Raw genomic sequence first — 67,828 nt, 5'->3', positions numbered from 1 at the left:
GCAGGGGCAGGGTCTCCCAGTGGCCCTCTGCTCACATGCAGCCCACTGGCACTTCCCAGCATGCACTTGCTCCCAGCTACTGCTGTCGACAGTTTCAGGAGAATCCAGTGGAGGGGCTTTCCCCATAGGGCACCCTGGCCTGGGAGCACCCGGTCCACCCAACTGTGAATAGGTGCCCTGTCCCACTCCAGGGGGTCTCTCTTGCCTCGCTTTCTCGGGTCCTTCCAGCCCTACACCCAGATACGGTGCCCAGGGTAGACAGGGGCTGAGGGTGGAGCCCGAAATCCTCAAGGGCAGGGACCCAAACCCGGCTGCCCAGCACCACGTCCTGCTCTCAGCCAGGCCTGGGACACTCGACCTCCCAGCCTCCCTGGCTCCTGCTGGGCACCTGGAAGTGGCCCTGCCTCCCCTCTCTGCAGCAGGCCCTGGATTTCCACCAGGAAGGTGACACTGTTGTTCCTAGGGTCCTCGAACTGTTGCCACTCTTCCTCCTGCTGGGTCTCAGAGCTCAGGGCGCCTCAACCTGGGACTCAGAGCCAGGACACGGCAGGCACAGCAGGCGACACACAGGACTGCCTGGGCCAGCAAGAACCCCCTGTGTCCACCTGGCAAAGGGCAGGGCCCTTCCTGCCTCAGCTCCAGCCCCTCCTGGCCCTGTCATCCGCACCACAGGGGCCTCCTTCCCACCAGGCAGGCAGAGACCAGAGCTGTGGTCAGGCACGCACGGCCTGGGCGATGCAGCCCCCAGAGAACCAGAGCTGCAGAGGAGGAGAGCAGCAGGGGACAGGGAAGCATGGCTGCCCCTCAGCACGACCCAGGCCCAGGTGGAGGGGCTGCGAGTCCCATTTGGAGAGAAAGGGAGAGGGGGCACCTGCTGTCCACCCAACGTTGTAGGTAAGAGAGCGTTGTGCAGATGGGGGTACATAGGCCCAGGGGGGTAGGCCTCATCTCCACCATAGCTAGCCGCTCCCTGCACTGGGAGCAGCTGAGGGGCATAGTTCCCAGGGGAAGCATCCCCCTGGCCAGCTCAGGGGAAAGACAGGGACCCTGAAGGCAGAGGATGGAGCTGGGCACGGGGGAGCAGTGCGGGAGAGGGTTGTGAGCCACTTCCTGTAAGACAGGTGGACGGGGAGGGGGGGCCAGGTGCCGAGTGAGGGAATACCCACCGGAAAACTCCTGAACACTGCCTACCTCGCTCCAGGTGACCCCAGGGATATCCACTGACCTGGTGACACCTGGCAGTGGGCTCTGAGTGGAACTTAGACCAGCGCATCCAAAAAGCTGTGTGCTACCTTCCGTCGTGGTACTAGGAGGCACAGAGAGGTTAAGAGACTGGCTGGATGTCACAGAAGCAGCAAGTGGGTCCCCTGGTCTGAACACATGTGCTATATATTTCCCAGGGCCCCCCCCAAATGGGACTGGGGAAAGAAGAGGAGCAAAGCCAAACTCGTCCTCACTCAGCGAGCACCTGTTGATGCCAGCCAGGAGCCCAGCACCCGGGCACTGAGCGGCCCAGAGGGCACTGCGATCCATTTCAGTTGTTACAGGAACTCGAATCAAGGGAGCCAGCTGGCCGCAACTCTGCACCTCCCCCAGCCACAGCACTGCTCCCCAAGGCCGTGAGGAAATTAAAGCCTTGTGTGGGTCACACCAGCCTTCCGGGAACCAGAAGCCAGCACTGCCAGAGAGCGTCATTTGCTCCGAGCAGCCTGCAGTGGGGAGGGACGGCCACACAGGCTGTATGGGTCATACCACCCTAGGTACTCCCTGTGTTCCCACAAGCCAGGCTTGGGGGTGGGGCTTGCGATCAGCACAGGTGTAGGGGAAAACGCCCCCAGGATCCGAGAGGAAGCGACACCGATCGCCTCTTCAGATTTACTCTCTGGCCCCAGCCCGTCCCCGGGCCACAGTGCCAGGCTGACATGGCCACGCCTGTCAGAGATGCCCCAGTCCCCATCCTGGGGGACATGAATGGTCAGGACCTAAGGCTGGCTTGGGAACGTTGGAAGAGCAGTCTCTCCACTGAGCCTCAGTCTCCCTCACTGTCACACGGGCTCAGACTCCACTCCACCACCACGGCTGTGCTGGGTCTTCCACAGAGGGCGCGCGGGCGGCTGGCTCATACGTGGCTCATCTCCCTCCTGATGGGGCGGCCACGGAGGGTTTCTGGTGAGAGCACACAGCCAGCTGGGTGATGCTGTCCCAGAGACCATCTGACTCGTGCCACCCACCCCACGGTCGACGTGCCTGCTCCAGTGACCCCTTGGGGATATGGAGCTGAGAGATATGTGCTGTCCAGGCCAAGCTCAGGCACGGTGGGTGGGCAGCCCAGTGCCCAGCCAGTGGACTTAGCTCCTGTTTGCTCCTCCGATAACTGGCGCAACCTTGGTTAATATTCACCTGCAGCCGCCCCAACCCCGCTGTGATCATTGCTTAAATACGGACAAGGACAAGCACAGGGCTCCGTCTCCCCATCCTTGCTCCTTCCACCGACACTGGACACTGAGTCCTGGTAAGTGTGCGCTCCCTGGGGAGGGCCCTGGAGGGCCAGCAGAGCAGGTGGGGAGGGGCGGCTGGGCTGTGCTGCCAGCTACTGGCTGTCCTATTGCCATAGTAACAGCAGCCCCCAAGGTCCTTTCCCCAAGCCTGCCCAGTGTGTCCCAGCCCTGCAAGTGAAGTGGAGGAGGGCAGCAGGCCCAGGGCCCTGGGGCCCCAGGAGGAGCAACACGGGCAGGAGGAGCAGTGGTGTCCTTTCCAAGTCCCGGGGTCTGCCTAGGGCTTCCGCGCATCCTTGCCCTTTCTGCAAACGACGACAGGAAGACAGACACAGAGGAAGGGAGCAGCCTTGGCTCACGCCCTCCTTCCTCTCCGGACACAGCCAGGGGGCTCAGAATGAGCCCTCCCCCCACATCACAGTGAGCCTAGAGCACAGAAGAGGACCTGCAGCCCCCACAAGCGGCACTCACGTCCAGGGTTTGAGTGGCGGGTCCTGGGCACTCACTCTGAGCAGGCCACATCTAAGCTCAGTGCATGTATTATTAAGATTATTTACTTGGTGGGCAGAGGTGAGGCAGGGAGAGAAGGAGGAATAGAGACAGAGATGAGAGGAGGAGGGAGAGGAGGAACGGGTGGTGGAGGGGAGAGAGACAGAGAGAGAGAAGAACAGCCATGTGCCGGCTCACGCCAGGATTGCCTGCAATAGTGGGGATGGGGCTGGGAGCCAGGGACATGACCGCGGTCTCCCACGTGGGTGTCAGGGAACTGATTAACTTCAGCTGTCACCACTGCTGCTCCAGGAAGCCGGAGACAGGAGCTGAGCTCAGATCAAACCCAGGCCCCTGGCATGGACGTGGCTTCCTGAGCCGGGTCTGAACCTGTACCCTGTGCCCACGCCCCAGGGCATGTACTGCTGCATTTCAGACTCACAACAGCCTGGGAGGTGCAAGACTGACCTCAGCCCCGCTCTGACCTTCACAGAGCCTGAGGTCCCAGGACCCAGCTGTCTGATCCTTCCTGAGAAAACCAGACTGGTGCCAGGATTCTAAAGGTTGACTCACTTATGTGAAAGTCAGAGTTACAGAGAGACAGACAGACAGACAGAGATCTTCCCTCTGCTGGTTACTCCCCAAGAGGCCACAAAGGCCGGGGCTGGGCACAGGCTGAAACTTCCTCTGGGCGGCAGGAGCCCAACCACTTGGGCCATCCTCTGCTGCTCTCCCGGCACGTTAGCAGGGAGCTGGATTGGAAACGGAGCAAACTTAACCTCCTGGGACTCAACACTGGCCCCTGGTCACAGCTTTGATCCTGAGTCTCTGTGGGGTCTTGTCCATGCGAGGGCCCTCTCTTGGCCTCAGAGCCTCCACTGTAAAAGGAAGAACCCAGATAGCCTGGGGCACCCAGAATGGGGTGGGAATGTGGTTGTCCAGGCTGCAGGTCCGCCCACCCCTCCCCATGCCAATCTTTCCCTTCCTCCTTGGAGCCCATCAGTTCCTGGAGTAGGAGGGTGCCTCAGCTCACCCCACCCCTCAGTGGGAGTCCTGGGCACCTCCCCAGGAGCCCTGTGTGAGTGCAGGGAGGGCCTGAGGTCACGCCTCCACCCAACCCTGCACAGCTGGACAGAGCGAGGCCCAGGGGATGCTCGCCAATGCCCAGTGGAAAGTTGTGTGCCTGGAGGGAGCTGCAGCCTCCAGCCAAAGGCCTCTGGGAAAAGCTGGCATCCGCCCTGTTAGGCTCAGCTGCCCCTGGTAACTGAGCCCTGCAGAGGTGGGGAATTTCCATCTGGCCTGGAGACTGCACCACCATCCAGGTGGGTGGTGTCAGGGAAACCCTAAGGCAGTGGAAATACAGAAGGGATCCCAGCGCCTTCTTCCCCTCTGACACCAGGGGCTGGCCACTGTAGGAGCACAGGCACGCCCACGCGTTGTACACCTTCAGTCTGCACTGCCAGAGACCCTGTGCATGCCTGCTGGCCATGACCTATGCGTGGCGTCAGTGGCTGGCCTCCGGCAGGCATCACGGGCCCCGACTCAGGGCTTGGTGCCCTTCTCTCTCCCACAGGACAATGCCACCCTCTGTCTCTCGAGCGCTCCTCCTGCTGGCCGGCCTGGGCTGCCTGCTGCCCGGCTTCCTGGCCGACGAGGCCCAGGAGACAGCCGTTTCCAGCCATGAGCAGGACCACCCAGCCTGCCACAGGATCGCCCCGAGCCTGGCCGAGTTCGCCCTCAGCCTGTACCGCGAGGTGGCCCACGAGTCCAACACCACCAATATCTTCTTCTCCCCGGTGAGCATCGCCCTGGCCTTTGCCATGCTCTCCCTGGGGGCCAAGGGGGACACCCACACCCAGGTCCTGGAGGGCCTGAAGTTCAACCTCACGGAGACGGCCGAGGCCCAGATCCACGACGGCTTCCGGCACCTCCTGCACACCGTCAACAGGCCCGACAGCGAGCTGCAGCTGGCCGCCGGCAACGCCCTGGTCGTCCACGAGAACCTGAAGCTGCAGCACAAGTTTCTAGAAGACGCCAAGAACCTGTACCAGTCCGAAGCCTTCCTCGTCGACTTCAGGGACCCCGAGCAGGCCAAGACCAAGATCAACAGCCACGTGGAGAAGGGGACCCGAGGGAAGATCGTGGACTTGGTGCAAGAGCTGGACGCCCGCACACTGCCCTGGTGAACTACGTTTTCTTCAAAGGTGAGGGTGCACAGCCGCTCAGCAGGTGCCGTGGAAACCCCAGAGCAGACGCCGGGCCGGCCTTAGGCTTCCCTGGCCACACCCGATGCAGGCTGGACGGCGCGTCCCAGCCCGGGCCCCCAGTTTCCCGCACACCAGCACTGCACTCCACCAACCACAGGGAACAGGGCCTCAGTGCTCAGCACCGTGGGCTTCCCTGCAGGACTCTCAGGGCCCTCACTGGGGTGAGAGCTCCCCTCGGCTCCCAGCCGCCTTCCTGCCTCCGAGTGCTCAGCACGTCAGAGGTTGGGGCCCACAGGGTGCTCTCAGGCCGCTCCCACTGTCCCAGGGAGAGCTCAGGGTCAAGGCCAGGGTCAAGCCCTCCCCAAGGACTCCCTCCCTATAGAGTCCTGCAGTGCAGGGCACCAGGCCGAGGCCGGCACAGCTGAGCTCTCAGCTCCACTGAGACCTAGCACAGGGCTCAGCCTCCCCAGCCATCACCTTCCCCTCCAGCAAGGAAAGAGTGTCCTAGAGTTTCTGGGGCATCTGCCTCTCTGGGGTCCTCGTTGGTTATACAGCGGGGGGGGGGGAGGGGGGGGCTGCCCGTGCACCTGTATTGCCCCTGTAGTTCCCAGGACAAGGAATTAGGAGCAGCACCCAGAGTGCTCACCCTGGGTGGCGACTGCCCGCCCCAGACGTTCACTTACAGCGCTCAGACTGGTGTGGGCAGGAGCTTGTCCATCCTCGTCCAGTCTCTGACCTCACCGGGAGACGCCTCCTAGCCTCCTAGCACAGGCTTCACCCGGGTGCACAGGCAGCATCAGGGTTCCCGTGAGAGAGAAACAGACATCCGTGCAGGAGCGTGGCACCCTTGACATGCGTGGGTCAGGGGAGCACCAGAAGGGAGAATGGGTGGGACAAGGAGAGAGAGCACCTAGTAGCATAGTCAAGACTGGTCTAAGGTGAGAGGGAAAAAGAGAGAAAGAGAGAGAGAGAGAGAGAGAGCTCTCCTCGTTTTTGGTCTCTTTTATGAGGGGGGGTGGTGGATTTCCACAAGCGTGCAGCCACCTGGGAATTGTTTGCCACCTCCATGGAGCTTAGTATCCATATTGTCATGGTGTCTCCCTTCTAGGTCCTGGATGAAGCAGGTGTGTTCTGGGAAAGGGGGTGTTTTGATGGACAGGTTGAGGGATAGTGTTACATTGTAGCTCTCAAGGATTTGGTCTCACACCACCTCCCAGCCAGGCTTAAATACACACATATCCCAGGCTCGCTCGCTTGCTCTCTCTCTCACACACTCTCCTTCTCCCTTTTTGTCTTCCTCGCCCCTTCCCTCCAGTCTGCCGGGTTTCCCCAATAAACCCTTTCCTTACTCCGGTGTTTGGTGTTTTGTGGCGGCCGCACACGGGTGCCGAGACTCGGATCCAGGCTCCCCCAGTGACTTTGCTCTCCCTTCGGGGATCTCTGAGCTGCTCTGGGTCCTGGATTTCTGGCAGTCACAAAACACACCCCGGAACTCCTTCCACACCACCAAACGCTCCACGAATGCATCCACACACTGGCCTGAGGTAGGACGCGGAACAGGACATTCCCACGGCATCCTCTACTTCGAGTTGTGGGTCTACTCTTGTCTGAAATTCCTAGTACGGGGTGCTAACCACAACTCCTAAAGGCTTTCAGTCTCTACGGACGCTGTGTCCAGACAACAGTGGGTGTGGGCGACGACTCGACCTCCTGTTTCCCTTTTATGGGCTAAGCCCTCACTCCAGTGGGTGCTTGGGTGACGACTCCGCCCTCTGCTCCCATATCCTCTCGTTAGTCAGATGGCCAGGATTCAAGGATGCTTGCTGTCCACCAATCTGACTCTACAGGTCACAATGGGAACTTTCTCTTCTCACCTTCCGTCTGATTCTCCTCTTGGCGGCCTCCTAAGTCCCTCTCAGATTGGCTCCAGCTCACAGACATGGATGCCTATCTTTCTCTGGAGTCGAGCATGGCCCATGTATGACCTTAACAGTCAGCCAAAGTGGCCAGCGCCGCGGCTCACTAGGCTAATCCTCCGCCTAGCGGTGCCAGCACACCGGGTTCTAGTCCTGGTCGGGGTGCTGGATTCTGTCCCGGTTGCCTCTCTTCTAGGCCAGCTCTCTGCTGTGGCCCAGGAGTGCAGTGGAGGATGGCCCAAGTGCTTGGGCCCTGCACCCCATGGGAGACCAGGAGAAGCACCTGGCTGCTGCCTTCGGATCAGCGCGGTGCGCTGGCCACAGCGCACTGGCCATGGCGGCCATTGGAGGGTGAACCAACGGCAAAGGAAGAACTTTCTCTCTGTCTCTGTCTCTGTCTCTCTCTCTCATTGTCCACTCTGTCAAAAAAATAAAAATTAAAAAAAAAAAAAAACAGTCAGCCAAAGTGGCCCCTCCGTTAGACCCTGATAGCATTCAAGATCTTTATCACTCTGTGAGCGAGCGGGGAAATGGAAGGAGACCCCAGATGGTCAAGCTTTTCCTATCTTCTGTCTAAACCTTCCATGTGTACTTCCTGCTCTCCGGCCCAGGTCCTGGTGGCCTCCAAAATTTCCACCAGAGGTCAAGGGCCTGAGCTGAAACCCCTGCCCTCTATGTCCGTGGCCCCAACTCTTCACTGTCGCTGCTCCCTGTACCTCCCCCTCCCACCCAGGAACTGCGACTATCTCAGAGCCAGGCCTGGTCCACAGTCTACTCCCCCATCTTATCAATGATCCTCCTGCAAGTTTGGCAATGGCCGTCTCCACACTTTCACTCTCCAGCCCTTGTCCTCCAACTGGTCTCTGCCACTCCCTCTCCTGCTCCAGCTTTGCCAAAGAATAGGAGGGGAGTGGGAATCAATCCTTCTGAGCGCCCTGCTTATTGAGGAACAAATCAGGCACCCACCCTTCCAATGGCTCTTCGTTTTATCGTGAGCAAGCCAGACAGGAAATCAGGTCTTTTGACCTCCATTCTTGCCCTTGGAGCATGGACTTCCGGCCCAAGGCCAACTTTGGGAACTGCCTTGCAGCTGCCTGAAGCATTTTCCAGAGGCAGTGCCAGGGCTGACTATGACTTCATGGGCCTAGGGTGTTCTTAGGGGAAATAAGGCAGCTGTAACTAGACACTGCGTTTGAAGAAATTTCTCTCTTTATATCTAGGAAGATCAAATAAAGCTATTTTCCTACACACTGGCCAAAAAAATAAATAAATACACACATAACCCAGACACCAAAGGCACTGCGCATGTTGGCCACTGGGAGCCAGAGCTCTGGATTTTTCCTCTCTCTTAGTTGTCCTCGCCTAAGTCCTTCCATCCATGTGGATGCTGATTTGAGCCCCTTTCTCCGATGAGGCGGAGGCTCAGCGAGGTCACACTCATCCAAGGCCCGCCCATCCCCCAACCGGTGCTCACCTGCCTCTGCCCTCCCCGCCTCCCCAGGGAAGTGGGAGAAGCCCTTCGAGCCTGAGAACACCAAGGAAGAGGACTTCCACGTGAACGCCACGACCACGGTGAGGGTGCCCATGATGTCGCGCCTGGGCCGCTATGACTTGTTCCACTGTAGCACGCTGGCCAGCACGGTGCTGCGCATGGACTACAAGGGCAACGCCACGGCCCTCTTCCTCCTGCCCGACGAGGGGAAGCTGCAGCACCTGGAGGACACGCTCACCACGGAGCTCATCACCAAGTTCCTGGCAAAAAGCAGCCTCAGGTGACTCCCCGCCCACTCCAGCCTGGGACCCCTCGGGACCTCTAGGTCACACTGGGAGTGGGGCCATGACCAGCAGTCGGGGTGGGGAGGGAGGACCCCATGGGCTTTGGGCCGCAGCTGAGGCAGGTGCTCAGTACAGGTAGCAGCAGCCAGGCTGTGTTAAAGGGACAGTGACCAGGGTGAGGAGGTCAAGGCTGTGACCTTAAGATCCCCCACCCCAGCATGGACACAGCCACTTCCCAACATCCAGTTCCCAACATAGTCACAGTAACACCAGCACAGGCTATGACAGGACCAAGGAGGGCTTCCTGGCAAAGGTGGCAGCTGAGTGTGGGGTCCAAGCACAGATGTCAATGATGGGCCAGGGAGAGGCCCAGCAGAGCAAAGGCCAGAGTGGGAGACGCCAGGACCTGTCTATAGAGACTGGCGTTGCTGTGACGTAACTAGAGTGCTCTCCTGACCAAGCAGGGAAAGGCACCGCACGCCCCAACAGCCATGCAGATCCGTGTTGGGAACCGTGCCCGTGCCAGGCCCACCTGCTGCCCACTGTGCCCTCAAGACACAAGCGACCAAACAAGCAGGGCTAAGGATCAAAGCTGAATGGACGCCTTCAGCCCTCTGCCCCGCCCCACCCTGCCCGACGTCCCTGCACCAGGAATGAGAACAGGGGCCCAGGAGCAGCCATGGCCGTAACTCGTCACAGAGAATCATTGCCAGTCTGCCTGCCCTTGAGGTCTGCACCTGCTCCCCACAACCAGAGCTGAGCCCTAAGCCTGCTGGGTCCACTCTCCTACCCACGAGACAGCTGTCACTCAACACCTGCCACCAACAGCCACGTTCCCCTGGGAGCCAGGCACCTGGGAGTCCCCGGCTGTGGGGGCACCAACACTGCAGGGCAGGTTAGATGCTCTTCCAGGGACACCCTGGATCTGCCTGGCGGGCTTCTCAGGGGAGGTGGCTTTCCAGGGCCCTGTGGGTGCTGACACTCTGACACCTGCTGCAATGGGCGCAAGGAAGACAATGACTGAGTCAGCGTCCACGTGGGTGTGGGGGAGGGGCCGGGCTAAGTGGGAAAAACCAGGAGGAAAGAACACAGTGCCCACACGGGGCCCCAGAGGACGGGAGCAGGAATGAGATGTTTTCATTGTGTTCCCCGCATGACAGGTCTGTCACAGTCCATTTTCCCAAACTCTCCATCTCTGGAACCTACGACCTGAAACCCCTCCTGGGCAAACTGGGCATCACCCAGGTCTTCAGCGACAACGCGGACCTCTCGGGAATCACGGAGCAGGAACCTCTGAAGGTCTCCCAGGTGAGGCCCCCAGGGACCAGGCTGCCCACTGATGTCTGGGACCGGATCGGGAGAGGCAGGTCCCAGGCGGGAGATGGGGACAGGTCCGAGACACACACCAGGTCAGATCTGGCTGCTCCTGGGGCCCACTTGATGCACTGGGGCGGGAAGTGTCGGGGGACAGATTTCAGGAGGGGGCTCCATGCTAGGAGCCCCCCTGAGCTTGGGTCAGACCCCTAGCTCAGCGTGCCCATGGTCTTCTCGTCTGGACCTCGATTTCCATGCCATGACACAGAGGTCAGAGTCGGTGATCCAAAGCATGTCCTGGCCCCTTCCCTCAGTGCCATGGGGCGGCGTTGCTGTCACCACGTCTGAACACAAGGGAGTTCAGCTACGGGTGACGGCTGCTCAGTGACATCGGCGGGACCAGTGACCAAGTGGAGCTCAGTTAGAGGCTGCACACAGTGGGGACGGAACGGGCACTGTGATGCCACCCCACAGCCCTTGTGCCCAAGGACCTGAAAATTGTAGAGAATGGAGTGCGGTGGAGGCACACAATGGGGAGAAGGCCATCGTCCCCTGCTGAGGTTGGGGTACAGTCAGGTGGCTGGGTGTGCGGGTCAGGAATGGAGGGGACGGTGGGACATCCTCAGATAGGAGAGAGACAGAAGTGTGGGCGACCCAGGGTAGAGGGATGGGACAGGGCAGTCCCGGCCAGCAGCAGAAAAGCCCATGTGAGCCGCTCCTTGGTGCACTGTCCACCTGGGTCCCTGTCCAGACCTGGGTGGGGCCGGCACAGGCTCAGCTCACAGCTCTGCTTCTCTGCCTCCAGGCCCTGCACAAGGCGGTGCTGACCATCGACGAGAGAGGGACTGAAGCTGCCGGGGCGACTTACATGGAGATCATACCCATGTCTCTGCCTGATAGCATCACTTTGGACAGGCCCTTCCTCTTTGTCATCTACAGTCATGAGATCAAGAGTCCTCTCTTCGTGGGAAAAGTGGTGGATCCCACCCAACACTGAGACCCCACCGCAGCACATTAAAGCTCCGAGCTGCCCTCCCAGGGGGCAGCCCCTCACCTGTGGTCTCTGAGTGTCCCTCTGGGCCCTGGGCTTGTGTGAGGACTCCAGGTCACAGCCCTGTCTCAGGGTCCCTCTGACGCCTCCCCAAGAGTATGTGATTTCAGGGATGGCACGCCAAGCCCACCCTGAGACATCACCGCCCGCCCACTCCTGGCAATGCACCTGTGCGTGAAGCTCGGGGCTGAGTCACGTGGCACTGAGTGCTTTAACCCAAGTGTGGGAATCCCCTGAATTTCCCCTTTTGTCTCCTGGTGCTTAACAGCAACTGCTCCCCAAACAAGGCAGGCTCTCCTGAAGTCACTCACCCGAGACCGCCAGTGCCCACAGCGCTGAGCCTCGTGGGTCACTTGGAACCATGCCAGACCCGAGGGGCTGGGGGCCTGCATTCAGGTTCAGAATTCTCCACTCCCCAGCTGGCCAGGCCTGCACAGGTGCACTGCTGAGCCTGGCCAGAATTTAGGGATGAGAGTGAAGAGCAGGTGGGCCAGCAGGGAACGCCCACACACAGGTAGGCTGGACCCATCAGCCCCAGAAACCCAGGGGCCTCCCTGGATGCCCTGCCAATGCTCAGATGCTGTCCCAGAACACAGCGAACACTTTTATCCAAGAAGCAGAATGTGTGCTACGCTCGTCTTCCTCCTCTAACAGCGACCGGGGAACAAAGTCAGAGCAGGGTGTGATGGGAAGAAGCCATGCTTTTGCTTTAGTCCACGCAACCCCTGCCTCAAACACCTTCTGAGACATTCCAAGGCAGCTGCCTTTAGTTCCCAGGGGTCTGAGCATTAAAGCCCTGGGACGCGATCGAGGGCAGGGAAAGGTTCTGTCCCTGTAACCTGAGCCAGACAACAGGGCCTGCACCTCCCATAAGTGGTCCCAGGGTCCTTTGGGACCTCTGACCCCCAGCCACGGTGAGCTTTGCACACCAGGCCTGCTGGTCATCACGGAGGAGCCTCGCAGCACTGCTCTCTCCCTGGCCAGAACACGGCCACTGACTGACCTCCCAGCAATGAGGCAGCCTTGGGGTCAAAGAAACCAAGTGATGCTTCCGGAAAAGTCAGCAGGGCTGATCTCCTGCCTGCCTGGAAGGGCCAAGGTGGCCTTCCACAAGGACACCATAGCTACAGTTACACAGGGCACGAGAGGTCCCCGGGAGCTTACGTCCCTGTTGGCTGTCGTGGTCCAGAACCTCAAGAGTGAGGTTCAAGTAGAAGCGAGGTTGGCTGTAATGAACCTCAGTGCCTTTATCTCAGAGCGTCCCGAGGCGTCTTTCCTGCCTTCTGCTCCCAGCATGGCCACGTTGCACGGATTTGCCTCATTTTTCTGCAGCTGAACAAGGAGGAGAATTGGAAGCAGGAGACCCCACACCCTCGCGAGAACTCTGCCAGTGGATCTGGCTGCCCTGAGGCCCACCTTCTCCACATGAGCAGCCTCACGTCCTACCCACCTGGCTAGAGCCCCTCCCATGCCTGATCCCCAACTCCCTTCCTGGCTGCAGACCCCAGCCCACCCCTGGGCCCCATCTCTAGGCAGGGCCCATGCAGGGGCAGGGTCTCCCAGTGGCCCTCTGCTCACATGCAGCCCACTGGCACTTCCCAGCATGCACTTGCTCCCAGCTACTGCTGTCGACAGTTGCAGGAGAATCCAGTGGAGGGGCTTTCCCCATAGGGCACCCTGGCCTGGGAGCACCCGGTCCACCCAACTGTGAATAGGTGCCCTGTCCCACTCCAGGGGGTCTCTCCTGGCTTGCTTTCTCAGGTCCTCCCAGCCCTACATCCACTGATGGTGCCCAGGGTAGACAGGGGCTGAGTGTGGAGCCCGACACCCTCAAGGGCAGAGACCCAAACCCGGCTGCCCAGCACCACGTCCTGCTGTAAGCCAGGCCTGGGACACTCGACCTCCCAGCCTCCCTGGCTCCTGCTGGGCACCTGGAGGTGGCCCTGCCTCCCCTCTCTGCAGCAGGCCCTGGATTTCCACCAGGAAGGTGACACTGTTGTTCCTAGGGTCCTCGAACTGTTGCCACTCTTCCTCCTGCTGGGTCTCAGAGCTCAGGGCGCCTCAGCCTGGGACTCAGAGCCAGGACACGGCAGGCACAGCAGGCGACACACAGGATTGCCTGGGCCAGCAAGAACCCCCTGTGTCCACCTGGCAGAGGGCAGGGCCCTTCCTGCCTCAGCTCCAGCCCCTCCTGGCCCTGTCATCCGCACCACAGGGGCCTCCTTCCCACCAGGCAGGCAGAGACCAGAGCTGCGGTCAGGCACGCACGGCCTGGGCGATGCAGCCCCCAGAGAACCAGAGCTGCAGAGGAGGAGAGCAGCAGGGGACAGGGAAGCATGGCTGCCCCTCAGCACGACCCAGGCCCAGGTGGAGGGGCTGCGAGAACCATTTGGGGAGAGGGGGAGAGGCGGCACCTGCTGTCCACCCAGTGTAGCAGGGAGAGAGCCGTCATGCAGATGGGGGTACACAGTTCTGGGGGGCAGACATCTGCTCCTCCACAGCTAGCCGCTCCCTGCACGGGGAGTAGCTTAGGGGTGCAGTTCCAGGGGAAGCATCCCGCTGGCAGCTCAGGGGAAAGACCAGGTCCTTGAAGGCAGGGGAAAGGGCTGTGCGCAGGGAACGGTAGGAGAGAGGGTGCTGAGCCACTTCCTGTAAGGCGGGTGTATGGGGGGGGGTGCTGAGTGAGGGAATACCCACAGGAAGGCTCCTGATTCACCTCCCAGACTCTCCATGTGACCACAGGGGGATCTATGGGCTTGGGTAGACATTGGACCAATGCACCAATAAGGTGTGTACACCTACCTGTGCGGTACCAGAGAGGTTAAGTGACTGGTCAGAGGTCACACAGCAGTGAGTGGGTCCCCTGGTCTGAACTCGGGTGTAGAGAATTCCCAGGGCCACTCCCAGATGGGACTGCGGGAGGAGAGGGGGAGCAAAGCCAAACTCGTCCTCATCAGAGAGCACCTGTCGGTGCAGCAGGAGCCCAGCCACCGGCACCGAGCAGCCCAGAGGGCACTGCGATGCATTTAGGTTGTTACAGGAACTCGAATCAAGGGGGCCAGCTGGCCGCGACTCTGCACCTCCCCCAGCCACAGCACTGCTCCCCAAACGTGAGGAAATTCAAGCCGTGCGTGGGTCGCACCGGCCTTCTGGGAACCAGAAGCCAGAACCACCAGAGAGCCATTGGCTGCATAATCCCAGAGTGGGGAGGGACGGCCACACAGGCTGCTCGGGTCATGGCACCCTATTGCTTCCTGTGTTCCCAGAAGCCAGGCTTGGGGGGTGGGGCTTGTGATCAGCACAGGTGCAGGGGAAACGCCCCCAGGATCCGAGAGGAAGCAGCACCGATCGCCTCTTCAGATTTACTCTCTGGCCCCAGCCCGTCCCCAGGCCACAGTGCCAGGCTGACATGACCACGTCTCTCAGTCCTGTCCCAGTCCCCATTCTGGGGGACATGAATGGTCAGGACCTAAGGCTGGCTTGGGAACGTTGGAAGAGCAGCCTCTCCACTGAGCCTCAGTCTCCCTCTCTGTCACACGGGCTCAGACTCACTCCACCACCACGGCTGTGCTGGGTCTTCCACAGAGGGCGCGCGGGGCGGCTGGCTCATACGTGGCTCATCTCACTCCTGATGGGGCGGCCACGGAGGGTTACTGGTGAGAGCACACAGCCAGCTGGGTGATGCTGTCCCAGAGAGCGTCTGACTCATGCCACCCACCCCACGGTCGACGTGCCTGCTCCAGTGACCCCTTGGGGATATGGAGCCGAGAGATATGTGCTGTCCAGGCCAAGCTCAATACAGTGGGTGGGCAGCCCAGTGCCCGGCCAGTGGACTTAGCTCCTGTTTGCTCCTCCGATAACTGGCGTGACCTTGGTTAATATTCACCTGCAGCCGCCCCAACCCCGCTGTGATCATTGCTTAAATACGGACAAGGACAAGCACAGGGCTCCATCTCCCCATCCTTGCTCCTTCCACTGGCCCTGGACACTGAGTCTTCGTAAGTATGCAATCCCTGGGGAGGGCCCTGGAGGGCCGGCAGGGCTGGCCACTGTAGGAGATGCAGACACACCCACGCGTTGTACACCTTTGGTCTGCACTGCCAGAGACCCTGTGCATGTCTGCTGGCCATGACCTGTGCTTGGCGTCAGTGGGTGGCCTCCAGCATGCATCACAAACCCCAACTCAGGGCTTGGCGCCCCTCCTCTCTCCCACAGGACAATGCCGCCCTCTGTCTCTCGGGCGCTCCTCCTGCTGGCCGGCCTGGGCTGCCTGCTGCCCGGCTTCCTGGCCGACGAGGCCCAGGAGACAGCCGTTTCCAGCCATGAGCAGGACCACCCAGCCTGCCACAGGATCGCCCCGAGCCTGGCCGAGTTCGCCCTCAGCCTGTACCGCGAGGTGGCCCACGAGTCCAACACCACCAATATCTTCTTCTCCCCGGTGAGCATCGCCCTGGCCTTTGCCATGCTCTCCCTGGGGGCCAAGGGGGACACCCACACCCAGGTCCTGGAGGGCCTGAAGTTCAACCTCACGGAGACGGCCGAGGCCCAGATCCACGACGGCTTCCGGCACCTCCTGCACACCGTCAACAGGCCCGACAGCGAGCTGCAGCTGGCCGCCGGCAACGCCCTGGTCGTCCACGAGAACCTGAAGCTGCAGCACAAGTTTCTAGAAGACGCCAAGAACCTGTACCAGTCCGAAGCCTTCCTCGTCGACTTCAGGGACCCCGAGCAGGCCAAGACCAAGATCAACAGCCACGTGGAGAAGGGGACCCGAGGGAAGATCGTGGACTTGGTGCAAGAGCTGGACGCCCGCACACTGCTTGCTCTGGTGAACTACGTTTTCTTCAAAGGTGAGGGTGCACAGCCGCTCAGCAGGTGCCGTGGAAACCCCAGAGCAGACGCCGGGCCGGCCTTAGGCTTCCCTGGCCACACCCGATGCAGGCTGGACGGCGCGTCCCAGCCCGGGCCCCCAGTTTCCCGCACACCAGCACTGCACTCCACCAACCACAGGGAACAGGGCCTCAGTGCTCAGCACCGTGGGCTTCCCTGCAGGACTCTCAGGGCCCTCACTGGGGTGAGAGCTCCCCTCGGCTCCCAGCCGCCTTCCTGCCTCCGAGTGCTCAGCACGTCAGAGGTTGGGGCCCACAGGGTGCTCTCAGGCCGCTCCCACTGTCCCAGGGAGAGCTCAGGGTCAAGGCCAGGGTCAAGCCCTCCCCAAGGACTCCCTCCCTATAGAGTCCTGCAGTGCAGGGCACCAGGCTGAGGCCTGCCCATCTGAGCTCCCAGCTCCACTGAGACCTAGCACAGAGCTCAGCCTCCCCAGCCATCACCTTCCCCTCCAGTGAGGAAGGAGTGTCCTAGGGTCCCCGGAGCACCTGCCTCTTGGCTGTCTTCACATGGGCTCCCTTGGTGTCACTCAGGGGGAGGCTGCCTGTGCACCTTCATTGTCACTTTAGTTCTCAGCACAAGGACTTAGGAGCAGCACCCAGAGTGCTTGCCCGGGGTGACAACTGCCCTCCCCAAGTTGTTCACTTACAGCGCTCTTTCTGGTGTGGGCAGGAGCTTGTTCATCCCCCTCCAGGCTCTGGCCTCACCAGGAGACGCCTCTTAGCCTCCTAGCACAGGCTTCACCAGGAACACAGGCAGCATCAGGGGTTCCCGTGAGAGAGAAACAGACACCCATGCAGGAGCCTGGTACCAGCCACACAAGGGTCAGGGGAGCACCCTAAGAAAGAAATGTTGGGACAGGGAGGGAGAGCACATGAGTATCACCACCAGCATTGGTCTAGGATGAAAGAGAGAGAGAGAGAGGAGATAGAGTGAGAGAGAGAGCTCACCCCGTTGTTGGTCTCTTTTACGAGGTGGTGGGGGGGAGGTTTCCACAAGGGTGCAGCCACCTGGGAATTGTCTCCACCTCCATGGATCCCTCATGGAGCTGAGTACCCATATTTTCATGGCGTCTCCTTCTAGGTCCTGGATGAAGGAGGTGCATTCTGGGAAAGAGGGTGTTTTGATTGACAAGTTCAGGGAGAGTGTTACAATGTAGCTTTCCAGGATTTGGGGCTCACACCACATCCCAGCCAGGCTTAAATACACACATAGCACAGAAAACAGAGGCACTGTGCCTGTTGTCCTCTGGCGGGCAGAGCTCCATATTTTAACTCTCTCTTAGTTGTCCTCGTCCAAGTCCTTCCATCCATGTGGATGCTGATTTGAGCCCCTTTCTCAGATGAGGCGGAGGCTCAGCGAGGTCACACGCATCCAAGGCCCGCCCATCCCCCAACCGGTACTCACCTGCCTCTGCCCTCCCCGCCTCCCCAGGGAAGTGGGAGAAGCCCTTCGAGCCTGAGAACACCAAGGAAGAGGACTTCCACGTGGACGCCACGACCACAGTGCGGGTGCCCATGATGTCACGCCTGGGCATGTATGTGATGTTCCACTGTAGCACGCTGGCCAGCACGGTGCTGCGCATGGACTACAAGGGCAACGCCACGGCCCTCTTCCTCCTGCCCGACGAGGGGAAGCTGCAGCACCTGGAGGACACGCTCACCACGGAGCTCATCGCCAAGTTCCTGGCAAAAAGCAGCCTTAGGTGACTCCCCGCCCACACCAGCCTGGGACCCCTCGGGACCTCTGGGCCTCCCTGGGAGTGGGGCCATAACCAGCAGTCGGGGTGGGGAGGGAGGACCCCATGGGCTTTGGGCCACAGCTGAGGCAGGTGCTCAGTACAGGTAACAGCAGCCAGGCTGTGTGAAAGGGACAGTGAACTGGGTGAGGAGGTCAAGGCCATGACCTTGAAATCCCCCCTCCCAGCTTGCACAAGACCACTTCCCAACATATGTGCCCAAAGTAATAACGGTAACACCAGCACAGGCTATGGCAGAACCAAGGAGGGCTTCCTGGCAAAGGTGGCAGCTGAGTGTGGGGTCCAAGCACAGATGTCCCTGGTGGGCACGGGAAGAGGTCTAGCAGAGCAAAGGGCCAGAGTGGGAGAGGCCGGACCCATCTGCAGAGAGCTGGTGTCACTGTGACGTCACTCGAGTGCTCTCCTGGTGCCAGCAGCTCTGCAGGATACCGGAACAGCCAACACCCTTGCAGACTTGTGCCTGGGAACCGTGCCCATGCCCTGCCGAGTTGCTGCCCGCTGTGCCCTCAAGACACAAGCGACCAAACAAGCAGGGCTGAGGATCAAAGCTGAATGGACACCTTCAGCCCTCTGCCCCGCCCCACCCTGCCCGAGGTCCCTGCACCCAGGTTGAGAAAAGGGGTCTAGGAGCAGCCGTGGCCACAACTGGTCTTAGAGACCCAGTACCCATCTGCCCATCATCCCAGGACCGAACCAGCTCCCCACAACCAGAACTGAGCCCTACACCTGTTGGGTCTACTCTCCTCCCCCACGAGACAGCTGTCATTCAGCACCTGCCACCACCAGCCACGTTTCCCTGGGAGCCAGGCACCAGGGAGTCCCCGGCTGTGAGGGCACCAACACTGCAGGGCAGGTTAGATGCTCTTCCAGGGACACCCTGGATCTGCCTGGAGGGCTTCTCAGCGGAGGTGGCTTTCCAGGGCCCTGTGGGTGCTGACACTCTGACACCTGCTGCTATGGGGGCTACGAGGACAATGACCAAGTCAGCGTCCACATGGGTGTGGGAGAGGGGCTGCGCTAAGTGGGAGAAACCAGGAGGAAAGAACACAGTGCCCACGCGGGGCCCCAGAGGACGGGAGCAGGAATGAGATGTTTTCATTGTGTTCCCCGCACGACAGGTCTGTCACGGTCCGTTTTCCCAAACTCTCCATTTCTGGAACCTACGACCTGAAACCCCTCCTGGGCAAACTGGGCATCACCCAGGTCTTCAGCAACAACGCGGACCTCTCGGGAATCACGGAGCAGGAACCTCTGAAGGTGTCCCAGGTGAGGCCCCCAGGGACCAGGCTGCCCACTGATGTCTGGGACCGGATGGGGAGAGGCAGGGCCCAGGCGGGAGATGGCTCAGGCCCGAGACACACACCAGGTCAGACCTGGCTGCTCCCGGGGCCCACTTGATGCACTGGGGCGGGAAGTGTCGGGGGACAGATTTCAGGAGGGGGCTCCATGCTAGGAGCCCCCCCGAGCTTGGGTCAGACCCCTGGCTCAGCGTGCCCATGGCCTTCTCGTCTGGACCTCGATTTCCCTGCCCTAACATAGAGGTCAGAGTCGGTGACTCCAAAGCATGTCCTGGCCCCTTCCCTCTGTGCCATGGGGTGGCGTTGTGTCACCACGTCTGAACATGAGGGAGTTCAGCTAAGGGTGATGGCTGCTCAGTGATGTCGTGGGACCAGTGACCAAGTGGAGCTCAGTGAGAGGCTGCACACGGTGGGGACGGAACGGGCACTGTGATGCCACCCCACAGCCCTTGTTCCCAAGGACCTGAAAATTGTAGAGAATGGAGTGCGATGGAGGCACAATGCGGGTACATGGCCATCGTCCCCTGCTGAGGCTGGGGTGCAGCCGGGGCTGGAGGTGTAGGTCAGGATCGGAGGGGATAGTGGGACGGCCTCAGACAAGAAGAGAGACAGAAGTGATTGAGCCCCCAGGGTGGAGGGATGGGACAGGGCAGTCCCGGCCAGCAGCAGAAAAGCTCATGTGAGCCGCTCCTGGGTGCGCCGTCCACCTGGGTCCCTGTCCAGGCCTGGGTGGGGACGGCACAGGCTCAGCTCACAGCTCTGCTTCTCTGCCTCCAGGCCCTGCACAAGGCGGTGCTGACCATCGACGAGAGAGGGACCGAAGCTGCCGGGGCCTCATTTGTGGAGCTCATACCCGAATCTGTGCCCGATAGCATCACTTTGGACAGGCCCTTCCTCTTTGTCATCTACAGTCATGAGATTAAGAGTCCCCTCTTTGTGGGGAAAGTGGTGGATCCCACCCAACACTAAGACCCCACCCCAGCACATTAAAGCTCTGAGCTGCCCTCCCAGGGGGCAGCCCCTCACCTATGGTCTCTGAGTGTCCCTCTGTGCCCTGGGATTTTGTGTGGACTCCAGGTCACAGCCCTGTCTCGGGGTCCCTTTGTCACCTCCCAAGAGGGTGTGTTTCCAGGAAGGCACTCCCCAACTCACCCCTGTGTCATCACTGCCCGCCCACTCCTGGCCACGCACGTGGTTGTGAAGCTTGGGCTGTGCCCTGGCGAGGGCTCTCCCCAGCGAGGCGGCCGCCCCTGCCGACATCCAGCGCTCCTGTCTGTGACATCAGCACCAGCACAGGCTGTGCTGGGACCAGGAGCAAAGAGCTGGGCTTCCTGGGCAGAGGCCGGAGCTGTGGGTGACGTCCCAGCACAGAGGGTCCCTGGGGTGAACATGGGAGGAGCCTCACAGAGAGGCCTAGGGAAGGAGGGGCCAGCGCAAGTGTAGGCAGCTGCCCCTTCTCTGCCAATTCCCTCTGGGGGTTCACTGCCTCCCCGGGGTCAGCAGTGCCTGAGGATGCCCCCACAGCAGTGCTCATGTGTGCAAAGAAGCGTGCCCGTGCTCCACTGTGCCACGCACGCTGGGTGCTGTAGACACATGTAGGGGTGAGGCTGAAGGTATGGATGTGAGGGTGCAGGTCTCTTCCATGCCCCACCCCTGCCTGAGGTCCCCTCACCCAAGATGAGTACAGAGAACAAGAAGGGGCTGTGCTGAGTGCAGTCTGCGTACTCTCCACAGCAGAAGCAGCGTGGGGAGATGGCAGCATTGCCCAGAGCTGTACCAAAGCCGAGCCAGCTCACCAGACTGACAGCTTCAGGGAAAATCCTTCTGCTGGGAATGCAGTAGCAGCTGAAGACAAGGAGAGACCAGATGAGCCAATACCAACAGGGAGGCAGGAGAGGTACAAAGGGGCAGGGAAACATGACACCTGCATGGAGGCAGGAGAGGTACAAAGGGGCAGGGTAACATGACACCTGCATGGAGGCAGGAGAGGTACAAAGGGGCAGGGTAACATGACACCTGCTAAGAGTGCACTACCCCTGGAGCAACAGACCTCACAGAGAGAGTGGATGAAATGCCAGGTAAAGAATTCAAACAATGGGACCCACCCTGTGGCACAGTGGGCAGAGCCGCCGCCTGCATAGCTGGATCCCATGTGGGTGCCAGTTCCAGACGCTGCTGCACTTCTTCCCATCCAGCCCACTGCTATGGCCTGGGAAGGCAGCAGAAGATGGCCCAAGTTGCTTAGGCCCCTGCACCTGCGTGAAAGACACAGAAGAGGCTCCTGGCTCCTGGCTGCGGATCAGGTCAGCTCTGGCCATTGCAGCCATCTGGGGTGTGAACCAGCAGGTGGAAGACCTCTCTTTCTCTCCCTCTGCTTCTCTCTAACTCTGCCTTTCAAATAAATAAATAAATCTTAAAAAGAATTCAAAGACTGACTAGTGGGAAGCTCAACAAGATACAAGAGTGCAGAGAGGGGTGGTTCACAAAAATTAAGACAACAAAATCCTGACACACATAAGAAATTCAGCACACACACAGACAGAAATCTGGATCAAGAACCAAACAGATCTTGCAAAGGAAGAACTCATTACATCGAAGAAAAAATGCAGTCGAAAGCCTCATGATAGACCAGATAAAGCAGAAGAAAGACTTTAAACTTTAAAGTCAGGCCTTTTGAAATATCCCAGGCAAACAAAAAACACATATTTTAGAGATTTATTGTATTTATTTGAAAGGCAGAATTACAAAGAGAGAGAAAGAGAGAGAGAGAGAGATATCTTTCATCAACTGGTTCACTCCTCAAATGAGCACAGCAGCTGGGGCTGGGGCAGGCTGAAGCCAGAAGCTTCACCAGGGTCTCCCAGGTGGGTGCAGAGGCCCGAGCACTGGGGCCACTTTCTACTGCTTTCCTAGGCCATTAGCTGGGAGCTGGATCGGAAGCGTAGCAGCTGGGACTCAATTCAGTGCCCATGTGTGATGCTGGTGACACAGGCAGTGGCTTAACCTGTTACACCATAATGCTGGGTCCCCTCCCCGAAAACATTTTAACATAAAAAATGCAAGCAGCCTCTGAGACAGCCACGAGTGCGTACGTGTTGACATTTGGGTGCTGTCTGAAGACAAAGAAAAAAGTAAAGGCAGAGATACCCCGTGACTGAGAGAAGAGCTGGAAACTCCCTACCTGGGCAATCGTGGACATCGGGGCAAGAGGCCCACAGCGACTCGGACAGCCAGGACGGGCGGAGGTTCTCACCATGAGCATCTCATCTAACCGTGTGTCTCTGCTGGCCTCAGCTGCCCACGCACAGCACAAGACAGAACTCCAGACTCTGCAGGAGAAACGTGCCAGGTCCCAGCAAAGGGGTGCCCCGCTAGAATCAGAGCAGCAGCCCTGGGAGTCCCTGCCCTGCTCTGCACAGGGGCGGGGCGGGGGGGGGGGACACTCGGGCCAGGCTCTGTGCTCAGCCAGGTCTGCAGAGTCCTGACCTCACTCACCCATGCAGGCAGCGCAAAGACCCTGCCACACCGTGTGGGACTCTGGAAGTATGGGCTCTGCCCTGCAGGGGGCGCCACCTTCACCAAGTGGGACCGAGTCTGAACCGGGAGGCACAGGTGGCACACCGATTCCCCCTCCCAGCAGCTCTTGGGTCCTGGCGTTTGTGCCGTCAGCAACCACACAGACACCTGCTCCGTCCAGGGGAGGGAGAGAAGAATGAGAGGCAGGTTCCCTTGGGAGAAGTTGCTCTGATGTTAGCTGGGAGGGAGGGAGGCCTGCCTAGGGGTGGGTGTTCTCAAACTGTGTGGCCAGCAGAGCTCACGGCCGGGCCCAGAGCCAGGATCAGCTTCTGCAGGGATCTGAGCCCACTCTCAGGGGCGCATGGTGACTTCTGGGGAGATGGCCACAGGCAGGCTGCCCCTGGCCAGGACACAGGCACCCCAGGAAGACTGGACCCTCACCGTGGTGTCTGTGAACAGACATGAGACAGTGGCTGTGTGTCCTGGGCAGGGTCCTGCACTTCTCTGGGCACAGGGTCGTCTTCCGTAAGATGGGACAGGAGGACGGAGTAAAACTTCCAGGATGACTTAAAGCTGTGGTTTTTAGTTTCTCCAAAGTCCCTGTCCCAGCCACGCCCAGCCCAGAGCTCATGTCGGGGTCCAGGTGTCGGTGCAGCCCGGGAGCCTTGGCCTCACCTGCTGCCTGTGTCTGAAGCCGGCTGACCACGACGGTTCCCCAGAGCCCAGTTTCCTGCAGGAGTAAACCAACCCCGAGCTCCACGGCACCTGCAGCAGGGACAGAGCTGAGGTTTCCGCCGTCCTCTCCGTTTTTCCTTCCTTCTCGTGGCCGGCACCTGGGCAACAAGGAGGGGTGGTCTCCCAAGATCAGAGATGCCCAGAGCAGGCCCTGGGTGGTCGTGGTCCCCGCGTCACTGCTGCTGGCTTCGCACTAACCACTGCCATCGGCATGGAGGGAACGGTTAAAGGAACTGGAGACAGAAGGTGCGTAGCAGACACGTGAGGACAGGAAGCCCCATCCAGCCCGGTGTCCGTGTCACCAGGATGGGCAGAGCCCCCGTGTGCCTCGCACAATGGCTGTGGGGTGAGGAGACTTGTGCCTTTGCTGGCCACAACCAGCATGTCCATTCCCTCGCAGGAGTCAAGGTCACCTGTCCAAACCAATGTGCTTGCCGTTTGGGGTTATCTGGGAACACAAGGTACGCACCGTGATGAGCAATCAGAGATGACGGAATTCTAGAAATTTCGCTCTGCTACCTGAACAGAGCACAAAGGGAACAAACAAAACTAGCAATGTGCATTACATAAAACACTTTTTTTGTTGAATTGGCTGCGATGTCCTCACAGCGCGTTCTGGGATGTATTCGTGGGAGTGCCCTGTCCTTCTCCAGTCACTTTCCACATGAACGTACCAGGATGCTAAGGGCAGCACGTCAGCCTGGATGCTCCTCTGCCTTCCCCTTACCGAGTCACCCTCAGTGTGCCTCGGTGTCCTGGGCTGCTAGATGGGCAGAGGGTGTAACTCCGGGATCTTCACGGTTTAATAGACAAAGGGGCATTTCTAGTGCTAATGCTTGGCAGACCCTCAAACAGGCATCAAGACTGTGGGTTCCAAAAGGAATCACTAGGCAAGCTTCCCCCATCTCTTTCCTCCCACGGCCAGAAGATTGGCAGAGGCATAGACGCCCGTCTTGGGCACAAAGAAAATGAGCCTGAGCTGGGAGGCTGACCGCTGGGCATCTCGACCAGTGCTGCCTGACCCTGGCCTGGGGGCCGCGCCTCCACCAGCTGCAGCCTCAGCTCTCAGCCTACAGTATCCCAGCCTGCATCACAGGGGCTTGTCTGACGCCGGCTTCCCCGGTGCCTCCACTCTGGCTGGGAGCCAGGAGCTCATGGGGGATGGGACTCGGTCTGTCTTAACACTAACTCTCTACACGGGCCGGACGGGCACAGACACGGCGGAGCGGGAGCAGCGCTGAGGGCCCTGTGGCTGCCGTTGCACATGCCAAGGGTTTAAAGAGAAAATTGTCCAATCCCAGTTCTGGGAGACCCAGAGTCCGGAATTAGGAGGAGTCTGCAAGGGGTCAGTGGCTCACTGCTGGGGTAGACTCTGGTACATTGGCAGAGGGGGTGACAAAGGGCTCCCAGGTGTCCCGTCCTTGCTGGTGGCCTGGCACCGGGGGTTCCGCAGGACTAAGCCACTTCAGAGCAGGACAGCCAGGCCCTGGGAGGCGATCAGCCCCGGGCAGCACACACCTGGCCAGGGGCTGGAGCTGTGCCAGGCTCATTTCAGGACAGGAGTCTCTGGTCACATGGGAACTGAGTGTCCCCACGCCCCCTGGACAGCGCTATAAGTCCCCGAAGGCTGTGCGTGCGGTGGGACGCCAGCACCGCTGGTCCAGCCCCACAAGCTGCCTGTGCACCCGCAGGTTCTGCTGAGCCTCCTGAGCTGCCGTGGGGGTGAGTGCTGGGCCCACTCCACACGGGGAAACTGAGGCACGCAGCGCTGTACTCCTGTGGGCAGAGCCAGGACTGAGCGCTGGCAGCCAGGCCTTGGTCATGGTACGGGGCAGTCAGGTGGGAGTCACTGGGCAGCTCCCGGCACACAGGGTCCGACACAGGCAGGTGCCGGGGAGGGGGAGCTGATTGAGTGCTCCTTGCCCTCCTGCTCCCGCCCCGCCTGGGCTCAGACTCAGCCTGTGTCCCCTGGGCCTCACCTGGCTCCCTCCCACCTGCAGGGTCCGGAGGAGGACCCCCACCACAGCCCCTCACTATGCATCCCTTCAGGGGCTCCTCCTTGGAGTCCTCCTTTCTCCCCCAGCTGAGCCACAGTCCTAGACCTCGGCTTGTGGATTCCTGCCCCCTGCCCCGCCCTGACTCCCTGGAGGAGAAAGGGGGCCCTCTTACCTCTGGCCCACGGCGGCCAGTTACCCAGAAGCCCACAGGACTGCCCGGGTCCTCTTGCTTCTGCTTTGTCCACCCTCCTGCCACAGGGCCCTGCCCTCGACCTCCTGGCTAGAGCAGCTGCCTGCAAGGGAACGGTGTGTCCGTTACTCCTCAGTTGGCCCGGCTAACTCTCCCGCCGCCTCTCCCCCTGTCCTGTCTGGGTTTGTGGCTGTTCACGTTGAAGGCTTGGACTTGACAACACTCTCATCTCAGAGCAGTGTAAGGTTTGACTCCACATTTATTCCTCCTGATGCAACCAGCACAGAGAGGAGGGCAGAGGAGGGCGCAGTGTTAGTCTTGGTCACAGCTGCTCTGGGTTGGGCTGGGATTCCTGCAGGTCTCCATGAACCCCTCCCCGCACACCTGCATTTCCTGGAGACACCAGCAGGTCCCTGCCCCATCAGTGCTGGCTGTGGCTGGGACACAGGTGGTGGCCAGGACGGGCCACGAGCTGCTGGCAGGAATCTCAGCTCATGTGCAGGGCCAGGAGCCCAGGCCCCACGGGGCGCACCCAGGAAGCTGCAGGGACAGCGGCTCCCAGAAAGGGTTCAGTGGGCACAGCACTGAGCTCCCAGGGGCTCTGAGCCCCACGGTGAGGGTGAGAGGATCGGCTGGGGCCTCCTTCAGGCCTGACCCCGCAGGCCAGGGGGGATCTTGGGGCCCCAAACAGGGCCCTGCCACAGGAAGAAGGGACGCCCCCAACTGCCTGGCTCCTGGGGACCTTTGGCCAAGGGAGGTGAATGCAGTTGGGTCTCCCGTGACCCAAGGCTGCTGTGAGCAGAGAGAAGTCTGAGCCAGTCAGGGAGCAGGGGACTCCCCCGTCAGCCGGTGGGTCCTGAGCCCCTGCATGGCTGGGCCAGGAGGCCCTCGGTGATGCTGGGAGACAGTGCACTGCCACCCAGGGAGCAGGGCTGCTGCCCGGCCCACCCTGCACAGGACAGCCCCGCCCCGCCCAGCACAGCCGCACCCGGCCCCACAGTGCGAGCGGCAGGACCAGCTGAGCAGCAGGTGCAGCCTCAGCACCAGCAGGTGCACAGGCGACAAGCGGAACACGGGGCACCCACGCAAAAGCTGGTGATGCAGCCGGTCCCAGCCTGCCCTGCTGGGTGCCCTGAGCAAACTGCTGAGTCATGCTGAGCTTCTGCAGTGGAGACGCTGAGTCACACTTGGAGATGAGAGGCAGAGTCCGTGAGAGCCTCAGGGCCAGGGCTGCCCCGGGTTCTGGCCGCCCATGGCTGGAAGATGCCGGCCCTCTCGGCGGTCCACAGTGGCCATCGGTGCGGCCCCCAGTGACTTTTCTGAGGCCTGGACGTCCTTCCTGGGCCTGACCTGACCCAGACGAGCCCTGGGCAAGTCCCCTCTGCCTGCTGTGTAGCAGCATCCTCTGTTGTACCCTGGGCGCTGGGACACTGGCACGTCGAGGCCAATGCAGGAGTGAGCGGAGCTGTGCAGGGCGTGGACTCTGGCCCAGCTCGGGTGGGAGGTTCGGGCTCTGCCTGGACCTGCCCGCTGCCCTCGGGCATCGCCCACCCTCTGGGCTTTGCTTCCTTGTCAGTCAGGGCAGCACAGTGGTGTGCACACTGGTGGAGTGTGCGGGCGGCAGGGAGTCCAGGTCCCTGAGAGCCAGGGCGGTGCTGGGCAGGAGGTGAGCAGAGACCCAGGTGGTCAAGTCTGATTCTTTAATGATGATATCTCAGTCCCTTTTCTTCTATTCCCCCCATGATACTTGACACATTAGAAAAAAATGGTTGATTTTTGCTGGTGGTTCTGGTCTGAGGTGATGGTACTTTGGTGGCAGAGTCCCACGTGAGACACGGGGCGTCCTGTGTTTGTGCATTGCCCTGTGTTCCTGCATCTCCCTGTGTTCCTGCGTCTCCCTGTGTCCATGCGTCTCCCTGTGTTCCTGTGTCTCCCTGTGTCCGTGTGTCTCCCTGTGTTCTGTGTCTCCCTGTGTTCGTATGTCTCCCTGTGTTCTGTGTCTCCCTGTGTTCCTGCATCCCCCTGTGTTCTGTGTCTCCCTGTGTTCCTGTGTCTCCCTGTGTCCGTGTTCTCCCTGTGTCCGTGTGTCTCCCTGTGTCCGTGTGTCTCCCTGTGTTCTGCGTCTCCCTGTGTTCTGTGTCTCCCTGTGTTCGTGGGTGTCCCCGGGGTACGACAGAGGAGCTGCAGCACAGCAGGCAGAGGGGACCTGCCCAGGGCCAGGATTGAGTCTTGGCGCTCCATGCTGATGGCCGTCCCTGTCCCATCTACCTCCCAACGACCCACCCCCAAACACCATCATCAGATTATATTTCTACCCTTGGAGCTGCCCACAGTGGGGAGTCAACTCGCACGTGAGTTTCAGAGGGGACAGACCTTATTCAATGACAGGGGTGATAAAAAGCAATTAGCACCTGAGGACTGTTTGCTGGGACAAGGTCCCTCGTCCATGGTGTCCGTGGAAACCCTGGGCCTTGACTGAGGCCTTGGCACCCCCTTCTCTCTCCTGCAGGACGATGCCACCGCCTGTCTCATGGAGCCTCCTGGCGCTGGCCACACTGTGCTGCCTGGTGCCCCGGGCCCTGGCTAAAGGCAGCCTGCAGCAGGATAGCGCGGAGTCCGACGCAGACCACCAGGCCCATCTCACCTGCCACAACCTGGCCAACATCATTACTGACCTTGCCTTTGCCATGTACACGGAGCCCTCCTATTGGTCGAACACAAGCAACATCTTATTCTCCCCGCTGAGCATCACAGCTGCCCTGGCCATGCTCTCCCTGGGCGCCTGGGGTGACACTCGCAGCCTGATCCAGGAGACCCTGAAGTTCAACCCCAAGGAGGCCCCTGAGGCTCTGATCCATGGATGCTTCCAGCAGATGATCCACAGGATCCTGCAGACGGGCCACAAGACCCAGCTGCTCACCGGGAGCAGCCTGTTCATGGACAAGGGCCTGAGGCCAGTGGCTACGTTCCTGGAAGGGATCAAGCACTGGTACCACTCCAAAGTCACGACTGTTCACTTCCAGGACACCAAAGCGGCCAGGAAACACATCAACGGCTATGTAGAGAAAGAAACAAAGCGAAAAATACGGGACGTGGTCCAGGGTTTGGATAGCGCCACGAGGCTCGTCCTGGTGAATTACATCTTCTTTCACGGTAAGGCCATAACGTGAACCCAAGCCAGCTCCAGGGAAATCGTCCAAAGGTAGTCTCCCACTGCCACTTCTGCAATGTCCCGACAAGGCAGGGTGCAGTATGGCAGGGTATGGTCTTGACGTGGCTGCTTCTGTTGTCCACACCTGAACAATAGAGCGCGTGCGGGTTGGGGAATGAGTGAAGGGCGGTCAGAGCACTGTCTCCTGGGCAGGACTCTCAGGGCCCTCACTGGGGTGAGAGCTCCCCTCGCCTCCCAGCCGCCCTCCTGCCTCCGAGTGCTCAGCGCGGCAGAGGTTGGGGCCCACAGGGTGCTCTGAGGCCGCTCCCACTGTCCCCAGGAGAGCTCAGGGTCAAGGCCAGGGCCAAGCCCTCCCCACTCCCTGCCTGCACAGTCCTGCAGTGCAGGGCACCAGGCCGGGGCTGGCACAGCTGAGCTCCCAGCTCCACTGAGACCTAGCACAGAGCTCGCCCCCCCCCCCCCAGCCATCACCTCCTCCTCCCCTGAGGAAGGAGGGTCCTTGGGTCCCCGGGACACCTGCCTCTCTGGCTGTCTTCACTTGGGGTCCTCTTGGTGTCACTCAGGGGAGGCTGCCTGTGCATCTGCATTCCCCCTGCAGCTCCCAGGACAAGGACTTAGGAGCAGCACGCAGAGTGCTCGCCCTGGGTGATGACTGCCCGCCCAGCAGCCAGGGCCAGGGAGCCCCCGGGAAAGGGTCCCCAAGTACACATGAGGACTTCTGGTTCTTCATTAGGGTTCTTTGGAAGACTTATTTTATTTATTCGAAAGACAACATAACAGAGACACAGGAGAGAGAGAGATCTCCCATCTGCTGGTTCACTCCCCAAAAGGCCTCAGTGGCCAGGGCTGGGCCAGGCAGAAGCCAGGAGCTAGGAGCACTGTCCAGATCCACGTGGGAGGCAGGGCCTAAGTACTGAAGCCTCTTCTGCGGCCTTCCCAGGCACATTGACAGACGGAGTTGGCTTGGGAGCAGAGCAGCCAGGACTTGAACTTGGGCTGTGGTATGGAATGCTGGCTTCACAAGTGGTGGCTTAGCCCCCTGTGCCAAACCCTGGCCCCTCTTCAGTTTTTATAACCCCCTGCCACCACGCCAGAAACAGACAGAAACCCAACCCCACTGTGCGGCCTTCAGAGCCATGCTTCTGCCAGCTGTCACTGTCCCCCACACCGGCAGCATCTCTCTCTGCCCACTGAGCACCACAGAATTCCAGGACCCTCCTGGCTTCAGAGAGTCCCCCCTGGAGCCACCCTGAGGCCCCATCGCTCTGTTTTTAGACCATTTTGCAGATGGCGAAGCTGAGGCTCAAAGAGGTACGTCTCAGAAACAGGGCTCAGGGCTCCTCCCTCGGACTCAGGTCCCTCAGGGTCCCCCCCACCTCCCTCCTCCCCAGGGAAATGGATCGATGAAGTGCAGGCGATGCACCCCGTGCAGGAGAGCTTCCATGTGCAAGAGAAAAGAGCCATGCGGGTGCCCATGGTGAACCACCTGGGCACATTCTACCTGCACCGAGATGAATCCCTGTCCAGCTGGGTGCTGGTGCTGCATGGGGTAGGAGGGGACACCGCTTTCTTCCTCCTGCCTGACCCCAAGAAGATGGGAGAGCTGGAGAGGCGACTGACTCGCCAGCACTTTGAGGAGATCCTGAGACACACGGGAACAAGGTGATCTCCCCACCCAGGGCACCCCGGCCTGCCTGGCCTCTGAGCTGTGTCAGGACTGAGCCTACTGGGGCGTCCAGAGACTGGGGAGGGTGACCTCGCGCTCCCAGCCAGCCAGAGCCCACATCAGAAAGGCAGCCTGTGTCAGAGAAGGACAGAGACCACGGGAGGGGGCCAAGGGCCTGCTCCTGGCGACCTCCCCTCCCGCCCTGGGTGTGGGCCCAGGCCAGCCAAGAGATGCTGGGACACGCTAGGAGGTTTGCTGACAAAGGTGGCAGCTGAGTGTGTGGTCCGAGCACAGATGTCCCTGTGCACAGGGGAAGAGGCCTCACGGAGAGGCCCAGCAGAGCAGGGGCCCAGAGAGCTGGCACGGCTGTCGCGTCACTCCAGTGACAGGAGCGATGTGCACTTGATACGACACACACCATCAGAAGTGCACAGTTGGGCATCGGAAATGTGCCGGGTATGAGAACAGGGCCCGGGAAGGGCCGCAACTAGAACTGGTCACAGAGCCCCAGTGCCAGTCTGCCCGCCCTCCACGGACCCTCCCAGGGCCCACACCTGTTCCCCACAACCAGAACTGAGCCCTAAGCCTGCTGGTCCACTCTCCTCCCCCACGACACAGCTGTCACTCAGCACCTGCCACCGCCAGCCACGTTCCCCTGGGAGCCAGGCACCAGGGAGTCCCCGGCTGTGGGGGCACCAACACTGCAGGGCAGGTTAGATGCTCTTCCAAGGACACCCTGGATCTGCCTGGAGGGCTTCTCAGGGGAGGTGGCTTTCCAGGGCCCTGTGGGTGCTGACACTCTGACACCTACTGCAATGGGGGCTACGAGGACAATGACCAAGTCAGCGTCCACATGGGTGTGGGAGAGGGGCCACGCTAAGTGGGAGAAAGCAGGAGGAAAGAACACAGTGCCCACGCGGGGCCCCAGAGGACGGGGGCAGGAATGAGACGTCTGCACTGTCTTCCCGCCCGGCAGGTCCGCCAGCGTGTTCCTCCCCAGGTTCTCCATCTCTGGGACCCACGACCTGAGACCCATCCTGGGCAAACTGGGCATCACCAACGTCTTCAGCGACAAGGCTGACTTCTCTCGGATCACAAGGGCACCTGTGAAGCTCTCCAAGGTGAGGTCGCCCCACTGACTGGTATCCTGGGGGGCAGGGCCCTAGCAGGAGACTGGGGACAGGCCTGAGACGCACACCAGGTCAGACCTGGCTGCTCCCGGGGCCCACTTGATGCCCTGGGAAGGGAAGTGTCGGGGGACAGATTTCAGGAGGGGGTTTCATGCTAGGAGCCCCCCGCCCTGAGCTTGGGTCAGACCCCTGGCTCAGCTTGCCCATGGCCTCGATTTCCCTGCCCTGACACAGAGGTCAGAGTCGGTGACTCCAAAGCCCCTGGCCCCTTCCCTCTGTGCTGTGGGGCGGCATTGCTGTCACCTCGTCTGAACATGAGGGAGTTCAGCTACGGGTGACGGCTGCTCAGTGACATCGGCAGGACCAGTGACCAAGTGGAGCTCAGTGAGAGGCTGCACACGGTGGGGACATAACGGGCACTGTGATGCCACCCCACAGCCCCTGTGCTGTAATGAAAACGGAGTAAAGTGGAGACACACAGAGGGGCAAGGCCATCGTCCCCTGCTGAGGCTCGGGTACAGCCAGGGGGATGGGGGTGCGGGTCAGGAATGCAGGGGAGGGTGGAATGGCTTCAGACGAGACAGAGAGAAGTGTGGGAGCCCCTAGGGCAGAGGGAAGGGACAGGGCAGCCCCGGCCAGCAGCAAAAAAGCCCATGTGAGCTGCTCCTGGGTGCGCCGTCCACCTGGTTGCTGTCCAGGCCTGGGTGGGGCCGGCACAGGCTCAGCTCATGGCTCTGCTTCTCTGCCTCCAGGCCCTGCACAAGGCGGTGCTGATCATGAATGAGGGATTCACAAAAGTCCGCAAAGCCAATGCCGGGAACAACAAGGCCAACAACCTCACTGTCAAGTTCAACAGGCCCTTCCTATTCATCCTCAAGGACAATAACATGCACTTTCCCCTCTTTGTGGGAAAAGTGGTGGACCCCACTGCACACTAACAGCCCCTCAACTTCAGCCCTGAACCGGTGACTGACCCCGGCCCCCCCAACACATTAAAAGTCTGAGCATCCCTTCCTGAGTCCATCTGCAAACCCCTCCCTGCCCCGGAGCCTGTATAGACTCCACTGGCTTGCTGCTGCCAGTGGCCACGTCCTTGAGGTCCCTGCACAGCACAGAGCCCTGCAGGCAGGGCTGAGTGTGGTGGAGCCGCACCCCAAGGCTCTGAGCCCCTCCTCCTGCAGGAATGCCCCGGGCTTTCCAGTCACATGGGAAATCCTTGGGGGACGGTGTGTCTCAGACCAAAGGCCTAGGCCCACTGAATGTCCACATCCTCCTGCTCACCCAGCCAAGCCCACCCTGTAGCTCCGCCCCTGCCAGGGTGGCCCCGCCCACCCCCAGACTCCGCTCCGACTGCTGCCCGCTCAACCCTGGCACTGCGCGTGCGTCCTCTGCTGGTCCCCTGGGTCACCTCTCCCCTGTGTGGGCCCCTCCCACCTCAGTGTGTCTCCTGGGATTGAGGAGGACGAGTGTCCCAGGAGCCCTTGCTCCCTGTGCTGCACCTGTGCTCGGGCTCTGTCAGGGCCTCGGGGCCTGGACTCCCGCCCTCCTCAAAGTCACCAGGACCACCAGGTCCCCAAGGCCAGTTCCGCCCTGTCCCTGTCTGCTACCCAGTCACGTGGCCGTGGTCCCCAGGATGGGGCTGAAGCCGTGACAGGGACTCCTGGCTGTGAGGGCGACAGTGGCACCTCTGGACCCCGTGGCCTCTCCCTCTGTGGCCCTGCCCGTGGTCTTCCCAGGACGGCCCAGCTCCCGTGCCTCTGCTTGAGCTGTCCCTGCGGCAGCGCTCGGCCCAGGGGCACGGGTCTCTTCCATCGCCCAGAGCAGAGGCCCCCAGCTCAGGGCACCTGCGCCCTGGCTCCCCAGGAGTGGGCTTGTCCAGGGGCGGCCCTGCCCCTCCCCAGCCTACCCCGTGTGCCCTGGCTCCCCAGGAGTGGCAGAGTCAGCCTTGGGGGCTCCCTGCCCAGAACCAGGGGGAAATAGCACAGGTGTGCGAGGCACGAGGCTGGCTTCTTCCTCTAATTTGTGTGTGAAAGACAGAGAAAGCTCTGCCACCCCCTGGTTCACTGCCCAAGTGCCGGGAGCGGGACCCTCGAGCTTAAGCATCGCCTGCTGCCTCCCAGGTATGCAGCAGAAGGAAGTTGGACTTGGAGCAGAACTGGGACCCGAACCCAGGCAGGCAGACATGGGTGTGGGTGTCCCAGGTGGCTACAGCTGTGCCTAACGCCCGCCTCTCATCTCTCGGTCTCCTCTCCAGTTGCAGCCTTCGGATCCCACTGCCTGCACACCGAGGGCGGAGTGAGGTGCAGCCTGCCTGGTGCTGGGGAGACGGGGGGTGGAGGGACCTCACACCTGGGACCTGACGCTGCCATCAATGGCAGTCTTGTCGCACTCCCTGTCCCTGGCCTTAGGGACAGACAGGAGTAGGGAGGGGAAGGGCATGGAGGGCATCGAGGAGGGGTCTGATCCTGAGGGGGGGGTGCGCTCAACATGACCTGCGCCCATGGGCGGTGGGGGGAGGCTCATCGAATCACGTCAAGGCCTCCAGGAGGGTGGCACCGGCTCACAGGTCTGGTCCTCAGGGATCCACGGTGACACTGGGCTGGGCAGAGGTCTTCAAGCCAGAGCCATCACGCGTAGGCTGGGCTACCTCACCAGGTCACGTCCCTGTCCCCGTCTGTTAAGTGGGACTAGCCCTGCCTCGTCCACCTCTCCAAGTCATAGCAGCCCAGACAAACACAATGGCCAGCGTAAAGGAGGTGCATTAGGAGTAATTAGAAATAATCACAGTAATAGCGATGATGGGGATTAATAATGATGGTAATAGCAAGGAGGACAGGAGAGGCTGCTGGTTCTGCCCGGTGGAGTCATTGCCCGGTGTCCAGCCCGGGCCTCACCAGGCTGTGAGATGCAGACCTGGCGTGGGGCGGCCCCAGTGGAATGCTGGGACAGGCCCAGGCCCGGAGCAGTGGAGCCAGTGCAGGAAGACGCGCGTCCTCCTGTAACTATTCTGAGTGCTGTGGGTAGCAGCACGGGAGACAGACGGTTATGCCTGAGTTTCCAGAGTCTGGGCGACAGAGTGGCTGATTGCCCGAGACCAGGGGAAAGGCCCCTTCACAGGGCTGGGCAGCTGGGCCGAGCGGGTGGAGTAGTGGAGGGAGACACACAAGCCAGTACCTCCATTCTCTGGAAAGTTCCACGCGCTGCCCAGTGGAGTCTGAGACCAGCCACGGGCCACGCACACAGCATGAGGGTGGTGCAGAAGGCAGGTGTGGGGCAGCCATTCTGGGCTCGCTGTGCACACGGGAGGAGGCATGCTGCCCTTGGCTCACTCCTGGCCCCTCCCCCTCCAGGCTACAAAGACAGGGGCTGGTGGAGTCATGTGTGTGGGGCACTCAGGTCACTGCTGTTTGCCGAGGTGACCTCTGAGCTGCTACCGCGTGTCTGCTGAAACCAGTGCTGTGCAGAGAGAGAGTGTGGGGTTGAGACTAGCTCACACTAAAGCATGAATGGCTGATAGCAGAGACCTGTGACATGGGCACAGAAAGACATTGTGGAGCCCCTGGAATCTGAGGCAGGGAGGAAAGCCCCGGGAGGGGGATTAGAGAGAGAGGACGGGAGGGTGGGGGCCAGAGGATGCCACTGGAGTAAGAGAGCGAGTGCAGACCCCGCCCTGCTCCTCTCTGCTCTGCGACCCCCCCCCCCAGGCTACTCCACCTGCCAGGACCCGGTTTTCTGGGCTGTGGAAGGGGAGGAGCTCTGGGAAACCCCCTGGGAGCACCATCCGCCTGGTGCTTGTCAACGCCAGGGAAACCCTCAGCGCCCAGGCCAGGTGGCTCCAGGACATCAGGAGTTTGCGGGGTCCCTGAGGGCTGGGCCAGGAGCTGTCATTTTCCTTCCTTCTGGGATGAAGTTTTTAAAAGGTGACTGGGTGCTCAGCTTGAGATCCGTCAACCTGGACCCCCGACAGCCGCCAGCCGCTTCCCGCAGGCTCCGTTCGCCCGATGGCTGCCCCGGGGGAGCTCCGCTGCTCGGCCCCTCTGTTACTTCTCAACACCAAAAATGGTTTCCCTGCTGTCAAAGCACAGGTGACTTCCTGGGGCACTCGGACCCTGGGAGGGGCGCGGGTCTGAGGACAGCAGCTGCGTAGGGGCCAGACTCCTGGAGCGCCCAGGGATTCCGCAGCACTGCACCTCAACTTGTTCAGCTGTTAAATGGGGGCCAATCCTAGTCCCCCCAGTACAGAGAGGCCAAGTCGGATAATCCTTGCAAAGCCCTGGCCTGGGCCTGGCGCGCAGAGCCATCGGTGGCGGCTGGTTGTGCTGCTGTGTTATTCCCACGGTTGTTGTTCCTCTTAGCACACGCACTGTAATTATCCTTTCAGACGACACTGCCGGGCGATGGGTGTTTCGGGCAGCAACCCCCAAGGGCTGGGGCATGGAGCAAACATTTCCACAGAGGCGTCCCCGCCACCTCCCACACCCACCCACCTCCGACCACAGGAGGGCCCGTGTGCCAGCCACGTGGGCAGAGCCGGTGCTGGGCTACCAGGCAGGCGCTCAGCCAGCCCTGGCCCTGTGACTCACCCCCGCAGTCCAGCTGCCACAGGAGGGAGAAGAATGCTGAGAACTCCACCCGGGGTGGGGAGGGGACTGGGCGGGGCTGGAGCCCCGGGTGGGAGCCTGGAGGCAGCCTTGAAGGGCTGGGCTGGGGCTCTGGGGGTGGGGGTGCCGTGGGATGTGGATGGAGTCCACGTGGATGTCCATGGCAGGGCTTGTGGGTGAGGCCGTTCCTGGACTCAGTGGGTCTATTCCCAGGGCCAAGGTCCGTACCTAGGAGCTGGCGGGCAGTTCGAGGCCGAGGGATTTCCAGGGTGGTGGCGGGGGGATGCTGGAGACAGGCGGGTGGTGGAGCTTTGAGGCCATGGTCGGCAGAGTCAGGACCTCCTTGGCTGCTGGGAGTCCAGGGCCGGTCCTGCCCAGGGGTGGGGGTGCGGCCGGAGGTGGGGGCCCCAGCAGCAGGGACGCAGCCCTCTGGGCAGAGGCCAGGTCGCTGGGTCTTCAGTCCGGCAGAGTGGTGTCCAGGCTGACAGTGACGAGCCTGGGAGGTGCATGGGGGCCGGCGATGTGCTCCTGCCAGGACAGGGAGAGGGTCAGGTGGAGGTGAGAAGCCACGAGCAGGAGAGGACCAGAAACCCCAGGGGCACCGTGCCGAAGGGGTCAGGGGACCCAGAGCACCAGGCAGTCTGGGCAGGCTGCCTGGAGAAGGGGCCACGGGGCCAGTGGAGCCTGGAGCTCCCAGGGCTCTTTCTCTGGGGGAGGCCCCCTGGTGCACCTGTGTCCTGCCGCCCCGCCCTTTCTCAGGCTCACTTCCCTCCCTCCTCCTTCCTCCTGGGCCCCACCTTTCACACCTCTTGTCTGAGTCAAAGTAACATTGTCCTGACCCAGGTCCTGGGCTGGGTCCTTCCCCAGTGGACCAATTTCTGTGTTGCTACCAAGAGGAATTGTTGCAAATTCTAGCTATCAGATCTGCTCTTGCTCAAAAACCGGCAATGGCTCCCTATCGCCCGCACAACGAACCATCTAAACTTTCCAACTAAGACGCCTTGCAATCTGGTCTCAGCCTCCGTCCTGGCGTGAAGACCCCTGGCCAGCTTCCAACTCCCTGACATAGATCCCTTGCCCTCCCTGCAAAGCCCTCCCCGCCCCTCCCCCAGGCCTTCACGCAGGCCTGGACAGGGAAATCCAGTGGTCTCCTGCACCCTCGGAGCCAGCTGCATGACAGCTCTCTGCCCACCCATGCCTCCCCTCATCCTGTTGTTCCTCCCCGACCCTGTCACTCTGGCCTGGGGGTGGGGGGGCCCGCTGCCCATGCTGTTGGCGCCATCCTGGGTGGTGGGGGCCCTGCTCCACTGTCACCTAGAAACTCTCCATCGGCTAAAGGGATCCTCAGGCCCCTCTCGGTCTTCACACAGCCCTGGCACCCCCAGGATGACTTTATTTCCCCTGCTGGTGCAGGTGTCTGCTCTGCGGGTCTGTGGACTTCAGGCCATCACCTCCCGAGGTTCCCACTGCTGCACCTGCCCCTGGGGCACGTGACGTCTTTGCTGGAGGCAGATCCCAGACCCCGGGAGACAGAGAACACGAGTGGGGCCGAGAACTCAGGTGCCTGCCCACACTGGCACCACGGGGGGCGCAGCGTGTCAGGGGAGGGCAGTGCATTGTGGGTCAGACGGACCTGGTCTGACAGCAGCTCAGCCCCCAGGGGGTTCCTGAAGCTCTGGAAACTTCCTGCCCCCCCCCCCCCCCCGCTCTGCTTATTCACCCTGCAGAATTCGGATGAAACTGTCCCGTCCCGGGCTGGCAGGGCAGGTGGGAGAGGAGCCCAACCCCACGGGGCCTTGCAAGGGGGGAAGGGGTGACAGGTGTCACCGAGGCTGCTGTGGGCTAGCAGGTGACAGCTGCAGGTCCTGGAGCTTCGGGAAAGCCTGGGTGAGTGAGCCGTGGTGGCCACCCCACCGACCCCGCCTTCCGTGTCGTGGCTGTGTGCCGCCTCCATCCTCTCTGCCATCGGCGTCCTCTACCGTGAGTGCTGGGAGGTCAGGGTTGCTGCAGGGGCCCAGGAGAGCATGGGAGGCTGTGACGGGCCCCTGTCCCCAGTCTGGCGGTCAGCCCAGGGCCACTGCGGTTCAGCAGGGCAGGTGGAGGGAAGAAAACTTGGGGTCGAGACGGGACACAGGGACGAGGCAGAGCTGGCGTCCGAGTGACAGAGCGACCGTGAAGGTGCTGGCACTGTCCCCTGGCCCGGGACCTGCGGAGGCCCAGGGAGGAGGCTGGGGGATCAGGAGGAGCCGCAGCACAGACGCCGCTCCACAACCACAGGGGCGCGGCAGGTGCAGGTGCCGAGAGAGAGAGCCGGGGCCATGATGGCCTCAGAGCAGCCTGGCCCTGCGGAGCCCCCACCTCCCACCCACGCACCCTCTCCTGGGTCAGCCCTCGCCCGCAGCCACACAGCGCAATTCTGAGGAAGGCAGTCCTGCGTAGCCAGCTGAGTCACTTGGCAGCAGCTCCTGCGGTTTGTGTCTGACAGTGGCTGCCTCCACCCCCTGCCGGTGCTCTCTCTGACCCGAAACCCTGATCCTGAGACCCACCTCACCCCTGCCTGGTCCAGGTGCCTCTTCCTGGGCCAAACGCCTGTGGGCACAGGGGCAGAGCGGGACAGGCGATAAAACAGCTGCTCCGGCAGGCACCTGGGGAGGAGCGGTTTCCACAAGGACACAGTGGGTTGTCACCACACCATTACACAACCAGGTGCACACACACTCTCGGCACCAGGGCTGCCGTGGGGAAGGAGGGGGCCAGGAGAAGAGCTGCCCGTCTGCCGGCCCCACTTGACCTGAGCTTGGCCTTCAGGGAGCCCAGGAGCCCAGGACCACGCCGGTCCCACGGTTCTTGCCACAGACCTGAGTGTGTGCGGCTCCCTGGCTCTGCCGCAGGCATCGGATCCCGGCCCCCCCTCCCCCCCCATCTCAGCAGGACGCCCTGCGGAGGCTCAGATGTTGCCCCTGGAGGCTCGGGGTCGGCCGCATGGCCCTGTTCTCACTGCGTGGAACTGTCTGCGGATGGAGCACCACGAGGGAGATCATAGACTCGGTGGCCCTGGTGGCCAGCTCCCCTGGGGGCCCAAGGTGTCCCCAGAGCCAGCCAGGAAGACACTGGCCACAGAGAACACTGGCACTGCCTTAAGCAGGGCAGGAAAGAGAGGGGCCTGGAAACCTTGTCCCAGCAAGGGCATCGGACACCCAGGACAACATCCCCGTGCCCTCAGCCGCCTGGCGGCCCGCACCGGATGCTGCCCCCCAGCACCCTGTGTCTGTGGCTGACAGCTCTGGGCAAGGGGAGAGGGCTCGGAACCCTGGGCACAGCCCAGAGGATCTGGGCAGGATCCTTCCCCGTCTGCACTCACGGACGTCAGGGCCCCACGGGGGCTGTGTGAGGAGAGATCCTGCGAGTGGGGAGGTGAGGCCTTGGAAGCCACCTTCACCACTGACAAGGCCAGCGTTAAGAAATGTTTTGATCAAATGGCAACACTGACAACTGCCATTCCTGTCCCTGCCACCTGCTCAGCCTTGTCCCTCATCTGTGCGCTCCCCAAGGGCCCAGCCTTTAGCTTCCTCCACCCCCAACCAGCCCCTCACACTGAGCTGGCGTGGGGTGGGGGCTGGTCACGCTTGCTTCTGGTCCTCCTGGGAATTCTCACCCAGCCTCAACACCCAGCTCAGATGTTCCTTCCACTAGGAGGAGGCGCAGGTGGCGCAGATGGTGGTGGTTGAGGGTGGGGCTGGCACTACTCGTATTGGTGATCAGGCTCGGAAAGTGGTGGTGGTGGTGATGGTGATGGAGGTGGCAGTGATGGTGGTGATGGTGACGGTGGTGTTGAAGGTGATGGAGGTGGCAGTGATGGATGGGATGGTGGTGGTGGTGATCGTGGTGGTGGTGATGGTGAAGATGGTGCTGGGTTGATGATGGTGATGACGGGGTTGATGGTGTTGATGGTGAAGGAGGTGGTGATGATGGATGCAATGATGGTAGTAGTGATGGTGGTGGTGGTGGTGATAATGGTGGTGATGGTGGTGACAGAGTTGATGATGGTGTTAACGGTGTTGATAGTGATGGAGGCAGTTATGGTGGTGATGGTGATGGAGGTGGTGATGATGGATGAAATGATGGTAGTAGTGATGGTGGTGGTGGTGGTGATAATGGTGATAATGGTGGTGATGGTGGAGACAGTGTTGATGATGGTGTTGACGGTGTTGATGGTGATAGAGGCAGTTATGGTGATGAAGGTGTTGATGATGGCGATGGAGGTGGTGATGGTAATGATGGTGGTGATGATGGTGATGGTGATGGGTTGATGATGGTGATGATGGTGATGTTGTTGATGGTGGTGTTGATGGTGTTGATGATGGTGTTGGTGGTGATGATGGTGATGATGGTGATGATGGTGTTGATGATGGTGTTGGTGTTGATGGTGTTGATGGTGATGGGTTAATGATGGTGATGGTGATGATGTTGTTGATGGTGTTGGTGGTGATGATGGTGTTGATGGTGTTGATGATGGTGTTGGTGGTGATGATGGTGTTGATGATGGTGATGGTGGTGTTGGTGTTGATGGTGTTGATGGTGATGGGTTGATGATGGTGATGGTGATGATGTTGTTGATGGTGTTGGTGGTGATGATGGTGTTGATGGTGTTGATGGTGTTGGTGTTGATGATGGTGTTGATGGTGTTGATGATGGTGTTGGTGGTGATGATGGTGATGTTGATGGTGGTGATGATGGTGTTGATGGTGATGGTGATGATGGTGTTGATGATGGTGTTAATGGTGGTGATGATGGTGTTGATGATGGTGATGGTGATGATGGTGTTAATGGTGTTGATGATGGTGTTGATGGTGTTGGTGTTGATGATGGTGTTGGTGTTGATGATGGTGTTGGTGTTGATGATGGTGTTGATGGTGTTGGTGTTGATGATGGTGTTGGTGGTGATGATGGTGTTGATGGTGATGGGTTGATGATGGTGGTGGTGATGATGGTGTTGATGATGGTGTTGGTGGTGATGGTGGTGATGATGGTAATGGAGGTGGCAATGTGGTCTTGATGGTGATGGTGGCTCTAATCTGAACAGGTCTTGGTTACCCCACTCATGTAGACGTTAAACATCAAAGCGTCATTGGGGTGGTGCTTAAGGGCCGAGGCCTGATCCAGTCCTGGTGTCTGAGGGCAGGGCCCACGGGAGGGGGCTGGGGTTGTGGGCGTGGAGCCTCATCACCTCATGCTGGTGGCTCCAAGGGAAAGAGCAGGCTCCCTGCCTTTCTCTGCCCGCTGTGCACCTGGTGTTTCCTCCACCCAGGCTCGGCCTTTGCCAGCCTCCACCCTCAGCAGACACAGACAACGGGGCCACCCGATATTAGCCGTGAGCCTCCAGATCCAGGAGCCGAGGTCACCGTCCTCCTGCTCGGTGTTTGTTACGTGGTGAGCAGCGGAGCTGCCCCGGCGTCGGTGCCGGTGCAGATCAGAGACTTCATCACCGTCACTGGCCAGCACGCAGTGGTAGTTCTCATGCCTTCTCCTGGGAGTCAAGCCGGGAGCTTTGGTCTTTGATCTGTCCTGGGTCATCTCTTCCCCCTAGGGATGGAGGCCTTTGATGGACAGATGTGGGAGGAGTCAGGTTCTAGAGGGGGCGGGGAATAGGAGCTGGGCCTGGGGTACCCACGCGGGGTTTCCTCCCTTGGCCTCCCGCCCAGTACCATCCGTCCATCCATTCACTCACCTAGGGGCTGTTAGTGACCGCCCCCTCCGCGCCGGCGCTCTGTAGGAGAGTCCGCTAAGCAACACCCGTCCTCCCCAGGGCTTCTGAACACACAAGCTCAGTGGCTCTGCCTTCTGACACCTGGACCCAGCGAGAGAAGCGTCTGCGACATACCCGTGGCCCAGCTGTGCCTGGGAGTCAGCCCACGTCAGCAATTAGGTCCCAAACCCAGAAATTTGACAAAAGGGAAAAGGAGGCGCACAACTCCCTGACCGAACTCTGCCTCACCCTGGCCGGGGGATGGCGGTCTGAGGATCCTGGGTGCCCCGCGTCCTGGGAATCTGTGAGGTTTCAGGCATGGGGCTGGGAGGAGGTGGGAGGTCCGAGAGGCAGGCAGGTGGAGCCAGGGCAGCCCTCTGGAAGCGAGTGCCAGCTGGGAGGAGGCCACGCTGGGGAGCGAACTGTGCATGGAAGCGCTCTCTGTCTCCCCACAAACGGGGCTGCTGTCCCCCAGACCCAGCACCCAGGAAACCGGGGTTTACAGAGGTGAGGCTCAAAGGGGGTCCTTACGGGGCCCTCACCAGCTTGCCCAGTGTCCTGCCCCTTGAGCTCAGACGCAGAGATGCACGGGGGAAGCCGGTGTGGCCGGCTGGGCCCTCTGGGAGCTGATGCTGAGCTCCTCCTGAGGCACGCACACCTGTGAAACCGGCCAGGAGGAAGCAGGGCAGGGCGGGGCAGGGAGCAGAGCTGCAATGCTGTGGGCGGAGCTCAGGCCACCCGCGGGCTGGGGAGCGAACCCTGCTCTGCAGCGCCCCCTGCTGGGCTGGAGCGGCTGGGCCTTGAAGGCAGACCACTTGCCCTGGAAGGGCAGCCCCCGAGGGAGACCACACCTGGGGCCGCCGGCCACCCCCTCCCCAGGGCTGGAGGCGGTCTCCGCCCACCTCTGCCTCCCCGGGGCTGGACACACAGAGGCCCAGGGCCGCGGTGCTGGTGGCCGACATGTTGAAGCAGGAAGGGTGCTGGTGGCGACCGCTCAGGCAACCCGCAGCCCACGCCCTAGGAAACAAGCAGGACCTCACAGTGCGGGACATGGAAGGGCTGGGCTCTTCTAAGAGGGAGGAATCCGGGGAGGCTCTCAGGAGGAGGTGAGATGTCAGTTGGTTATTTGTGTGCAGATAGAAGGAGGGGCAGTGCAGGGAGTGTCCCAGGGAGCAGGCAGCCCTGGGCTGGGCTGCAGATGGGGATAGGAGGGGTGCGCAGGGTCAGCTGCAGTGCGCATGCGTCTGGAAAGCACACACCAGGAGAGGGCGGGGCCCAGGGTCATCAGGGCGCCCAGAGGCGGGATGGCCTCTGTGTGCTCTTACAGGCTGCTGCAGGGACCTGGGCCAGTCCAGGGGCTCCTTGGGGCCCAGGAGCTGGGCTGGCGGGCACGGTGCGGTGCTGCCGCGGAAGGCGAGGCCGTGCAACAAGTCCTGAATCAACGCCCTGTGACGGCTAAGAGAAGCGGGGTCCAGGGGACCCGCACTCTTCAGACTGGGCCAGGCACAGAGGGGAACAGGATCCAAGTCACCAGGAGGGGGCGACAGAGAGTTCCTGTTTCCCTGCAATCAGGGCTGAGCAGCGCCTTCCCAGCTCACCATCCTGGGAGGGCTGGGGGTGCTGGCACGCGGGGAGCTCGCCAGGCGCCCTGTGCACCGCGTGGTCGTGCCGCCCCCTCCCCGTGCCCACTGACTCTCCTCTCTCTAAATATATTTCAAGTACATAAAGAAATCTTTGATAAATAAGTAAAGTTCGTTTATCTCTCAGGTGAGACTGAGGGGTCCAGGAGTGAGGTGCTGGGCCTGGTGAGGGCCCTCGGCGGCATCCCAGCACGAGAGGGTGCGGGACTTACTGCAAACCCCCCGCAGTGACTGACGGCCTCCCAGCACGGGTCCCTCCATGCCTGAGTGTGGCGCACCCACGACCTAACCATCTATTAAAGGGCCCATCTTTAACATCAGGACGGGAAGTGAATTTACGCTCACGAACAGGCGGCCCCTGCTCTGCACGGTCAGATCAGCATCCTGGCACCACCCAGACCAGCCTCCGGATAAACACCCCCCCCCCCCGCAGAGCTGCCGCCTATCTGCCCCTCTCTACCCCTGCCTGTGACTGTGCCTGGCCTGGGGCTCCCCCTGTCGCCCCCGCTGCTCTCTGAGGCCGTGCAGCTGTGCGTCCCGACGCCTCCCCTGTTTCTCCCACCACCCCGTCCACCACGCCCGGCCCCCAGCAGCCTGGGGGCCCTATCCTTACGCCACCCCCTGCTCCCTGCAGGACACGTGCACCTGCTGCACCTGCCTAGAACACCGTTCTCCACCCCCACCCTCTCCTCCCTGGGCGATGCCCCGCCTGTGCTCAGTGCCAATGCTCCTTCCTCAGGCGGCCCCTCTGCGGGACCTGCTGCCCTCACCTCGCACCCAGAGCAGGCCCCGTGCCGGCAGCGCCAACTCCTGCTCCTGCAGGGCTGCCCACGGGGTGCCGGGGCCCCTGCACAGAACACGGATCTGTTCCCTGCAGCCGGCTCAGTGCAGAGCGCAGGGCGATTGAGTGAGGATCCACGCAGCGTCCTGCTGAGCCCTCTCCTCCCCGTCCCCTCCCAGCCATGGACATTCAGTGTCCAGGAGAGGGAGGGCTGTGGTGCGCAGGAGCTGGGCGTCTCCCCCAGCCCGGCTCCCCATGCACCTGCCTGGGGCGAGTTCTGCCCCCTCCCTCAGAGGAGGAGTTTGGAGCTGAGGACAGCCTTCCAGGAGGGCAGCGCGCCCGGGGTGCTTCCCAAACACAAAGCCACCTCCTGTCCCCCCAGCCCCTGGGCAAGGGTTTAGGAACTGCCCACAGCTCTGGAGCTGCCTGCTGGCTGGCGAGGGGCGGCGCGCCCTCTGCTGGTGAAGCGCTGAGCTGCAGGGACGAGCTGCACAGCACAGGCACTGAGTCATGGGTGAGGGAGATGAGACCCCATGGGGAGCTCAGGAAAGTGCAGGTTCCCGCCCTCCTGACGCCACGCCCACCGATGGTTCTGAGGCAGGGGGCTGGTGGGAGCGCCCGCGACTCTGGGCTGTGACCAGCTGCCCTCTGAGGCCCCACCTGAGGATAATTTCTGGCCCGGCCACTGGCCCCTGGATATGGGACATCTGAAAGGCGGGGCCCTATTCACCCCCATCCTGTCCTCACCAGGCCCCAGGACAGCTTGTGCCTCAGAGACCCAGACAGTCTCTGCCGAACCAGTGAGCAGCCAGCAAAGCCGACCCAGGAGAAAGGTCCCCGGGCTGTTGGCTCTGCGTCACCCCCCTTCCCACAGCCCTGGGGTTGACTGGGCAAATTGCCAGGCTGGGCTCCTGTGCAGGGAGCCTGCAGGTGGCTGTCTCCTCCCTCAGCTCACAAGGGAAGACCTTCAAGCCTGGCTTCTCGCTCTCCTTACAAGGGCACGTCTTAGAGCCCCCAGCCCTGCACCTGCACCGGGGGTGTAACATTTCCCACCCGGGTTTACGGCCAAAGTCAGCGCTGTTAGCCCGGATCACATAAGTTGCTCAATGGAAAGAACGAGCTAGAGTGATGGCTGTCGCGTGTCTGACCTTCATAAGCAACGCGGCTGCGAGCGTTAAGAGCAGAAGTGACTTAAACAGACGGAAGTAGGATAAAACCCCCGGGTGAAGGCGCTCTGTACAAAAGGCTTAGCTCCTTTCCCCACATACAAGGCTGAGGCTGAGGAAACCTGCGTATGCAGCCATGTAATTGTCTGCCCTAAAACAGCACAGAACACAGCCTCACAAGCCCGGAGGGCGGAGGGGAAGTCGGCCCCTTCTGCCCTTTGTCGCTAGAGAAACCAGGCGTATTCGGGACCAGGAATCAGCAGGCTCTGGCTCCGCAGCTGCGCTGCCAGAAAGCACAGAGATCGGGGGTTCCCAAAGGCGCCTGGGAAGTGGAGTGGAGAGAAAGACACGGACACTGTGTGTCAGCACGATCCAGACACTGCAGCGATGACACCAGCCACCTGTCCACTCCTACAGGATCACGGGAGGGGTGTGGGTGCTGCAGGCTAAGCTGCCCCGTGGGACACCGCATCCCCTGGGGGTGCCTGGGCTCAGTCCCTGCTCTGCCTCCTGACCCAGCCTCCGGCTAACGGCAGGACTGAAGGCAGCAGACGCTGCGGGCGCTCTTGGATCCTGGCCGCCATGTGGGAGACCCGGCTGCAGGTTCCAGCAATGGGCTCCAGCCTGGCCCGGCCCTGGCTGCGTGGGCACCTGGGAAGTGGACCAACAGAAGGAAAACCTCTCTCTCCTTCTCCCTCTCTGCTTTCAAACACATAAATATTTGTAAAATCCCCATGGAAACCTCTGCACCTGACAGCAGCTGATGTGAGCGGCACACGTCAGCGGCCATCACGGGGCAGGTGTGCTGGGCTTTATTTCGGAGTCGTGCCAGCCGAACCGGCCGAGACGCCTGTGGTGCTGGTTATGGCTTCTCTTACCGCGTATTGCCAGTCCTTGTCAGGTGGGGAAGTGGGGGTGGGGGAGGTCTGGCCGGGGCCGTGCAAGGCCTGTGATGTCACTGTTCCAGCCTGGCCAAGGCACCACAGGCAGGACTGGAAAGTCAGTCAATCTCCAGCAGGCTCATGTTCAAGTTGGTGATTTTGTGCTGCCTGTAGACGATGTTAGGCTCGGGTGCCCGTGTAGGCCCTGGACGTGTGAGGATTCCCTGGCCCACTGGACGACTCCAGGAGGGGCTGAGCAGCAGAGAGCCCTGGGTCTCCGGTGGCCACAGGGCTCTGAGACTCTGTCCTCGCTGGTGGCCTGGCACCTGGGGTTCCGCAGGACTAAGCCACTTCAGGGCAGGACAGCCAGGCCCTGGGAGGTGGCCAGCCCCGGGCAGCACACACCTGGCCAGGGGCTGGAGCTGTGCCAGGCTCATTTCAGGACAGGAGTCTCTGGTCACATGGGAACTGAGTGTCCCCACGCCCCCTGGACAGCGCTATAAGTCCCCGAAGGCTGTGCGTGAGGTGGGACGCCAGCACCGCTGGTCCAGCCCCACAAGCTGCCTGTGCACCCGCAGGTTCTGCTGAGCCTCCTGAGCTGCCGTGGGGGTGAGTGCTGGGCCCACTCCACACGGGGGAAACTGAGGCACGCAGAGCTGTAGCTCCTGTGGGCAGAGCCAGGACTGAGCGCTGGCAGCCAGGCCTCGGTCATGGTACGGGGCAGTCAGGTGCGAGACGCCATGGCCTCACTGGGCAGCTCCCGGCACACAGGGCCCACATGGAGAGGTGCCGGGGAGGGGGAGCTGATTGAGTGCTCCTTGCCCTCCTGCTCCCGCCCCGCCTGGGCTCAGACTCAGCCTGTGTCCCCTGGGCCTCACCTGGCTCCCTCCCACCTGCAGGGTCTGGAGGAGGACCCCCACCATAGCCCCCCCCAACCCCGCTGTGGGTCCCATCAGGGGCTCCTCCTTGGAGTCCTCCTTTCTCCCCCAGCTGAGCCACAGTCCTAAACTTGGCTTGTGGATTCCTGCCCCCCGCCCTGACTCCCTGAAGGAGAAAGGGGTGCCCTCTTACCTCCGGCCCACGGCGGCTGGTTACCCAGAATCCCACAGGATGGCCCGGGTCCTCTCACTTCTTCTTTGTCCACCCTCCTGCCACAGGGGCCCTGCCCTTGACCTCCTGGCTAGAGCAGCTGCCTGCAAGGGAGGGGTGTGTTCGTTACTCCTCAGTTGGCCCGGCTGCCTCTCCCGCCGCCTCCCCCTCTGTCTTTTCTGGGTTCACAGCCCTGTCACCTGATGTCACCCCCCCCATTCTGCAGAGTCAGTGTCTACAACACCTGTTGATTTCTCGCCCAAAAGGGCTCTTCTCTCGGAGAGACCAGGTGCAGGCCTGACTCCAGATCGGCTGCACTCATTCTCCCACAGGCCTCTCTCGGCGAGCACCTGCCCAGGTCAAATGCCTGCCTGGGTCCAAGTGCCGCTGTGCAGTGGAAAAGTCACTGGTGCTCTGGGCCACCCCCTCCTCCCCGCACACCTGCATTGCCTGGAGACACCAGCAGGTCCCTGCCCCATCAGTGCTGGCTGTGGCTGGGACACAGGTGGTGGCCAGGACGGGCCACGAGCTGCTGGCAGGAATCTCAGCTCATGCGCAGGGCCAGGAGCCCAGGCCCCACGGGGCGCACCCAGGAAGCTGCAGGGACAGCGGCTCCCAGAAAGGGTTCAGTGGGCACAGCACTGAGCTCCCAGGGGCTCTGAGCCCCACGGTGAGGGTGAGAGGATCGGCTGGGGCTTCCTTCACGCCTGACCCCGCAGGCCAGGGGGTCCGGGGGCCCCAAACAGGGCCCTGCCACAGGAAGAAGGGGCGCCCCCAACTGCTTGGCTCCTGGGGACCTTTGGCCAAGGGAGGTGAATGTTGTTGGGTCTCCCATGACACAAGCCTGCTCTGAGCAGAGAGAAGTCTGAGCCAGTCAGGGAGCAGGGGACTCCCCCGTCAGCCGGTGGGTCCTGAGCCCCTGCATGGCTGGGCCAGGAGGCCCTCGGTGATGCTGGGAGACAGTGCACTGCCACCCAGGGAGCAGGGCTGCTGCCCGGCCCACCCTGCACAGGACAGCCCCGCCCCGCCCAGCACAGCCGCACCAGGCCCCACAGTGCGAGCGGCAGGACCAGCTGAGCAGCAGGTGCAGCCTCAGCACCAGCAGGTGCACAGGCGAGGAGCGGAACACGGGGCACCCACGCAAAAGCTGGTGATGCAGCCGGTCCCAGCCTGCCCTGCTGGGTGGCCTGAGCAAACTGCTGAGTCACGCTGAGCCTCTGCAGTGGAGATGCTGAGTCACACTTGGAGATGAGAGGCAGAGTCCGTGAGAGCCTCAGGGCCAGGGCTGCCCCGGGTTCTGGCCGCACATGGCTGGAAGATGCCGGTCCTCTGGGCGGTCCACAGTGGCCATTGGTGCAGCCCCCAGTGACTTTTCTGAGGCCTGGACGTCCTTCCTGGGCCTGACCTGACCCAGGCGAGCCCTGGGCAAGTCCCCTTTGCCTGCTGTGCGGCAGCGTCCTCTGTCGTACCCTGGGGGCTGGGACACTGGCCCGTCAAGGCCAATGCAGGAGTGAGCGGAGCTGTGCAGGGCGTGGACTCTGGCCCAGCTCGGGTGGAGGTTCCGGCTCTGCCTGGACCTGCCCGCTGCCCTCGGGCATCGCCCACCCTCTGGGCTTTGCTTCCTCGTCAGTCAGGGCAGCACAGCGGTGTGCACACTGGTGGAGTGTGCGGGCGGCAGGGAGTCCAGGCCCGTGAGACCAGGGCGGTGCTGGGCAGGAGGTGAGCGACGCCCAGGTGGTCGCGTCTGATTCTTGGAATGGTGATGATGGAGCCGTGTGTGGGCCTGGTCGGGGCGTGGGAGCCGTGTAATACCATGGTGCTGGGACGAGAGGTCACGGGAGGGCCAGGCCACGTCCTCAAGGGGCCACTCTCAGGGATTGCTGCTCCTCTCTTGCAGGACAATGCAGTCCTCCAGCTCACAGCGCCCCCTGCTGCTGGCAGTGCTGTGTTGCCTGCTGTGGGGACCAGAGGCTACAGGTGCCCGGCAGTCAGAGGAATCCATGCCTACTCAAGTGCACCCCACGCATTCCGAGCCGCCTGTTTGTCAAAGCATCTTCAATAACATTGCTGACATCTTTCTTTACCTGTACAAAGAGTCAGCTTGGATTTCAAAGAGCAGTAACATCGTGTTCTCCCCACTGAGCGTAACTGCCGCCCTCGCCACGCTCTTCCTGGGCACCAAGGCTGACGCCCACAGCCAGATCTGGAATGGCCTGGAGTTCAACCTCCTGGGGGCAGAGGAGCACCTGGTCCACGCCTGCTTCCAGCAGCTCCTCCGTACCTTCCAGCACTGGGACAACGAGCTGGTTGCCGGCAGCATCCTCTTCATCGACGAGCGTCTGCAGCCGAGGGCTGAGTTTGTGCAGGGCGTCCAGCAGCTGTCCCACACTGAAGCCATCACCGTCAACCTCAGGGACACGCACGGGGCCAGGACGCAGATCAACAGCTTTCTGAGAAGGGAAACAAAAAACGAGATAACGGACTTGGTCCAAGAGCTGGAGAACAACACAAGCCTGGCCCTGCTGACGTACATTTCCTTCCACGGTGAGCCGGAGCCAGTGCCTGCGCGGGGCCAGGGCAGCCGCCAGCCGTGTCCCGAGACCGCCAGCGCCCCAGCGTTCCCAGGAAGTGCAGTGCAGGGCCACCAGGGGTCCCGCAGGGCTGCTTTCTTCCCACACCCCAGCAGGTAAAGTAGGGAAAGAGGAGCAGAAGACAGCCACGTCACCGCCTGCCCAGGGGCCCAGCGAGAGCCGTCACTGTCCAAGCACTCACTGCAGGTGTCAGTCTCCTGTGCCGAGGAGCCGCACAAACCAATCAGAGCCCCCTCCAGGGCTCAGGGACCGCCCCCCAGACCGCTCCAGGGTCAGGGACCAGAGTTCGCTCTGGGGTCTGTAGGGTGTGGGTTCAGGTCCTGCCTTCTCACTTATTCGCTGTGGATATGGGAAAAGCCACCTGACCTCTCTAGGGTGCTGCTGTCCTATCTTATCATGGACCAAATCAGGGCCCTGTTGTCAGGTGTCCAGGAGGATGAGCCACATGACAGAGAACGGGGGCTGTGTGGCGCCCAGGAGGTGACCAGCTACCTCGGCTCCCAGCTGCCTCCTGCCTCTGAGCACTCAGAAGGTCAGGGCTGTGGGGCCCACAGGGTGCTCTGAGGCCACTCCCATGTCCCAGGGAGAGGGAGGAGGGTGGTGGGGGTCAAGGCCAGGGCCCTCCCCTCCCCCCGGGGCTCCCTCCCTGCACAGTCCTGCAGTGCAGGGCCCCAAGCCTGGGCCGGCATAGCGAGCTCCCAGCTCCACTGAGACCTAGCACAGGGCTCGCCCCCCCCCCCACAGCCAACACCTCCCCCTCCAGGGAGGAAGGAGGGTCCTAGGGTCCCCGGGGCACCTGCCTCTCTGGCTGTATTCACGGTAGGGTCCTCTTGGTGCCACACAGGGGAGGCTGCCCGTGCACCTGCATTCCCCCTGCAGCTCCCAGGACACGGACTTAGGAGCAGCACGCAGCGTGCTCGCCCTGGGTGATGACTGCCCACCATCAGCAAGTCCAGGGAGCCCCAGGGCAAACAAGTTCCAAGCTCTGGTTCTACCCCTAATTCGTATTAAGCCCTCCCCCCAACCAGCCTCTGGCACAGACACACAATTGCTAACCCTGTGAAGAAGTACTTTCAGCAATGAGCCAGGACAAGGACTCGGGGGCCCTCCTGTGACGTCAGGCAGCTGTCACAGAGCTGTCCTGCAATCTGGGGTTCGCGTCTGCACCCCATTTGCAGATGAAAAGCTGAGGCTCGGGGACTCCTGTGTCACAGAGGGGGCTCCGGGCTCCTCACTGATCACAGTCCCTAACCGCCACCCCACCTCGCCGTGTCCCCAGGGAAACTCCGGGATGAATTCCACACTGAGCTCACGGTGGAGGAGAACTTCCACGTGGACAAGAGGACGACCGTCAGGGTGCCCACCGTCAACCGCCTGGGTGCATTTGACCTGCACCGGGACACCAACTTCTCCAGCTGGGTGCTGGCGCAGCACTGTCTGGGGGACACCGTGGCCTACTACGTCCTGCCCGACGAGGGGAAGATGGAGCAGCTGGAGAGAGGGCTGACGCAGGAGCAGCTGGACGGCCTCCTGAGACCCTTGGACATCAGGTGCCTCCCGGGGCCGGGTGCTGCCCAGGAGCTGCCCGAGCTGGGCAGGACCAGCCGGGGCAGGGGAGGGGCCACCCGCAGCATGCACTGTGCTCCCTGGGGGCGTGGCTCCATTCCGGACCTGTGGGCCGGGGTCTGGGAAATGGCCTTGGCCACAGAAAAGGCAATGATCCTGTCTCTGCGGGCTCCGCCCCCAGCATGGACACGGCCACTTCCCAACGTCCGTGCCCAACGTAGTGACAGTAACAGCAGCACAGGCTACGGCAGAACCAAGGAGGGCTTCCTGGTAAAGGCGGCAACGGAATGTGTTGTCCAAGCACAGATGTCCCTGGTGGGCAGGGAAGAGGCCCAGTAGAGCAAAGGGCCAGAGTGGGAGAGGCCGGGACCTGTCTGCAGAGAGCTGGTGTTGCTGTGACGTCACTCGAGTGCTCTCCTGGCCCAGCAGGGAAGGGCACCAGCATGCCCAACCCCCACACAGACTTGTGCCTGGAACCGTGCCCATGCCCTGCAGAGCTGCTGCCCGCTGTGCCCTATAAGACACACATTACCGCACACACAGGGCTGAGGGTCAACGCCAAATGGACGCCTTCAGCCCTCTGCCCTGCCCCACCCTTCCTGAGGTCCCTGCACCAGGGATGAGAACAGGGGCCCAGGAGCAGCCACGGCCAGAACTCGTCACAGAGCCCCAGTGCCAATCTGCCAGCCCACCAAAGCCCGCACCTTCTCCCCACAACCAGAACTGAGCCCTAAGCCTGCTGGGTCCACTCTCCTCCCCCACGAGACAGCTGTCACTCAGCACCTGCCACCGCCAGCCACGTTCCCCTGGGAGCCAGGCACCAGGGAGTCCCCGGCTGTGGGGGCACCAACACTGCAGGGCAGGTTAGATGCTCTTCCAGGGACACCCTGGATCTGCCTGGCGGGCTTCTCAGGGGAGGTGGCTTTCCAGGGTCCTGTGGGTGCTGACACTCTGACACCTGCTGCAATGGGGGCTACGAGGACAATGACCAAGTCAGCGTCCCTGTGGGTGTGGGGGAGGGGCTGCGCTAAGTGGGAGAAACCAGGAGGAAAGAACACAGTGCCCACGCGGGGCCCCAGAGGACGGGGGCAAGGATGAGACGTCTGCACTGTCTTCCCGCACGGCAGGTCCGCCAGCGTGTTCCTCCCCAAATTCTCCATCTCTGGGACCCACGATCTGAAACCCCTCCTGGGCAAACTGGGCATCACCAACGTCTTCAGCGACGAGGCTGACTTCTCGGGGATCACGGAGCAGGGCCCCCTGAAGCTCTCCCAGGTGAGGTCGCCCCACTGGTGGGCTGTCCCTGTTGTCCGAGGGCACGGGAGGGGCCGGATCCAGACCGGAGACTGAGGAAGGGACAAGGACACACACCAGGGCCACCTGGCTCCTCCCCAGGAGCCTCTTGATTGCCTGGGACGGGACGGGAAGTGTCAGGTGGCAGAGCTGGGGAGGGGGCTTCCTGTGCCGCTGGCCTTGTCGGGGTCTCCCCTGAGGTCGGGTCACTGACCTGTCCACAGGTTGCCGAGGGCCCTGCAGTCCTGGGCCGCGATTTCCCCACATTTGCAGCGGGGCCCAGTGAGTCAAGGCAGTCCCCGGCTCCTTCCCTCTGTGGGCCGCGCAGCCCTGGGTGCCTCCAAGTGTGAGTGTGAGGGATTCCAGCAAAGGGAGCCCTGAGCACCCAGATCCCCCTCCTGCCCTGGGGCCCCTGAGCCTGGGTGGTCAGAGCCCAGGGCATCACCTTCCCCGTTTTGTCTTAAAGAATCTGAAAATCACAGAACCAAGAGCCCTGTGGTGCACACAGGCCCCGCAGAGGCTGGGGGTGCAGCCCGGGGCTGAGAGAGGGGAGGTGGGGACCTGGGAGGGGCAGAGCCCGGGACACAGAGAAAGGCCTGGTGTGACTGCAGTGGAGGGAGGAGGGGACAGGCAGTGCCTAGGGCGCGGCGTCCACCTGGAGCCTCAGTGGGGACAGTGCAGGCTCCGCTCAGCTCCGGGCTCTGCTTCTCTGCCCCGCAGGCCACACACAGGGCGGTGCTGACCTTGGATGACGACACATTTTCTGAGCGCATGTATTTCGATGTGGGCCCATGGCCCTCGGTGCCCACTTTCAAGTTCAACAGGCCCTTCCTGGTCATCGTCAAGGATGACAACAACAACTTTCCCGTCTTCGTGGGAAAGGTGGTCAATCCCAGCCAAGGCTAACAGCCCCTCGGCCTCAGCCCCGCCCCCGCCAGGCCCCGCCCCAAACACAATAAAGTCTGAGCCTCCTCCTAGAGTCCACCTGCGAACCCTGCCGCCCGGAGCCCGTGTGGACTGCACTGTGATGGCGCCGCCTGTGGCCAAGCCCGTGAGGTCCCTGTGCAGCACGGAGCTATGCAGGCGGGGATGAGTGTGGGGAAGCCACACCCAAGGCTCTGAGGCCCTCAGCTCCCCTACCCCTCCCTGTGTGGCCACCTCCCACTCTAAGGGGATCACAGCCCACCCTGGAGTCCACCACCATAGGTGCCACCCCCCCATTACCAGTCTGCCCCGCCCCCAATGCACCCCGCCCATCTCGTCTGCCCTGACCCCCATACTGCCAGGTCTCCAGGCCTCCACTCTGAGTCACACCTGGGTCTATGCACTGCGTGCCCACAACAGAAGGGGAAGACAGTGCTCCTGCTTGTCCCCTGAGTCACCCCCTCCCCCCTGTGCGGCCCCCTCCCATTCTCAGGGTGTCTGCTGGGAACAGAGGAGCCCTTGCTCCCTGGGCTGCGCCTGATCTGTCAGGGCCTCGGGGCCTGGACCCCGCCCTCCTCAAAGTCACCAGGACCACCAGGTCCCCAAGGCCAGTTCCGCCCTGTCCCTGTCTGCTACCCAGTCACGTGGCCGTGGTCCCCAGGATGGGGCTGAAGCCGTGACAGGGACTCCTGGCTGTGAGGGTGACAGCGGCACCTGTGGACCCCGTGGCCTCTCCCTCCGTGGCCCTGCCCGTGGTCTTCCCAGGACGGCCCAGCTCCCGTGCCTCTGCTTGAGCTGTCCCTGCGGCAGCGCTTGGCCCAGGGGCATGGGGCTCTTCCATCGCCCAGAGCAGAGGCCCCCAGCTCAGGGCACCTGCGCCCTGGCTCCCCAGGAGTGGGCTTGTCCAGGGACATCCCTGCCCCTCCCCAGCCTACCCCGTGTGCCCTGGCTCCCTCATGGGGCGTCCCTGCCCTGCCCCAGCCTACCCCGTGTGCCCTGGCTCCCTCATGGGGCGTCTCTGCTCTGCCCCAGCCTGCCCTGGGGTCTCCGTGTGCATCCCCTGGTGGGGACAAGCAGGTTGAGGGATGCAGCACTTCCTGTGCTGTCATTCAACCTGGGGAAATGCCCACATTTCAAGGGGCCGGGTCTACCCTGGGCCACAGCTCTTCCCCACACAGCGGTTCTGCTCTTTTCAGGTTGGGTCTGGACTCAGCCGGGACCTCAGTGTGCACCGGTTCCTGTTATGGTAGCAGCGTTATCAGTCCCTGAAATGCTGCCATGCCTCAAGCCTCTCTCTCTCTCCATCATGTGATCTTCGTGAAATGATCAACCCCTGGGGGCTTCGGTGTCCCCGCTGGGAGAAGCAGGTCCGTGTAACTTGCCATGAGGTTGAATCAGATCGATGTAAAGAACACAGGTCCCCCGCCTGGAGCATGGAATCTGTGTGACCGCCCCATCCCTACGGTGGCCTTTGCTGGGCGACCGTGGGCAGCTGGAAGACGGGGTGCAATTCCTGAGAGAAATGGGAGGGAAGAGGCGGGAAGGGCGGCGGGTGCCCACTTCCGACACCAGCTTTTCTAAGCAGGGTCTGTCCTTAGAGCGCCTGCTAGGTGTGTCTCTTTCTGATTGGAAGAGATCCAGCGACACCTATTTAACCCTAGGGGGCTTCACTGTCGCCCGGAGTCACCAGTCGGGGGCGGGCAGACAGCTGTGCTAGGATCGCAGCGAGGTGCAGCCGGGAAGCGGGACAGCATCGTCTCTCAGCTTTGCCTGCTTCCTCACGCTTTGTAAAGGTGTGTGAGGAAAGCAGAACACGGCTGCGGGGTCCAGCCGCCCCCGGATTCTAAACACAGTGCAGGCAGGGCAGGCAGCAGTTTCGCTTGCTACGCCACGGCACCAGCCCCCAGGTAATTTTTAAAAGTGTGTGCATCAGAAGACCTTATCCACATACTAAGGAGACAACCAATAGAGAGAAAATATCGGGAAATCGTGTATTGGATAGGAGGCAAGCATCCAGAGCAGGCAGGGAATCCCTAACACTATACGACCTCGTCAAACAACCACATTCAGAAATAGGTGAAAGACCGGAAGGCGTTTCTCCAGATACCCGCGTCCTTAGCACGCGAAAGAACTCAACCTCACAGCAACAGGTGCTTGCAAATCCAGACTGAAGCCAGCCGTCCCCTCACAGCACTGTGAGAGCTGCCCTTGGCATACGGCCTCGGGGAGCAGGTGTGGAAACCAGAATCCTTGTCCACTACCACGCTCATGTCCAGCGGCACCGCTGTTGCAGAAGTATGGACGTCCTGTATCAGCTGGCCCACCGGTTCCACTTCCGGGAATTGTTAAGTCGAATGAAAGTGGTGGACCCTCCCACTCAGCACGTTAGGAAATGAGGGTAAATGGTTCTCTCGCTCAAAGGCTACTGCTGGCTGCACGGCCCCCACGTGCGCCCCCAGAGCCCACCTCAAGGGCCCTGTTCCTCCCCGGGGAACAGGGGGCACTTGCGCAGAGCTGCGTATCTACAAGGTGTGCAGAGTCGCAGACCCCGTGTGTATTCCCTGGAAGCCAAGCATTCAGCCTCTCCCAGCCACGGCCACAAAACAAATCCGATGCCGAGAGCTTCAGAACCACGCCTGGGAGGCGGGCGCTGTGCCAGCCGTCTGCCCGCCTCCGCCCGCCCGTCCTGTTTGCTGGGTGTCAGCTCAGTTCACCACGTTGGAGGTGGCAGCATTCTGAGCCCACTTTGTCACGAATGCTTCCCAGTTCCAGAACCCCTTTCTCGTCCAAATAAATGTGGTTAAATTTAACTGGCATCGGAGAATTCCTCCACCCCACCCCACCCCACCCGACCCCCCCGAGCGGCTGTCCCCAGCAGGATGCAAATTTCTACCCCAGGAACAGGGAGCCAGAGCCAAGGTGCTCACCGAGGCCTCTCAAGTCTGCAGGTCTTCTAGGCGAGCTGAACTTTTCAATTTTTTAAATTTCTCTGAAGGGCAATAAGGGAGTTTTTTGTTGTTGCTGTTTGTTTTTAAGATTTATTTATTTGAGAGGCAGAGTTACAGAGAGAGGGAGAGACAGAGAGAAAGGTCTTCCATCCGCTGGTTCACTCCCCAGTGGGCTGCAACAGCTGGAGCTGGGCTGACCCAATGCCAGGAGCCAGGAGCTTCCTCCAGGTCTCCCACGCAGGTTCAGGGGCCCAAGCACTTGGACCATCTTCCACTGCTTTCCCAGGCCACAGCAGAGAGCTGGACTGGAAATGGAGCAGCCGGGACTCCAACCTGCCCCCACTGTAGGCGGTGGCTTAGCCCACTACGCCACAGCACCGAAGCCGACCTTTTGGATTTGTGCTCACTTCGTGTCCCAGCGCTTTGACTTTTTTGAAGCAACTCTTTTTTGCTTCCATCTCTCTTCTCTCCCCTGCTTTGACGTAGTGGAATGAGCCAGGGGCTGTCAGACAGAATAGAAGTGGGTTCAGAGTTGATTTGCATTCAACAGTTTGAGACCAGATTGAATCCAGTTAAAGGCTTGGGGCTGGTATTTTTTATTTTCACTTATTTAGGGTCTTTTTTTTAACCCAGCTTTCGTCCTGGGGGAGAGCATACAGTGCCTCACCAGGGAGTGTCAGTTCGCACAGGTCCCATGGAGCGAGGCTCCGTAGATGGATGAGGTCAGCCCAACCAAGGTCAGCTGGAGGTGCAGTCGCCCCACCACATGGTTTTGGTTTGGATAAAATCACCTATTTGTGGGTACATTAGACGGGGAAGGCACAAGATCTTCAGAAAAGCAATAGGATGTATTTTAACTGGTGCTCGGAGACACATCAAAGACTAAACGAATTTGCCTCCTAAAACAAAACAAAGTTGCTTTGCACAAACCCAAATAAAATGCTGAGCTACACAGGAAGGGTCTGTATGGCCCTGGACTGAACAGACCCTCTACACTACCTGGATTTCTCCACTTCCGTCCTCTGGGAGAATTGTGCAACACTAAGTTACGGTGTAGCTGCAGACAGAGAATTGTGCAACACTAACAGTTAACGGTGCAGCTGCAGACAGCTGATGGATCTGCCACACAACCCTGCAGACTGAACGAGGGTGCACAAGTCGCATAGGGCTAAACTCATTTGGGATCCCTGCTGCATGCCCTGAGCTAAAGCCACAGAGAAGAGTGGTCCTTGTGGGCACTGAGAGGTCATGGCCACGGCCACGGCCACGGCCAGCCTGCAGTCAGGCGCAGTATCTAGGGGAGGTCCTCATTGTTGCAACCATTGCACCAACAGCTGGACTGGCGGAGCCTTCCTCTGAGCTAAGAAAGACTCTTCTGCGGATCCTGCGTGTTGTGGAAAGGCCACAGGACTCCAGTGAACAGGCTCACACCTGGTGAATTTCCTCTGTGTCTTTCTCTAACCTCCAGTGAAACACTGCTGGTCGCTCCACGCTACCACCTTTCCGTGGCCTCACTTTGACAATGGCGAAGACCACAGCCGTTAATACAGCAGAGCTAGTGACTCCTTGAGTCGGTTTACAGGGAACTTCGCTGGGAGATCACGGGTTAATTCTCACTTGCACTAAAAGCTCAGAAGCGTTCCGGTCAGGATTGCTGTTAGTACCCAAAAGACATGGTAAACCTTAGTTTAGTTAACATGCTATTTATCATGTGAAAATTTTTTAAAAAATATTTATTTATTTTATTTGAAAGTCAGAGTTACACAGAGAGAGGAGAGGCAGAGAGAGAGAGAGAAAGGTCTTCCATCTGATGGCTCACTCTTGGCCACAACACCCAGAGCTGTGCCGATCTGAAGCCAGGAGCCAGGAGCTTCTTCCAGGTCTCCCACGCAGGTGCAGGGGTAGAACCAGGCTCCCCCAATTTATAGCTCGGAACTTGTTTGCCCTGGGGCACCCTGGCCCTTGCTGATGGTGGGCAGTCATCACCCAGGGCGAGCACGCTGCGTGCTGCTCCTAAGTCCGTGTCCTGGGAGCTGCAGGGGGAATGCAGGTGCACGGGCAGCCTCCCCCTGTGTGGCACCAAGAGGACCCCACCGTGAATACAGCCAGAGAGGCAGGTGCCCCGGGGACCCTAGACCCTCCTTCCTCCCTGGAGGGGGAGGTGTTGGCTGGGGGGGCAGCCCTGTGCTAGGTCTCAGTGGAGCTGGACTAAAGCAAAAGCATGGCTTCTCCCCGTCACACCCTGCTCTGACTTTGTTCCCCGGTCGCTGTTAGAGGAGGAAGACGAGCGTCGCACACATTCTGCTTCTTGGATAAAAGTGTTCGCTGTGTTCTGGGACAGCATCTGAGCATTGGCAGGAGTTCCAGGGAGGCCCCTGGGTTTCTGGGGCTGATGGGTCCAGGCCACCTGTGTGTGGGCGTTCCCTGCTGGCTGACCTGCTCTTCACTCTCATCCCTAAATTCTGGCCACAGTCAGCAGTGCACTTGTGCAGGCTGCCCAGTGGCCTTGGATGAACAGGGTCCCTGCCTGGAGCAGAAAGCTGCTATGGTCTCGATGTGGTTGACCCCACAAGGACTCCTGTGTGACACGCTGGGTCCTCAGTGAGGTGATTGAGAGGTTTTTGATCTGTAAGAAGTGGGACCTAGTGAGAAGTCAGTGCTGGGGCACCTTGCTATCAGAAGAGCGTCTTGCAGTTCTCACGGGGCCCTGTGCTTGTTCTTGGGAAGGGGATTGGCTGTGAAAGTCCAGCTCCCACCCTTCCGCCTTGACAAGTGATCCCTTGTCCCACACACATTCCTGCCCTTTACTCCAGCCACCACGGGGGTGGCATCTCCAGTGTGGTGGGTTCTGTTTATAGTCAGAAGACAGGAAAGGACCAGCAGAGAGGACCTGGCTGGCTCAGTATGGGACTGGTCTCCTGGGCATGACTGGCATCTTTGTCCAGCAAGACCAGCAGCTCTCATTGGCTGAGGCTCCCTGCTCGGGTTGGGGTGTGGTCTGAGTGTTCCCCAAGGGGCCATTGTGATGGAAGCTTGTTTTGCATGGTGGTGCTGGGAGGAGGTGGCTGAACCTTGGGGAGAAGCATCCCAGTGGGCTATCCTTAGGTCACCGGGGGTGTGCAGTAGATTTTGTGTGGCCCCTTCAGTTCTGCATAGAGGATTTCTACAAAAGGAACAGCCCTGGAGTGTGTGTGTGTGTGTGTGTGTGTGTATTCCTGCATCTCTCTCTCTCTCCTTCATCAACACATGACCCTTTGTTTGACACCTGCTCCTGCCATTGCCAACCATTTTTGCCATGAGACCCTCACCAGCACCCAACGGATGCGGGCACCTTGTCCTTGAACCCCCAAATCTCTGAGCTCAAGCATGTCATTGGCAGGTCGTTGACTTTGTCAGGGGACAAAAGGCTAACGCACGCCCTGGGTTACCAGGATCTACTTGTAGGTGATGGTATCACTTGCTCATCAGGCCAGGTTATGGGGAGCTCTGTGCAGGGGCTGCTTTGGGTCAAATTTATCACTCAAGTGTGGACTAGGTTGAGACCAAATTTAGTTTACAATAACAATTCTTTCCCAGGGTCATCCCCTCTACCTTGAGAGGTTGCCCAAGACCGTGGGCACAGGTGACACCACCATCCTCAGTCTTGACAATGAGTCCATTTGACCTCTGCTTAGTGCCCACACCTCAGTGTTCAGTGAGGTGGGTGACTGTTACATTTCATGTTTTGTTATTCCAACTGCAACGAGACCACCCAATGTGCAAAGACAGCTACGCGTGGGTACTAAAAACTTCCCAGTGATCACAAAGTCAGAGCAGGGTGTGACAGGGAGAAGCCATGCTTTTGCTTTAGTCCACGCAACCCCTGCCTCAAACACCTTCTGAGATGTTCCATGGCAGCTGCCTTTAGTTCCCAGGGGGTCTGAGCATTAAAGCCTGGGACGTGATCGGAGGCTGGGAAACAGAATAGAGCAGGACCAGGCACCACTCCGTCCTGCTGCTCCTGTGTGGCCTTGTGCAGGTGGCGGCCTCCCTCCTGCTCCAGGGCCTCAGGGTGCAAGCAAAGGAAACGCTTCTCCCGCAGTGCCCAAGTGCCTCTGCAGGACGCTCCCTTCGCTGGAAACCCGACAGCCACAGAGGAGGGAATAGAGGCCCAGTGCCCCGAGTTCCTGCTCCTTACAGTTCACCAGGATCCTTCTAGAAGGAAATAGGACGGCTATCGTCAGCTCATTCCACGTGGGAGACGGAGGCTGAGATGGGGTGTTGAGGTCGGTGGTTCAGGAATCTCAGGCAGCTGCTGAAAGGGGCGGCCTGATGGGATCATTGTGGAAGGCTTCACGAGCCACAGTCCTGAGCCTCACTGTGCTCACGGCAAAGGGAGTGGAATCCCACGCTCGCCACGTGAGTGCAGAGCACGCCGCCTCCAGGTGATGGCCTGAGTCACTCCAACACGTCTCTGGGCCCCAGGAGAGAAGGCACGTGTGGCGTGGGCTTTTGCAGTGTCTCAGTGTCACTGGTCTGCATCCTGCTTGGGGTCGTGCATGTCAGACTCGACAGGAGGGGCTGCGGGAGGATGAGGGGTCTTAGGTCTGTCCCCAAGCACGGCTCTCACAGCACAGGAGGGGCTGCACCCTCCTGGTCACGACAACCACTCCTGCACGGCACTCGGCTCTCGGCTCCGCCCCCCGCTCTGTGCGGACACAAGGAGCTCCAGACACCGCCCAGGACAGGCTCCCTGGTAGAAAGGGGCCTGGCGACGGCACACGGCTGACACTGATGGAGTCCCCACGGCTCGGGTGCCCGTCTAAGCCCTGGACGTGTGAGGATTCCCTGGCTCTACTCGACGACTCCAGGAGGGGCTGAGCAGGAGAGAGCCTGGGTCTCTGGTGGCCACAGGGCTCTGAGACTCTGTCCTTGCTGGTGGCCTGGCACCTGGGGTTCCGCAAGACTAAGCCACTTCAGGGCAGGACAGCCAGGCCCTGGGAGGTGGCCAGCCCCGGGCAGCCCCGACGGCACCTGCTGTACCTGGCCAGGGGCTGGAGCTGTGCCAGGCTCATTTCAGGACAGGAGTCTCTGGTCACATGGGAACTGAGTGTCCCCACGCCCCCTGGACAGCGCTATAAGTCCCCGCAGGCTGTGCGTGCGGTGGGACGCCAGCACCGCTGGTCCAGCCCCACAAGCCGCCTGAGCACCCGCAGGTTCTGCTGAGCCTCCTGAGCTGCCGTGGGGGTGAGTGCTGGGCCCACTCCACATGGGGGAAACTGAGGCACGCAGCGCTGTACTCCTGTGGCAGAGCCAGGACTGAGCGCTGGCGGCCAGGCCTCGGTCATGGTACGGGGCAGTCAGGTGGGAGACGCCATGGCCTCACTGGGCAGCTCCCGGCACACAGGGCCCACATGGACAGGTGCCGGGGAGGGGGAGCTGATTGAGTGCTCCTTGCCCTCCTGCTCCTGCCCCGCCTGGGCTCAGACTCAGCCTGTGTCCCCTGGGCCTCACCTGGCTCCCTCCCACCTGCAGGGTCCGGAGGAGGACCCCCACCACAGCCCCTCCCCACTGCTCCCGGTCCTCCTTGGGGTCCTCCTTTCTCCTTCAGCTCATTTGAACCCCCAGCCGAGCCGCAGTCCCAGACCTCAGGTTGCAGATTCCTGCCCACCCCCTCCGCAACCTGGAGGAGAAAGGGGGGCCCTCTTACCTCTGGCCTATGGTGGCCAGCTACCCAGAATCCCACAGGCGGCCTGGGTCCTCTCACTTCTGCAGTCTCTGTCCACCCTCCTGCCACAGGGGCCCTGCTCTTGACCTCTTGGTTGCAGCTGTGGCCCCGAGATGGCCAAGTGTTCTCTAACCCCTCTGGTAACCTGGCTGCCTTGGCTATCACCCCACCTCCGTCGCACCTGGGCCCGTGACCCTGTCTTCCTGTGCCCCCCTCCCTCAATCTGACGCTGGGAGGTGCAACCCCCTCCCTTTGCCCAGAACCCTGCACTCTGCCGTCCCTCCCGTCAGGGCGATGTCCCCGTGGCACCCACATACCCACTGAGGATGGGGTCAGCGGGCTCACTCTTGGTCCCAGTCTCACACACAGCTGCTGCTCTGCAGACCTGGGCTCAACACACCTGTTGTCAGCACACCTGGGGCTTGCTGGGGACACCAGGGCTAGGCCACTGAGTGGCCATCAGGGGGCTCTGCCCATGTGTGGGGCAGAGACCCCAGACTCTGCTCAGGGCACGCACAGGATGGCTCCGGGGCTGCGGCTCCAGGGAGGGGCTCAGTGAGCGCATCCCCGCCTCTCCTGCAGGGAGAAAACTCTCAGGGGATGGCACCTGCTGTACTCAGTGCAGCTGGCCAGAAGCGGGCACCTGTGCTCCCCAGCTCTGCCTGGTCGGCTGTGGTCCTTGCTCAGCTTCCTAGCATGCCTGCCTCGACTTCCCCACCTTGGAACAAGGACGCACAGGACGCGGCTCGTGGGCAAAGGCGATGTGTATGAACGTCTCGGGGACAAACGCTGTCCCTGTGCGGCTTTGCCTTCCCACGCACCTCGACGAGGGCTTCGGCATGATCATCCAAAGCGAGGACACAGGTGGTGCTGAACACCACTCTGTGTGTCTGGGACTTTCAGACTCCTGTAGTGGTCGCTATAGAGCATGGGTTGTGAGACTAGATGCCAGCCCCCTGTGGGCTGCCAGAGTGCCACCACTCTTCCCCTTATCTGACTGCATCCTGGCGCCACTTCCCAGTCTCCGGCAACTGTGATCCCTCTCTTCTTCCCCAAGTTCAGTTCTGGTCATTTTCACAAGCAAAGAAGAACAGGTGGCATTTGTCAGGCCGAGCCTGGCTCCTCTCACCTGCCACAGTTCCATCCACCTAGATGCAAATGAGACACTTTTCTTCTTCTGTATAGTTAGTTGAATAATATTCTGTTGTATACACACCACACTCCATTTATCTGTTTATCTAGTGATGGACACTTTGGCTGATTTCATGTCTTGGCTGCTGCAACTACTGCAGCAATGAACAGAGGAGCTCAGGTACAGCTTTGGAATAACAATGTTGTTCCGGTTATGTACACACACCCCAGTAGTGGGACTGCTGGATCATGTGGCTGTTTCCTTTCTATTTTTTTAAGAAATCGCCACACTGTCTCCACAGTGGCTGCACTAATTTACATTCCACCAACATGCATAAGGCTCCCCCTTCTCCACATCCCGGCCAGCATTTGTTACTCTGTGTTTTTGATGCTGGACGTTCTGACAGGGGTAATGTGATATCTCACTGTGGTTTTGGTTTGCATTTTCCTCAGGGTTAGTGATAGTGAGCATTGTCCAAATATTCATTGGCCATTTCTATTTCTTATTTTCAGAAGTGTGTATTCAGCTCCTTTACCCATTCCTTTATTGGACTGGTTGCTTTGTTGTTGTTGAGTTTTTTGAATTGCTGATAGATTCTGGATGTTAATACTTTCTTGAAGAAGTTGCTGCAAATATTTTTTCCCATTCTGTCCAATGTCTCCCTCTGTTCACTGTTTCTTTTGCTGTGAAGAAGCTTCTGAGCGTCACGTAACCCATCTGTCTCATTTTGCTTTTGTAATCTGCACGTTTGAGGATCTCACCCAAGAAATTTCAACCTAAAACAATGTTTTCAATGGTTTCCTCCGTGTTTCCTCTAGCATTTTTACAATTCAGGTCTTACATTTAGGTCTTCGATCCATCTTGAGTTGATTTTGTATATGGTGGGAGGTAGTGATCTAACTTCATTTTTGACAGATGTATATCCAGTTTTACCAACACCATTTATTCAAAAGACTATACTCTCAGCATTGTATGTTCTTGGCACCTTTTCAAAGTCAGTTGGCTGTATGTACTGGATTGATTTCTGGGCTCTTTATTCTGGTCTATTTGTGTACATGCTGATTTCTCTATCGGCACCACGCTGTTTCAATTACTCTAGCTTGTAGTGTGCTTTGAAGTCAGGTATTGTGATGTTGCCTGCCTTATTTTTTTCCTTAGGATCACTTTAGCAATTCTGAATATTCTGTGGTTTCATAAGAATTTTAGGGTTGTGTTTTCTAATTCTGTAAAGACTGTATTAATATTCTGAAGGGGATTTCATTGAATTTGTGGATAGTTTTAGATAGTACCGACATTTTAATAAAATCAATTATGTCAATCCATGAACATGGGATACTTTCCCACCTTTTGTATTCTCTAATATTTCTTATTTCAATGTTTTATAATCTTCACTGTGGAGATTTTTGCTTCTTTGGTTAGTTTTACTCATTGGGTGCTTTGTAGCTATTATGAATGGAATGGCTTTCTTAATTTCTCTTTCAGTGAAATAATTATTGGTGTATAATAATGCTACCTTTCTCTATATTAATTTTTTATCCTACAACTTTACTGCACTGGTTTAACAGTTCTAACACCTTTTGGTGGTGTGGTTAGGTTTTTCCATATAGACATAAAGTTACATCATCTACAACCATGGATTGTTTGAGTTTCTCTTTTCCAATTTCAATGTATTTTGTTTCTTTTTTCTTCTGAATTGTTCTTCCTAATGCTTGTAACACTTCACTCAATAGGAGTGATGAAAGTGGGCATCTTTCTCTTGTTCTAGATTTGAGGGGAAATGCTGTCAGTTTTTCCCGATTCAGCATGATATTGGTTGTGGATTTGTTAAGATATTAACATTAAGGTATGTCCCTTGTAGACTTCATTTGTTGAGAGTTTTTTATCATGAAAAAACATCGAATCTTATCAAATGATTTTTCTGCCTCTATTGAGATGGTCAAATGTTTTTGTTTTCAGTCTGTTGATGTGATTTATTATATTTCTTTGTGAATGTGTGAATGTTTTGATGTGTTGTGTTTTCATTTTCATCTGCTGCAAGAAAGTTTTTCATTTCCCTTTTAATTTTTTCAATGATTCACAGTCACTCAGGAGTATGTAGCTCAATTTCCATGTATTTTCAGAGTTTCCATTTTTCTCTGCTGTTGCTTAGTCAAGATTTTTCCATTGTGATAAGAGAAGACACATTATACGATTTCAATTTTTAAAATTTATTGAGATGTGATTTGTGGCCTAACATATGATGTAATCTGGATAATGTTCAAGTGCTGTTGAGAATATAAATTTTGTAGCTCTTTGGTGAAATTATCTAAAATATCTGTCAGGTCCATTTTCTCTGTAGTATAGTTCAACTCTGTGACTTTCTGTCTGAGGATTTGCTCATTGATGAAAGTGGGTTGATGAAGTTCACAACAATAATATTGCTTTCCATCTTTCCCTTAAGATCTAATAATATTTGCTTTATATATTTGAGTGGCCCTGTTTGGGTGCATACATGTTGACACCTGTTATATCTTCTTGCTATTTAGAATCTTTTGACAATATATAGTGACTTTGTCTCTTTTTACATTTTTAAAGTCTGGGCTTTTAAACTTATTTGTATGTGGAGGAGGGAGAGATACAGAGAATGAGCAAAGGAGGCAGAAACACAGATGCAGAGACAGCTGCTATCCACAGGCTTATTCTCCAAATGCCTTCAATGGCTGGTGGCTGGGAGCCAGGAACACAACCCAGGCTTCCCTCTTGGATGGCAGGAATATAGTTACTTGAGTCACCACCATTGCCTCCCAAGGTCTACATTGGAAAGAAACTGGGTCAGGAGCCAAAGCCAGAATTCTTTTGCATATTCTGATATGGGATGCAGGTGCCTTCAGCACTACAAAGAACACCCAGTGCCTGTTGCATCTGATAAGGGCACAGCTACTCATGCTTGCTTTTGGTGTCTGTTTATAGGGATGCCTTCTCCCATCCTTCTCTGTTAGTCTATGTGTGTCCTTAACAATGAAGTATGTTTCCTATAGGCAGCAGATAGTTTGGTCCTGGGTTTTTATATTCCTTTGGCCAGTTTATATCTTTTTGGTTTTAGAGTTTATTGAGTGACACAGAAAGAGAGATATCTTTCAGCTGCTAGTTTACTCCCCAAAATTCTGCAATAGCCAGGACTGGGCCAGGCCAGAGGTAAGAGCCAGGCACTCCATCTGGATCTCCTACAGATACAGCAGTGTCCTAAGTACTTTAGCCATCACCTGCCGCCCCCCGCAGGATGCACATATGCAGGTTATTGGATCCAAAGACAAGGAGAGACTAGATCCTGGGTACTACAATATGGAACGTAGGCATTCCAAGCAGTGGCTCAACCTGCTGTGCTACAATGCACACCTCAGTCTATATCTTTTGACTGGAGAATTTAATCCATTTACATTTATTTGTTAATATGGATAGGTAAGGTCTTATTCTTTTGCTGTTTTCTGATTGTGCTGTATTTCTTGTTCCTTTCTATCTCATTATTTATCATTGTTGGTGAACAGCATTGTGCAGAGGTGGCTTTGATCCTTTTCTCTTTTCTAATTTGTGTGCCTGTGTTATAAGTGAGTTTTATTCTTTTATGCTTTTTCATGGATTGTAGAAATCCGTTAATCACCACTTGTACGTCGAGTCTGGTTGGGATGAATTCCTTCAGCTGGTGCTTCTGAGAGAAAGATTTATTACGCTCTGGTATGTGCAGGACTGCTTTGCTGTTAGACCCAGCAGTGCTCCAGGTGGGCAGGTGTCATTTCTTCCCAGACTTGGAATATGACATCCCCTTCTCATTTGCATGGTGAAGCTTGTGCTAGCCGTCTGCTGTTCCTCTGGACTGAATTCCCTTATACGTCATTTGTCACGAGTGTGGCAATCCCTGCCCCTCTCTCTCTTGCAGGATGATGCCGTTCTCTGCTGTGTGGGGTCTCCTCCTGCTGGCAGGCCTGTATGGCCAGGTGGCTGGCTCCAAAGACAAATATCTTGAGGAAGAAGGTGCATCCCAGCCTGATCTTCAGGACCCAGAGATTCCAGCCTGCCAACAGATTTACCACAGCATTGCTGATGTTTTTTTAAACTTGTACCAAAACCCGAAATTCTGGCCAACAGACACCAACACCTTGTTCTCGCCAGTGAGCATCACTGCTGCTGT

General features: G+C 59.8%; 5 protein-coding genes across 5 annotated transcripts in view; all 5 read left to right on the top strand.

Moving 5' to 3' along the window:
• Window positions 1-2,479: 2,479 nt before the first annotated feature.
• LOC100008973 (alpha-1-antiproteinase F precursor) lies at window positions 2,480-11,250 on the top strand (the record flags this gene model as incomplete). Its single annotated transcript, NM_001082185.1, is given in 6 exon segments — window positions 2,480-2,512; window positions 4,558-5,160; window positions 5,163-5,188; window positions 8,609-8,879; window positions 10,044-10,191; window positions 11,003-11,250. Coding segments are annotated over 5 exon segments (1,236 nt in total). The 5' UTR covers window positions 2,480-2,512; window positions 4,558-4,561.
• Window positions 11,251-15,216: 3,966 nt separating this feature from the next.
• LOC100008986 (alpha-1-antiproteinase E) lies at window positions 15,217-20,217 on the top strand (the record flags this gene model as incomplete). The annotated part of the gene is given in 5 exon segments (NM_001082197.1): window positions 15,217-15,246; window positions 15,464-16,098; window positions 17,570-17,840; window positions 19,013-19,160; window positions 19,970-20,217. Coding segments are annotated over 4 exon segments (1,242 nt in total). The 5' UTR covers window positions 15,217-15,246; window positions 15,464-15,467.
• A 4,824-nt stretch (window positions 20,218-25,041) lies between these two features.
• LOC100358486 (alpha-1-antitrypsin-related protein) lies at window positions 25,042-32,608 on the top strand. Its single transcript, XM_070065650.1, has 5 exons — window positions 25,042-25,165; window positions 28,140-28,783; window positions 30,194-30,464; window positions 31,445-31,589; window positions 32,351-32,608. Exons 2-5 carry the CDS (start codon window positions 28,144-28,146, stop codon window positions 32,534-32,536), a joined length of 1,242 nt encoding a protein of 413 aa, XP_069921751.1. The 5' UTR covers window positions 25,042-25,165; window positions 28,140-28,143; the 3' UTR covers window positions 32,537-32,608.
• Window positions 32,609-46,898: 14,290 nt separating this feature from the next.
• LOC138843241 (alpha-1-antitrypsin-related protein-like) lies at window positions 46,899-53,950 on the top strand. Its single transcript, XM_070065649.1, has 5 exons — window positions 46,899-47,022; window positions 49,400-50,046; window positions 51,373-51,643; window positions 52,787-52,934; window positions 53,673-53,950. Exons 2-5 carry the CDS (start codon window positions 49,404-49,406, stop codon window positions 53,856-53,858), a joined length of 1,248 nt encoding a protein of 415 aa, XP_069921750.1. The 5' UTR covers window positions 46,899-47,022; window positions 49,400-49,403; the 3' UTR covers window positions 53,859-53,950.
• A 7,994-nt stretch (window positions 53,951-61,944) lies between these two features.
• LOC100358221 (alpha-1-antitrypsin-related protein) overlaps window positions 61,945-67,828 on the top strand; it is an 11,172-nt gene continuing 5,288 nt past the window's right edge. The window contains exons 1-2 of the mRNA XM_070065648.1: window positions 61,945-62,050; window positions 67,577-67,828. The exon at window positions 67,577-67,828 is cut by the window's right edge and continues 389 nt beyond it. Coding sequence (XP_069921749.1) covers window positions 67,578-67,828 — 251 coding nt within the window. The 5' untranslated portion in view covers window positions 61,945-62,050; window position 67,577. The remainder of the gene's footprint in view (window positions 62,051-67,576) is intronic.

Source organism: Oryctolagus cuniculus, chromosome 20 (assembly GCF_964237555.1).
Source record: "Oryctolagus cuniculus chromosome 20, mOryCun1.1, whole genome shotgun sequence".
Classification (NCBI taxonomy): Eukaryota; Metazoa; Chordata; class Mammalia; order Lagomorpha; family Leporidae; genus Oryctolagus; species Oryctolagus cuniculus.
Note: the sequence above shows the minus strand (reverse complement) of the source record. Positions and strands in the feature narration are given on the sequence as shown.

What these genes read in the sequence shown, in the direction of transcription:
- LOC100358486 (XM_070065650.1), top strand. Translation starts at nt 28,144, where the DNA reads ATGCCACCGCCTGTCTCATGGAGCCTCCTGGCGCTGGCCACACTGTGC. An exon ending in CTGAGACACACGGGAACAAG is followed by an intron (nt 30,465 to 31,444) that starts GTGATCTCCCCA and finishes CCCGCCCGGCAG; the next exon opens with GTCCGCCAGCGTGTTCCTCC. An exon ending in CACCTGTGAAGCTCTCCAAG is followed by an intron (nt 31,590 to 32,350) that starts GTGAGGTCGCCC and finishes CTCTGCCTCCAG; the next exon opens with GCCCTGCACAAGGCGGTGCT.
- LOC138843241 (XM_070065649.1), top strand. Translation starts at nt 49,404, where the DNA reads ATGCAGTCCTCCAGCTCACAGCGCCCCCTGCTGCTGGCAGTGCTGTGT. An exon ending in CTGAGACCCTTGGACATCAG is followed by an intron (nt 51,644 to 52,786) that starts GTGCCTCCCGGG and finishes CCCGCACGGCAG; the next exon opens with GTCCGCCAGCGTGTTCCTCC. An exon ending in GCCCCCTGAAGCTCTCCCAG is followed by an intron (nt 52,935 to 53,672) that starts GTGAGGTCGCCC and finishes TCTGCCCCGCAG; the next exon opens with GCCACACACAGGGCGGTGCT.